This window comes from Eschrichtius robustus, chromosome 5 (genome assembly GCF_028021215.1).
Source record: "Eschrichtius robustus isolate mEscRob2 chromosome 5, mEscRob2.pri, whole genome shotgun sequence".
NCBI classification, from domain to species: Eukaryota; Metazoa; Chordata; class Mammalia; order Artiodactyla; family Eschrichtiidae; genus Eschrichtius; species Eschrichtius robustus.
In genome coordinates this window covers 47,750,333-47,822,421 of record NC_090828.1, presented here as the reverse complement: position 1 = coordinate 47,822,421, position 72,089 = coordinate 47,750,333, and the positions used below count along the sequence as shown (strand labels likewise).

At 37.2% G+C, this 72,089-nt stretch overlaps 1 protein-coding gene across 1 annotated transcript; it reads left to right on the top strand.

Moving 5' to 3' along the window:
- Positions 1–32,702: 32,702 nt before the first annotated feature.
- On the top strand, positions 32,703–53,758 carry ZC3H15 (zinc finger CCCH-type containing 15). The gene is made up of 10 exons (XM_068544818.1): positions 32,703–32,936; positions 41,248–41,349; positions 45,624–45,735; positions 46,392–46,544; positions 46,995–47,086; positions 48,273–48,455; positions 49,829–49,975; positions 50,141–50,242; positions 51,001–51,124; positions 52,951–53,758. Exons 1-10 carry the CDS (start codon positions 32,862–32,864, stop codon positions 53,139–53,141), a joined length of 1,281 nt encoding a protein of 426 aa, XP_068400919.1. The 5' UTR covers positions 32,703–32,861; the 3' UTR covers positions 53,142–53,758.
- The last annotated feature ends 18,331 nt before the right edge of the window (positions 53,759–72,089 follow it).

Sequence of the window (72,089 nt, the reverse complement as noted above, 5' to 3'; positions counted from 1 at the left end):
TGCACAAAATTGTGGAAGCCAGGCAGAGCACAGAGTCTCCTTTTTGTAGAAATTGACAAAGCTGGTTGTAAAATTTACATGAGAGTTAAAAGGATGTGGAATAGCCAAAATAATCTTGAAATATAAAAACAAAGTTGGAGGATTCACAATACCTGATTTCAAAACTTACTATAAAAGTTATAGAAATCAAGACACTGATTTTGGCTTAAGGTAGACAAAGAGATCAATAGAATAGAATAGAATAGAGAGCCCAGAAATAGACACACAGTTATATGGTCAATTGATTTTTACAAAGGCCTAAAGTAATTCAATGGGGAAAGGGAAGTCATTTCAGCAAAAGGTATTGGAACAACTGGATATCCATATGAAAAAAAAACAACTAACTTCAAATGTGTCTCTCACAATGCTCAAAAATTAATTTCAGAAGGAGAATAGATAGAAACACAAAAGCTATTATTATTGGGTTTTAGGAATTCTTTATATATTCTGATAAAAATTGTTTTAAAATGTTTGTCTAGCATGTATTTTCTCAAATCTGTGAATGCTTATTCATTTTCTTGATGGTATCTTTTTGATAAACAGAAGTTTTCAATTTTTATGAAGTCTAATTTATCATCTTATCCTATTATGGTGTGTGCTTTTTGTGTCTTGTCTAAGAAATCTTTAACCCCAAGATTGCAAAGATATTCTCTATGTTTTCTTTACCTTGTAGAGCCTCAAATACAAAAGGTTGTTTGTAATGACTGCTCAGGTGTCTTCTTCAGTGGGTATTTTTAAAAATAAAGGATTTATCAAAGGCTGCTGAAAACATTAACTCCCACTTCTAGAGCAGACCATTTTGGGGGCGCACAAATGATAGCTACAAATGTCAATTTTTTTCTTGCTTTAAATACTATGTCCTAAAGTTTGATCCAGAGGAAAAGTAAGTTACATGATATCTTTCTCAATTTTGTATATACTATAACAACAGACAATATAGAGCATTTAAAATAAAACTTAAAAATAAAAAATATTTTTGACACACACGACATTCTATTGGCAAAGAAAAATTGTGCTAAGGCTCAATAGAGGGACTTCCCTGGTGATCCAATGGTAAAGAATCCGCCTTCCAAGGCAGGGGATGCAGGTTCGATGCCTAGTTGGGGAACTAAGATCCCACATGCTGGGGGGCAACTAAGCCCGCGTGCCACAACTACTGAGCTCCTGCACCTCAACTAGAGAGAGAAAATCCGCACACCACAAATAGAGAGAAGTCCGAGCGCCACAATGAAGAGCCCGTGCGCCACAACGAAAGATCCCACATGCCGCAATGAAGATCCTGTGTGCCGCAACTAAGGCCCGACGCAGCCAGAAATAATAAATAAATAAATAAAATATTTTTTTTAAAAAAACCTCAATAAAACAGTCCCACCAATATCGTATTTTCAGTCCAGCACCATGCTGAAATTATGATAGGTCCTCATCTGTTTCTAAAATGCCTTTTGCCTAATTATTTAAATTACACAAAAAACTGCCCAAATCTATTCTGTCATACAAACTACACCTTGTATGGATTTTAGGGAAAGTGTGATGTGCTATAGCCTGACCTGACACAAAGAGAAATAAAACTTGAATGTGCAACAAGGTATTGCTTTATAAGGCAGTAGGTAGACCATTGAGTGCTGGCCTGGTTGCTTCCCTGGCTGATGTAGCTCCTAGCCTACAGTTTCTTACACTATGGGTACGATATTGATCAAACTAAGTACTCATCTCCATGAAAAACTGGAAATTTGGAGGAACTGTATCCATTCATATATATCCTTTGCAATCTTGATTGCTGATTCATCAGAAAATCAAAGAGAATGATCCAAAGTAGATTCATAATGTGTACCAATCTATGAACTTCAACCAGCCTTTGAAACCTGACATAGTGAGTAAATGCCCAGACTTTTGCTAGGCTTTGGGAATACAAAGATGAATGAGGCAACCTAAACCCTCAAACTGAAATAGCTATCAAATATTCTGAATTTGAATTTTCTGAATTCTGAATTTAACTGGTACATGACCCATAGCCAATCTACCTGACTCTTGACTTACAAACAAATTTGGGGAGCATTACTATTTATTAACCTTATTTAACAAGAGAGCTATAATTGTGTTATCTTAAACTAGAATCCATCTGTGCCTTAAAGTCTATAATATTGTAATATTTTTGTTGATGCAAGTATGCATTGCTACATACTGTTGGATTAAATAAACAACCCAAAATTGATAAATCATTGATAAAATGACATGAAAATATCATGATTTTTAATTTAAAATCAAGAATAGCAGCAATTTAGAAATCACAATTAAGAGAGGATGAACTTGTAAAAGTATCCTTCCTGAAGTTACTGAAAATTACAACTAACAAACATTGCTTGGGAAAGGAAAAGAATTCTAAGAAGAATATAATATGTAATAATAACGTGATAGAGTTTATGATGCAAATTTCAGCAATCTTTATAACTCATCTCACAAGCAATCCTTTGCTTTCATTCATTAAAAAAATTATTTTGAGGGTCTTACGTGTGCTAGGTGCTGGGAGTATAATGGTGAGCAAAAAATAGCAAAAATAAATGATCGTGCCATCATGGTACAAACACTTTAACCGAGGAAACATGTCAATCAATCAATCAATCAATCAATTACAAATAAATAGGAAATAAATAAATAGGAAATAGAAACTGTGAAATCTTTTGTTGGCAGATTTTTAATTATGGTTTCAATTTCATTACTTGTGATAGGTCTGTTTATATTTTCTAATTCTTCCTGGTTCAGTCTTGGAAAATTATACCTTTCCAAGAATTTGTCCATTTCTTCATGGTTGTCCATTTTATTTGCATACTCCTGCTCCATTTTATGTTTTTGATGTCACAATTCACATCTTGTTATCTTGTGTATCTGTTAACAAATTATTGTACTTATAGTTATCTTTAATACTTTAGTTTTTTAACCTTTATACCTGATTCATGAGTGATTTACCTACCACTAGTACAATATTAGAGTATTCAGAATTTTACTATATATTTACCTTTACTAATGAGTTTTATACTTTCATATGTTTTCATGTTACTAAATTAGTGTCCTTTCATTTCTGCTTGAAGAACTCTCTTTAACATTTCTTGTAAGGCTAATCCAGTGATGATGAACTTATTCAGCTTTTGTTTGTCTGGATACTCTTTATCCCTCCTTCAGTTCTAAAGGACAACTTTGCCAGGTAAAGAATTCTTGGTTAGCAGGTTTTGTTTTTTATTTCAGCACTTTGACTGCATTATCCCATTCCTATCTGACCTACAAGGTTTCTGCTAAAAAATCTGCTGACTGTCTTATGGGGGTTCCTTGTATGTAACAAGTTGCTTTTCTCTCGCTGCTTTCAATTATAATGTGTCTCAGTGTGGGTCTCTTTAGATATGCCTTTTTTGGAATTTTCTGCGCTTCCTGGATATGGACATGTATTTCTTTCCCCAAGTTAGGGAAATTTTCAGCCATTATTTTTTTGAATAATCTTTCTGCACCTCTTTCTCTTTTGCTTCTTGGGCCCCTATGAGGTATATATTGGTGCCCCATAAGTCTCATAAGCTATCTTCACTCTTTTTTTATTCTTTTTTTCTTTTTTGTTCCTCTGATAGAATGAACTCCACTGCCCTGTCTTCAAGTTTGCTGATCCTTTCTTCTACTTTATTTAGCCTTTTGTTGAACTCCTCTACTGTATTTTTCAATTCAGTTATTGTATTCTTCAGCTTCATGATTTCTGTTTGGCACTTTTTTTAATATAAATTTATTTATTTATTTATTTATTTTTGGCTGCATTGGGTCTTCGTTGCTGCACGCAAGCTTTCTCTAGTTGTGTTGAGCGGGGGCTACTCTTCATTGCAGTGCGTGGGCTTCTCATTGTGGTGGCTTCTCTTGTTGTGGAGCATGGGCTCTAGGCACGCAGGCTCAGTAGTTGTGGCTCATGGGTTCTAGAGTGCAGGCTCAATAGTTGTGGCACATGGGATTAGTTGCTCTGCAGCATGTGGGATCTTCCCAGACCAGGGCTTGAACCCGTGTCCCCTGCGTTGGCAAGTGGATTCTTAACCACTGCGCCACCAGGGAAGTCCCTGTTTGGTACTTTTAATTAATTAATTAATTTATTTATTTATCTACCTATTTATTTTGTCTGGTACTTTTTCACATATCTGTTTGTTGAAATTCTTGCTTTGTTCATGCACTGCTGTCCTGACCTCAGTGAGCATCTTTATGACCATTATTTTGAGCTACTGGATAAATCATTTCTCTCCATTTTATTGAAATTGATTTCAGGATATTTGTCTTCTTCTTTGTTTGAAACATATTCCTTTGTTTCTTCATTTTCCTTGACTCTCTGTGTTGGTTTCTGCACATTAGATAAAACAGCCACCTCTCCCAATCTTGACAGACTTCTATAGGAGTTGAGTCTCATCAATCAGCCTGGTCTGAGCTCCTGTTTGCCTCTCAAACCTTTGTAATTGTCCAAGTTGCCATCTTTTTTCTTAATGGTTCCTAGTAGTTAAGGGTGTGCCAAGACCCAGCAGTGTCCCAGAGGAGAGGATGGAAGTCAGCACCTAGATGCAGGCTGGGTAGAAGCCAGACTCTCAAGCAGCACCAGGGAAAGTATGCAGTTAAACTCCTTCCAGGGAGAAACTGCGAGATGGGCATTTTGGCATGCTCCCCCAGAGCTGAGCCCAGGTTTATAGCCTGCGTTGGAAGGGGGTGCTTCTTCACCCATTTAAAAACTGCTGTTTGGGGACTTCCCTGGTGGTCCAGTGGTTAAGGCTCTGTGCTTCCAGCCCAGGGCGTGCAGGTTTGATCCCTGTTCGGGGAACTAGGATCCCACATGCTATGAGTGCAGCCCAAAAAATAAATAAGTAAAAATAAAAACTGCTTTTTTCTTTGCTGTAGTCTTGTGGGACTTGTAAATGCAAGTTCTGTTGGCTATCAGAGCTGCATGATTTGTGGACTTGTCCCTCAGGTAGTAGCCATAAAAATTGGGGCACTAGATGTGTGGACAAGGGACAGAGTAATGCCTTTCCTTACCCTGTAGGCTCACATAATAAAACAGCTTTAATATCATACAAAGTAATGTATTCATAGGTTAAAATAGCCCCTTAAAACAAATGCAAATGCAAAATCCTCACTGTATTGGCCTTCTTTGCTTGCTTTATGAATTATGAATTATGAATTTAACCAGAAAAGTATGGTATTCAAAAAAAAAACCTCAGTTATTGGTTCTGACATACTTTCTAAATGATATTATTAATATTTTATGTGTTTAATTTGAATATCTCTGAAGTATTCATTAATATTACAATTTATTCTTTAATCCTACTGCTTTATAGGTAATTCTAGGTCAATATTGTGGCAGAAACCAATGCTCTGAGGGCAGGCGGAAAGAGGAGAGAGAAATGTATTCAGTTTGCCTTGTAAAATTCTCTGAGGAATCTCTTTAAAGCACACTTACACAATGAGATATCTACATTTAGAATTTCAACAGTTTTATTCTTTTAGTGATCCCTTCAATGCTGATGTTATTAAAACCAAGAAATCACATTAAAATTACCATAATAAAGTATCAACATAATTCATTTATTTTACAAAAGGTGTTGGCTGCCATCTCCTGGACTATGTGAGCCTTATGCTTTCAAAAACAACAAACAAATTCGGCCTTATATTGCTAATATTTCTTCAAGAAGGAAATAAGAAAAATTGTAAAGAGCTGAGCAGCAAAAAATGTTATTTGCATATACTCGATTATTTCATTAAAAATCTGGTTTCTGGGGCTTCCCTGGTGGCGCAGTGGTTGAGAATCTGCCTGCCAATGCAGGGGACACGGGTTCGAGCCCTGGTCTGGGAAGATCCCACATGCCGTGGAGCAACTGGGCCCGTGAGCCACAACTACTGAGCCTGCGCGTCTGGAGCCTGTGCTCCGCAACAAGAGAGGCCGCGATAGTGAGAGGCCCGCGCACCGCGATGAAGAGGGGCCCCCGCTTGCCGCAACTAGAGAAAGCCCTTGCACAGAAACGAAGACCCAACACAGCCAAAAATAAATTAAAAAAAAAAAAATCTGGTTTCTAAAATATTTATATATGTGGTTAAATTTTCCTTGATGTGTTAAAAGAGGTTTATCCCAACGGGAGGCACACATACACAAAAAAGTACTGTATACATTATCCCAACTTTAAGCTTTATGGATTTTTTAAAAAATATTACTTGTGTACTTCCACATGGTAATTTTTCTATCTTATATAGTTATGGCTACAACACTGTTCATTTCTCTCCTTAATATATTAGTTAATAAGATGCCAAGGCTGATTCATTTCCTCTGAAGCTAGTTGACAATGTGAATCCTCAAGAGATAAATCATTATTGTTTTTCATTAGAATCAAGTTTATTTTTATTTTATGGACATCATATAGTTGGGACTAATAGGACAAAAAGAAGGCATAATTATTGGTATAAAACTAGAGTACATGTAAATTTTACTCACTTTATGGAAGTTAGTGATAAAAACTCACATTTTAATCTTCTCACTACTCATGAGTGCTTCTGTATGACATCTGTTTGTATTTTTTAAAATATTTTATAGATTAGTGATTTTCTAAAAGTTAAGGAGAAGGTATTTGAGATGCCTCAATCTCTAAATATGTATATTTAGTTTTACCTAGGAAATAAAGTACAAGACTGTGAAAATTAAAACCACAGAATATTAAAACAAAAGCAGTTTATCACTCATTTTAAAAGGAATCCTAAAACAACCTGCAAATAAGTAAATGAACATTTTTAAATGATGCTGCTTTTTAAAGTAATAAGTGTTAATAAGCTCAAACATCATAATCCCACTGAGGCGTACTGTGTATGTGAGAAGTAGAAGTTATTATTGGCAATTAGTAAATTGCAGTAATGCTATGAAAATTAAAGAACATTTTGTTACCTAAAAAAAACTTTGGTTTTCTATTCTTTTTTTTTTTTTTTTTTTTTATGGCTGTGTTGGGTCTTCGTTGCTGCACACGGGCTTTCTCTAGTTGTGGTGAGCGGGGGCTACGCTTCGTTGCAGTGCGCGGGCTTCTCATTGTCGTGGCTTCTCTTGTTGCCGCGCACGGGCTCTAGGCGCGCGGGCTTCAGTAGTTGTGGCACGTAGGCTCAGTAGTTGTGGCTCACGGGCTCTAGAGCACAGGCTCAGTAGTCGTGGCGCACGGGCTTTGTTGCTCCGCGGCATGTGGAATCTTCCCGGATCAGGGCTCGAACCCGTGTCCCCTGCATTGGCAGGCGGATTCTTAACCACTGCGCCACCAGGGAAGTCCTGGTTTTCTATTCTTAATGTGTTCTATTAACAATTTGAGAAGGTAAAAAGAACACCATTTAATTGTGTCTGGGGTTGTGAAAATTGCTCAGGTATTTGAAATGATCTAATTTTAAAATAATTGTTATTATGTTGTTGAGTATTGCACGTGCATGTAATTATTATTTACCCTCTCACCAGGCAGACCATCTAAGGATGAGATTACAGAAAAACTAAGGAATAATGGGTCTGATATACACATCATTTTGAATTCTGACTCATTTGTTTAAGTAGTAAAATCCACATTGCTTGATTTCTTAATTATCTAGGCAAAAAATTCAAGGGATATTACAAGTACACGGAAAGTCAAAAATACATGAATACAAAGAGAACTAACAATTGTTTGGGTTTTTTTTCTGCCTTAACATATGTTTATTTTTCAACTATTCCGTAGATTTTGTTTTGTTAATTTAAATTTTTGAGATAATTGTAGATTCACATGCATTATAAGAAATACGGAGAGATCCATTCCGTGTACACTGTAACCAGTTTCCTGTAATGGTGACATTATGTAAAACTGTAGTATAATTTCACAACTAAGATATTACCATTGATACAATCCACCAATCTTCTTTTTTAACATCTTTATTGAAGTATAATTGCTTTACATTGTTGTGTTAGTTTCTGCTGTATAACAAAGTGAATCAGCTATACGTATACATATATCCCCATATCCCCTCCCTTTTGCCTCTCCCTCCCACCCTCCCTCTCCCACCCCTCTAGGCTGTCACAAAGCACGGAGCTGATCTCCCTGTGCTATGCAGCTGCTTCCCATTAGCTATCAATTTTACATGTGGTAGTGGATATATGTCAATGCCACCCTCTCACTTCTTCCCAGCTTACCCTTCCCCCTCCCCGTGTCCTCAAGTCCATTCTCTACGTCTGCGTCTTTATTCCTGTCCTGCCCCTAGGTTCTTCAGGACCTTTTTTTTTTTTTTCAGATTCCGTATATATGTGAACAATTGTTACCAAGAGAAGAAATTGCTGGCGTCGCTGGCTTAGAGTTATAAACTCATTGTGACACCTGGTGGATATTGTTGAAAAGGCAAGTAATGGTAGTTTGCTTCCAGTACGACAGCCACTAGCCACTTGTGGCCATTGAGCACTTGAAATGTTACTAACCCAAACTGAGACTTGGTGTTCAAAGACAATATTTTTAAAATATATCATATCTCACCTATAATGTTCTATATTGATTACATGTTGAAATGATAATATTCTGGATATACTGATTAAACAAAACATTAAAATTAATTTCATTCGTTTCTATTTACTTTTTCTTATGTTGCTACTAAAAATTTTAAAGTTACATATGTGGCTCACACTTGTGGCTTGCATTATATTTCTACTAGATACTGCTGTGATAACATCTAAGCCTTAGATATTATATAGGTATTACAGAGTTTCTCAGCTCATTTGTGAAAATAGGAAATATATCCATAATTTAAGATTGATGTATGTGGTAGGCAGAATTTTAAGATGACTCCCAATGATCTACACCCTTGTATAATCCCCTCCCCTTGAGTGTAGGAAGGGCCTGCAAATATGGTGAGATATCATTCTCTTGATTAGGTTACACTATATGGCAAAGGTGAAGGAATTTTTCAGATGTAATGAAGGTGCCTAATTAGTTGACTTTGAGTTAATCAAAAGGAGATTGTGTTGGGTGGGGGCCTGAACTAATCAGACGAGCCCTTAAAAGAGGCTCAAAGCAGCAGCAAACACCTTCCTGTTGGGCTAGAAGCAAACTGCCATGTTGTGGAAAGAGTCACATGGCAGAAACCGAATTCTGCCAGCAGCCTTGGCAAGCTTGAAAGAGAACTCAAGCCTCAGATGAGTTGCAGCTCCATCTGACAGCTTTATTGCAGCCTTCTGAGACTGTGAGACAGAGGACCCAGCTAAGCTGTGCCCAGACTCCTGACCCATGGAAACTGCAAGATATAACTGTGTGTTGTTTTAAACTACAAAGTTTGTGATAATTTATTATGCAGCAATAGAAAACTAATACACTATGCCTTTGAGTTTTTTACTTTACTTGTTTGTGTTATGTTACTATAGTTCATGTTTTTTGGGTTTTTTTCACCTGACATATTCATCATAAGAAGTCAAAATCAGCAATGAAAACCGTAACTTTATTATAGCATACACTTTACTGTAACTTCATTGTAGCAAGCACTTTATCATGGTAAGCACAATGGAAACAGAAATAAATACAAGGAAATAATATAAAGGCTAATATAAACCTCTCATTAGAGCTGTGCTGCTGTATAAATCATGGTAGCTCCAGCCCAGAGCTCTTTTAAATTTAAAGCAGTGATGCATTCCTTTTTCTTCATCATTTAGTGCTGTTTTGGCACTTAAGGTCACTAGACCTCTAATGGTGAAGAGACAAATGGGTGCTAGTAAAGGGAAATTCAGGTACATGGAGAGGTGAAACCAATCCTAACCTAAGCTGGGGCCTCTAAACAGAACTCCTGACAATCTAGAAGTTCATCTAGTATCAGAGACCTTTTGCTCTGCTGCTTTGAATTCCCGATATTTATAGCATAGTCTTGACCCAAGTTCCTCAAGTCGAAGATTAGCTCACAGAGTAGTGGCACTTGAAGAGCTGTGCCCTGTGGCCTTGCCAATGATTCTAAAGGTGACAGCTGTCATTAGCTCCTCCGATCAACCTACTATTCATCAAACTCACAATAATTTTTCTATGCTCTTGAGCCTTTGCTTTTCCTAGAATAAATTTTCCATTACTTCCATGCCTGGAAAAGGTCACTTCTCTTGAGAACCTTTCCCATTACCTTCTGCTGACTTCCTGGGTAGCTTTTGATTTTTTTTCCCAGTCAAATGTTTCTTCTATTCAGTGAGTCCAACTGGGAGAACAAGTGTGGCCAACAAGATTATGTGGCCATTTTGTGATTTATTATCTGCACTGATTTCATCAGAGTCAGTGAGTGAGGCTACTGTAGGTTTGCAGTACCCAAAGAGTTCTCAGGTGCACAGGCTTGGATGCACATATTTATACAAAAAAACAAAAACTCCTCCTCCCTTTGACCACTACCCCCTGGGATTACATTAGACCCATGCCTCCTCCTATTCGCATATTATAATAATACAGGGAGCTACCTGTCCCCTTGTTATTTCTCCCTAATGCCTACTGGCATTAGGCCAGTGGGGTCTATTTTCTCACTATCCTTGTATTTTCACTTCTGATTTTTGGAAGAGGCCTTTTTTCTTAAATTAATTTTTACTATGTCAACACATTTCCAGAATACTATAAGACCTACTTTTACATCCCATTACATTTCTTGTCACCCTAATATAAAGTTCATTGTTCTTGGCACTATGGTTTCAGAATACTTTGCAGACTTCGGTTACAGAATTTACCAAGTTGTATAGTAACTACTTCATGTCTATATCCACCATTACTAAGGACAGGGGCCATGCATTATTCAACCTGGCATCGTTAATCTCTAAAAGACAACAAAACAAAATAAAATACACTATCTAACTTAGCTTAAATGAAACGTTTAGGACGAACTTGTGTTATCACTAATAGTAACCTTCCCGTCCCTCTGCTAAAGCAATAAGCTGATGTTTGAGTTGGCTGAACCAATGGGGGATGGGAAAGGAGAGGGAGGAATAGGCATGAGACTGCAGCTGTTTCCTCCCCTTCCAGTTCCCACAGTGACTAGATAATTGTCATTATCTAAGATTTCAGAGCCAGAACTTCTTTAACAAGTATTTTTTAAATTGCTTAAAATGACACTTCCTTATAGGTGAAGTTGATGTTGTAGATTGTAAAAGAAGAAGAAAATGAGAAGAGGTGAAAAGGAGGATATAGCAAAAAAAGATTAAAACTACGCTCCAGTTTTCCACACTGAAGGTCATGAGTACCCTTGAGGTGTTTTGGTTAGCGTCACTTCTCATTACTGGTGAGATTTACTTTGATAATTATAGTATAGAAAGTTTTTTTTTAAATGAACATCTCGTGACTCTATATTTATCTCAGTTATTATCTCTGTATGTACTTAGCTATTGCTTGAGCCTGTCTCAGCCAAGTTTATTGGCAATTGCAGTCTATTTGCCAACAATTTAAGAAGCACTAATTTTAAACTAAAGTACACCCAATCCTTAAATGCAATCCTGCCTCAGGTTCATAAAACCAAATCAATAGAATCATTCAAGTCCAAGGTTAACTATTATCTTGGAACCAAGCTCATTTTATTTTTATAAACTTTTATTTTTGCCTTATTATGAAGACCAAAAGGACCGTGGGAGGGCTGTAGAAAGAAAGCACCATAAACAATCTATTTATGTCCCTTTGTAATACCAATTAATTCATATAATTTTTACTTCCAACTTCATTCCAAATATAATTGTGTATCTTCTCATATATAAGAATTGATGGAAGCCTTTTCAAATACCAAATATTATTAGGATTTTCTAAAAATATTAGGGGAACAGAGGAATGGGAATAAGTCAGATGTATTGCACATGAAATGGTCACACAGCTTTCTATAAAATCAGAGAAGAAAAAAGTGTGTTTGTGGAAGCATATTTCTCAGAATTAATCTGTTTTTAAAGTATTTTAATTTACACTAGAACTGTAATTGGCACTAAAAAAGTACTTGATATTTTTATTCTCTCTACTTTTTCCTGGACATTTTGATATCCTTTTTATTTTGTCTATGATGACAAAAGCAAATATACAGGTAAATGTAAAGATAAAAGATTTATGGAGCAAAACTAAAGTTTCCCAGAAAAGAAGGAATGCCACCTCAATACGGTAACAAAATTGCGACATTGACTCTTGCCTGAATTTCCAGCCTGCCGGCCTGCCCTACAAATTTCAGGATGCTAGCTCCCAAACTCACATGAGCTAATTCCTTATAATAAATAAATACACATATATGTGCACGTGCACACTCATACACACACAAACACACACAAGTTCTTTGCAGAATTCTAACTGATATAATAGGTATATACTGTATTTTCAACTACAAAGAAGTGTGCAGGAAATGTTAAACTCCATTATTTCTTTAAAATCAAATTAATTCCAACTCCAAGTTCCCATTCCACAGAGCAGCAAAAAAATTCAACCTAGGTCCTTTAGAGTTCACAGATATCCTCTCAGATTTATCATATTTCCCTTTGGTATCTTATTTTTCAAGGCCTCTTGGTTCCTGAAGGCAGATGGCTCTGTTCATTCTATGTCAAACCTGAGCACTGGAATCTCTGTCAAAGCTGGGAGTCCCATTTCCCGGTCCAGTCTCTCCACCACACAGCAGATCAACTCAGATGTCTTGCCAGTTCCTGAAGGTACTGCCAGGGAATAGAGTGTGGATCACCACTATTTTTGAAGTTCATAAACCTCCAGGCCCAGTGTTGGGGAATTTCTCTTTCCTCATTCATTTCCCTCAAAGGAATTTTTAATTTTTTAAAATTATTATTTATTTATTTATTTTTGACTGTGTTGGGTCTTCGTTGCTGTGCGAGGGCTTTCTCTAGTTGCGGTGAGCAGGGGCTACTCTTCATCGTGGTGCGCGGGCCTCTCACCGTCGCGGCCTCTCTTGTTGCGGAGCACAGGCTCCAGACGCGCAGGCTCAGTAATTGTGGCTCACGGGCCCAGCTGCTCCGCGGCATGTAGGGATCCTCCCAGACCAGGGCTCGAACCTGTGTCCCCTGCATTGGCAGGCAGATTCTCAACCACTGCGCCACCAGGGAAGCCCTCCCTCAAAGGAATTTAACTCTCTTCTTTGCCCTAAATATTCTTCAGAAGCTCAGGTCTCTCTATAAAATAAAAACTAAGAAAGCAAGCTCTTTGCAAGCAGTATCTACTTTCTATCAGGTAATACAAATTCCTTTTGAGATGAGGAATCCAGAATTATATCAATAAATTTTCATACTCTGTTACATAAAATGACCCATCTTGCGCTATGAATGGATCTTTTACCCACATATAATTCTGTTAACTCATGCATTGGTCTTTTGAAAAATATCAGTTCAGTGAGTTATATAGATTTTCCAAATGTTTATTATAAAATTATTTTTTTTAATCACATTTGTTAATATCACCACCCATGTCATCAGAAAAATCTTTAGAGAGTATGAAGCTGGCAAGCCCATAATGACAAGTACAAGTTTTTCAAAATTCTTTTGCTTGAAAGGCTGAATTTTACCATTGGCAACAATTAATTTTCCTTGAAGTGATAGTCTCACTCAGTTGTTTTTCAAGAAAATATTTGCAAAATACCCAAGTCTAAATAACCATAGTTTATCAGTCACTCTTTCAAGTAAAAATTCTGTTCCATAAGAAAAGCAACTGGTTCAGCTTCCAACCCAAACAATTGCACAAATGCTCTTCTTTGAGACAGCCATTGTGTTTCAGTATGCATCAGAAGAGCTTTATAAATAATTCTGATTTTTGCCACACAGAATGCTGCAAAGATGTATTTAAGGGTCAAGTTTTAATAAAATTCATAGTTTACACTACTGTATCAAGGACATTCTAAAGTGAAACTTGCTTTTTTTCTGTAAGTGGCAACAAAGAACACAAAGACTGCTAATACTGTTGGGTGCCACTGCCTTGTTATGCACCATCAGTGCAAATGTTAACACATGTGAAAGGCAAATAAAGTCTCAACTTCATTATGAAAATAATTTTGACCTCATGGACCCCCCGAAAAGGATTGGAGGCTCCCTCCCCCACCCCAGTGTTTACATACCTTGATTTGAGAACCTCTGATCCACAGCACTGAAGTACTGGGAACTAAGGAACTGGCACACATCTCCCACTTATCTCCTGGCAGAAATGGGCAACTCAGTACCAAATAGATGCAACTTTATGTACTAGTCCTAACCTAGAAACAGACCTCCAGACTAAGCAGGATGCAAAAAATCAAGTTTGTGTAGAAAAGATTAGAAGAGGAAAACCAGTAGGAAGGCATTTGCAATCATTCAACAATAATGTAAGGAGAACTTGAACACAGGGTAGTAAAAGTTGCGATAGAAAAAGGGAAAGATAATTTAAAAGGCATTGGAAAAGTAAATAAGTCAATAATGCCTTAGCTTTGGGGAAATATGGCAGAAGTGGTGTAAAAGACAAGTCCAAGATTGGTGGTACTAATAGGAGAAAAGAAGAATCAGGAGAAATCACTGAAAAAATAGAAAAATAGAAATAATAATAACAATAACATTTACTGTAATAATGTACTAAGTAGTATTCTAAGCACTTTGGTTTTAGACACCTTTTTGTTTGGGGCTTTGTTTTTATTTTTAAAAAAATGAGAGGATGCTAAAAAAAAAAAAAACCTGACAAATTTTAAAATTTCAGTCCCACCTCTTTGCTAGTGTCTCTTTCTTCTTTCTCCATTACCATATTACCACTGCAGTATCTGGCAACTGTGTTATAAAGAATACCAGGCACAAGTCAAAGGATAACACTAAAATCTTAGCATTATTAATCTTGGTTAATGTGTAAAATCAAAAGTACATGCTCATTAAGTAGAGGGGGCTATGAGTCAGTCCACATATTTATCTGTGAAATTATTGCTCTTAATCAATAGAGATTGTGTGATAGGTGCTTTCTAAGATGCCCCTTGATGATCTCAGGACCCCTGCCCTGGTATTCATAACTTTGTGTAATCAACCCCAGCCCCCAGCTGTGGGCTGGACTTCGTGGTTTGCTTTACGAATAGAATGCAGCAAAAATGGCAAACTGTCACTTCCAAGATTAGGTTACAACAAGACTTTGGTGTCCAACTTGCTTGCCCTTTCTTCCTCTCTCCCTGGCTCACTCTGATAGAAGCCAGCTTTCATGTTGTTACTGTCTGATGGAGAGGCCCATCTTGTCAGGATTTGAGGGACATCTCCAGCCCACAGTCCATGAGAAACTCAGGCACTCAGTTGAACAGCCTGCAAGGATATCAACCACTTGAGTGAGCAGGAAGTAGCTCCTTCCCTAGTTGAGACTTCAGATAAGATCACAGCCCTGGCCACCCCTTGATTGCAGTTTAAGGACCCAGTAAGCCAAGCCCAGATTTCTGACAAACAGAAAGTGTGAGATGATAGATGTTTTTTGGGTTAAGCCACTGAATTCTGGGGTAATTTATTATGCTGCCACTGAGAACAAATACACATGGTCAACATTTGCTCAACATTCATTTATTCATTTAGTGAATAAATACTAAATGTCTTTGTGTCAGTTACTGTACCAAGGAGAGGCAGATGTGACTATCTCACATGGGCCCCCTACACTCGAGAAAATCAGTCTGGTGAGGGAGATAATGAGGTAAACAACAGTATATAATATCTATAGCAGAGATTGAAGAAAAAATCATGTGGGAATATGAAAAAGAAAATAACTCTATTTGAGAAGGCTTTACTGAGTAACTGCCATTTGAACTAGATCATAACTTTTGAGCACATTAAGACTCTCTGGCACATGGCACTGATTTAGTTCAAGCTGCTACTTCCAGAAACCAAACCTAGGATTCTGCATGTAATCATTTTGGACCTACAGGCAGTAATTACATAAAGCCATGAGAGAGAATAGGATCTCTTCAGGAAAAAAAAAAAAAAAAAGCATGTAGAGAAAAGAAAAGACTCGGCACACATAGGCAAAATAAGGGAAATGATTAATAAGATGAATAAATACAGGGTCAAAAAGTGCTTACCTATAACATTTGACACAACTCCTCCTCCTCCGAAAAACTTTCTTCTCTTGACTTTTTCAACACTACTCTTTCTCCTTGTTTCCCTTCTACCTCTCTGATAACTTCTTGTCTTTTTTCCTTCAATGTCTTTGTATTAGTTATGTATTACTATGTAAAAAACTACCCTAAAACTTAGTGCATCAAAACAACAAACTTTACTTATCTCAAAGTATCTGATGGTCAGGAATTCAGGAGCAGCTTGGGGTGGGGAGACAGGGACATTCTGGCTCAGGGTCTCTGATGAGGTTGCAGTCAAGGCATTGACTGGGGCTGCAATTATCTAAAGGCTCAAATGGGGAGAGAGGATCCATTTCCATGAAGTTTCACTCACATGGCTGTTGGCAGAAGGCCCCAGTTCCTAACTTTTTACATATGTCTCAGTTCCTCACCAGCTGTTTGCTAGAAGCCTTAGTTCCTCACGATATGGGTCTCTCCACGGGCTGCCTAAGTGTCTTCACAGCATGACAGATAACATCCCCCAGATCAAGCAAAGAAAGACAGACAAACAGACAAACAGAAAAGCTGCAGTACCTTTTATGCCCTCCTCTCTGAAACTGTCTACTGTTGGAAGTTATCCAGTAAGTTCATCCCAACACTGAAGAAGAGAGGAATTAGGCTCTACCTCTTGAAGTATATCAATTTGTGGTATATTTCTTAATTACCACAGACTACTTCATTTCATTTCTTGAATTGTTACTAAGAGATCTTACCAGTCCTTTCACCATCTCACTTTACTCACTCACCCTGGGTGATCTCAACTACTCCCATGGTTCCAAGTGCCCTCTATATTGTTGAATATACCCATCTGTATTGAATCTCAAATCATTATTTGAGATTCATTATTTTAGTCCTCATCTCTCTTCCAAAACCTATATTTGTATTTTCACTGGCCTATCACACGTCACCTAGAAAGCCAGCTTAGCCTAACCAAAACCAAATACTTGTCCTCATCTCTCTTTGCTTCCAATTTGGCTCTTTCTTCAATATCTTCAATGCAGTTACCCAAGATAGAAAGCATGAAGTCATCCTCAATTCCTGCCTCTCCTCACCTCTTATATCTTTGTTATAGATTTATCCTTATTGTTTATGCCCCCTAAATAACTCTCAGTTTATTTCCTCTCTCCATCATCAGCATCTTTGTACAGGTTGTCATCATCTCTCTCTAAGACTACTGCACTAGCCTAATAATTGATCTTTAGGTCTAGTCTCTCCTTTTTCTAATTTATCTTTTGTCAGATTTATCTTGGCTAAAAATATGTATCTGAGATCATATATCTCTATAAAAACCTTGAATGGCTCACTAATAACTTCAGTTTAAAGCCCAAGTCATTTAAAATGATATATAAGGCCCTTTAAAATCCGATCCTAATATGTTTTTAGCTTCATCTCTTGTCACTGTCTCAACACATCTTCCCCAAATCATTGTCATTCCCCAAAAATGTCATGCACTTTCATACATTCATATATTTGCACATGCTCTTTTCTCTGCCTGGCATACCCACTATCTCCACGCTGCTTGGTAAATTCTTATATTTCAAGTTCAAACAGGATCTCTTCCAAGCTTCTCCCTCTGACTTCCCTAGGTGAGAAGTCATTTTCATCTGCTATGGCTTCACATCATCTTGCATATACTGTTGGTATACCTTTTTTATTTTATAAAATAAAAATAAAATTTTATTTTAATAAAATAAAAAATTTAAAAAATTAAAAAATAAAATTTTATTTTATTTATATGGCTGCGCTGGGTCTTAGTTGCAGCACGTGGGATCTTTTAGTTGTGGCATATGGGATCTAGTTCCCTCACCAGGGATTGAACCTGGGCCCCCTGCATTGGGAGTGCAGAGTCTTAGCCATTGGACCACCAGGGAAGACCCCTGACAGCATATCTTCATCACCTATATGTCGTGGATGTTTTTAGAAGTGTTTCAGTCTCCAGTGTTCTATCTTTATGTCCTCATAAGAACATGAATAAATTTATCAGAGTGCTTCCCACTTTTAATGCAGAAAATGTGATTACTAGTGACACTACTTGTCCCCTCTAGGAATTCCAGAAAAACCTATTACAGGAAGAGGCTTACCTGTCTCTTGGAGAATTTTTGGAATCTGTTCTGATTTTATGTTGCAAACGTGCATCATCAAAGAAGGCAAAATATCATTTAAAGCCCAGAGCACAAGGAAATATTTTACCAACGTTTATATCCTTCTCCACATTGCCTGTTCCCCATTCACCACAACGCCCACCACACCATTACAAACCCACATTCCATAATAAGCAGCAGAGATGTCATCAGGAGAACTGAAAGAAGGGAAGCCTATAAATGGGTCTGTACATCTAATTAAAGATGTATATCCTCAGAGGTCTCATCTATTAATTTTTTCCTGTTCTTGTGGAATCTTGGCATTTAGTGACATATGGCATCCCCATTATTACTGGGAAATTCCCCAGATGGATCTGGATCCTCATAACATCTTGGCACAGAGGCTTTTATTAAGCTCACCTTCAATAGATGAGATAAATACCAAAGCTAAATACACTCTTGCAGAGCAAATGGGAAAGAACTCTTGTCTCTCACCTTAGTTCCTGGCCATCGCTTATTTTTTTTTTAATAGATCTTTACTGGAGTATATTTGCTTCACAATACTGTGTTAGTTTCTGTTGTACAACAAAGTGAATCAGCCATATGCATACATATGTCCCCATATACCCTCCCTCTTGAGCCTCGTTCCCACCATCCCTATCCCACCCCTCTAGATCATCACAAAGCGCCGAGCCAATCTACCTGTGCTATGCTGCTGCTTCCCACTAGCTAACTATTTTACATTCGGTAGTGTATATATGTCGATGCTACTCTCACTTCGCCCCAGCTTCCCCCTCCCACCCCGTGTCCTCAAGTCCATTCTGTATGTCTACATCTTTATTCCTGCCCTGCAACTAGGTTAACCAGTATCTTTTTCTTTTTTTTAGGTTCCATATATATGCGTTAGAATACGGTTTTTTTTTTTTCTTTTGGACTTAACTTCACTCCGTATGACAGACTCTAGGTCCATCCACCTCACTACAAATAACTCAATTTCGTTTCTTTTTATGGCTGAGTAATATTCCATTTATATATGTGCCACATCTTCTTTATCCATTCATCTGTTGATGGACATTTAGGTTGGTTCCATGTCCTGGCTATTGTAAACAGTGCTGCAATGAACATTGTGGTACATGTCTCTTTTTGAATTATGGTTTTCTCAGGGTATATGCCCAGTAGTGGGATTGCTGGGTCATATGGTAGTTCTCTTTTTAGTTTTTTAAGGAACCTCCATACTGGTTTCAATAGTGGTTGTATCAATTTACATTCCTACCAACAGTGCAGGAGGGTTCCCTTTTCACCACACCCTTTCCAGCATTTACTGTTTCGAGATTTTTTTGATAATAGCCATTCTGACCAGCACGAGGTGGTACCTCAATTGTTGTTTTGATGTGCATTTCTCTAATAATTAGTGATGTTGAGCATCTTTTCACGTGCCTCTTGGCCATCTGTATGTCTTCCTTGGTGAAATGTCTATTTAGGTCTTCCGCCCATTTTTTAATTGGATTGTTTGTTTTTTTGATATTGAGCTCCATGAGCTGTTTGTATATTTTGGGGATTAATCCTTTGTCTGTTGTTTCACTTGCAAATATTTTCTCCCATTCTGAGGGTTGTCTTTTTGTCTTGTTTATGGTTTCCTTTGCTGTGAAAAAGCTTTTAAGTTTAATTAAGTCCCATTTGTTTATTTTTGTTTTTATTTCCGTTACTGTAGGAGGTGGGTCAAAAAAGACCTTGCTGTGGTTTATGTCAAAGAGTGTTTTTCCTATATTTTTCTCTAAGAGTTTTATAGTGTCTGGACTTACATTTAGGTCTTTAATCCATTTGGAGTTTATTTTTGTGTATGGTGTTAGGTAATGTTCTAATTTCATTCTTTTACATGTAGCTGTCCAGTTTTCCCAGCACCACTTATTGAAGAGGCTGTCTTTTCTCCATTGTATGTTCTGGCCTCCTTTGTCATAAATTAGGTGACCATATGTGTATGGGTTTATCTCTTGGCATTCTATCCTGTACCATTGATCTATATTTCTTTTTTTGTGCCAGTACCACACTGTCTTGATTACTGTAGCTTTGTGGTATTGTTTGAAGTCAGGGAGCCTGATTCCTCCAAATCTGTTTTTCTTTCTCATGATTGCTTTGGCTATTTGGAGTCTTTTGTGTTTCCATACGAGTTGTAGAACTTTTTGTTCTAATTCTGTGAAGAATATCACCGGTAGTTTGATAGGGATTGCATTGAATCTGTAGATTGCTTTGAGTAGTATAGTCATTTTCACAATGTTGATTCTTCCAATCCAAGAACATGGTATATTTCCCCATCTGTTTATGTCATCTCTGATTTCTTTCATCAGTATTTTATAGTTTTCTGAGTACAAGTCTTTCACCTCCTTAGGCAGGTTTATTCCTGGTATTTTTTTCTTTTTGTTGCAATGGTAAATGGAAGTGTTTCCTTAATTTCTCTTTCTGAATTTTCATTGTTGGTGTATAGGAATGCCAGAGATTTCTGTGCATTAAGTTTGTACCCTGTAACCTTACCAAATTCATTGATTAGTTCTAGTAGTTTTCTGGTGGCATCTTTAGGATTTTCTATGTATAGTATCATGTCATCTGCAAACACTGACAGATTTACTTCTTCTTTTCCAATTTGTATTCCTTTTATTTCTTTTTCTTCTCTGATTGCCATGGCTAGGACTTCCAAAGCTATGTTGAATACGAGTAGCGAGAGTGGACATCCTTTTCTTGTTCCTGATCTTAGTGGAAATGCTTTCAGTTCTTCACCATTGAGTATGATGCTTGCTGTGGGTTTGTCATATATGGCCTTTATTATGTTGAGGTATGTTCCCTCTATGCCCATTTTCTGGAGAATTTTTATCATAAATGGGTGTTGAATTTTGTCAAAAGCTTTTTCTGCATCTATTGAGATGATCATATGGTTTTTATTCCTTAATTTGTTAATGTGGTGTATCACACTGATTGATTTGCGTATATCGAAGAATCCATGCATCCCTGGATACATCCCACTTGTTCACGGTGTATGATCCTTTTAACGTGCTGTTGGATGCTGTTTGCTAGTATTTTGTTGAGGATTTTTGCATCTATGTTCATCAGTGATACTGGTCTATAATTTTCTTTTTGTGTGATATCTTTTTCTGGATTTGGTATCAGGGTGATGGTGGCTTTGTAGAACGAATTTGGGAGTGTTTCTCCCTCTGCAATTTTTTGGAAGAATTTGAGAAGGATCAGTGTTAGCTCTCCTCTAAATGTTTGATAGAATTCACCTGTGAAGCCTTCTGGTCCTGGACTTTTGTTTGTTGGAAGATTTTTAATTATGGTTTCAATGTCATTACTTGTGATAGGTCTGTTTATATTTTCTAATTCTTCCTAGTTCAGTCTCGGAAAATTGTACCTTTCCAAGAATTTGTCCGTTTCTTCGTGGTTGTCCATTTTATTGGCATAGAGTTGTTTGTAGTAGTCTCTTAGGATGCTTTGTATTTCTGCGGTGTCCATTGTAACTTGTCCTTTTTCATTTCTAATTTTATTGATTTGAGTCCTCTCCCTTTTTTTCTTGATGAGTCTGGTTAAGGGTATATCAATTTTGTTTATCTTCTCAAAGAACCAGCTTTTAGTTTTATTGATCTTTGCTATTGTTTTCTTCGTTTCTATTTGATTTATTTCTGCTCTGACCTTTATGATTTCTTTCCTTCTACTGACTTTGGGTTTTCTTTGCTCTTCTTTTTCTAGTTGTTTTAAGTGTAGGGTTAGATGTTTATTTGAGATTTTTCTTGTTTCTTGAGGTGAGATTGAATTGCTATAAACTTCCCTCTTAGAACTGCTTTTGCTGTGTCCCATAGGTTTTGGGTCATCGTGTTTCATTGTCATTTGTTTCTATGTATTTTTTTATTTATTCTTTGATTTCTTCAGTGATCTCTGGGTTATTTATTAGCCCACTGTTTAGCCTCCATGTAATTGTGTTTTTTACAGTTTTTTTCCTGTAATTGATTTCCAATCTCATAGCGTTGTGGTCAGAAAAGATGCTTAAATTTTCCAAGGCTTGATTTGTGACCCAAGATATGATCTATCCTGGAGAATGTTCCATGTGCACTTGAGAAGAAAGTGTATTCTGCCACTTTTGGGTGGACTGTTCTATAAGTATCAATTAAATCTATCTGGTCTATTATGTCATTTAAAGCTTGTGTTTCCTTATTTATTTTCTGTTTGGATGATCTGTCCATTGGTGTAAGTGGCTTATTAAAGTCCCCTACTACTATTGTGTTACTGTTGATTTCTGCTTTCATGGTTGTTAGCATTTGCCTTTACGTACTGAGGTGCTCCTATGTTGGGTACATAAACATTTATAATTGTTATATCTTCTTCTTGGATTGATCCTTTGATCATTATGTAGTGTTCCTCCTTATCTCTTATAACAGTCTTTATTTTAAAGTCTGTTCTTTCTGATATGAGTATTGCTACTCCAGCTTTCTTTTGCTTTCCATTTGCATGGAATATCTTTTTTCCATCCCTTCACCTTCAGTCTGTATGTGTCCCTGGTCTGAAGTGGGTCTCTTGTAGACAGCATATATATGGGTCTTGTTTTTGTATCCATTCAGCCAGTCTTGTCTTTTGGTTGGAGCATTTAATCCATTTACATTCAAAGTTATTATCAATATGTATGTTCCTACTACCATTTTCTTAATTGTTTTGGGTTTGTTTTTGTGGGTCTTTTTCTTCTCTTGTGTTTCCCGCCTAGAGAAGTTTCTTTAGCATTTGTTGTAAAGCTGGTTTGGTGGTGCTAAATTCTCTTAGCTTTTGCTTGTCTGAAAAGCTTTTGATTTCTCCATCGAATCTGAATGAGATCCTTCCTGGGTAGAGTAATCTTGATTGTAGGTTTTTCTGTTTCATCACTTTAAGTATGTCCTGCCACTCCCTTCTGGCCCGCAGAGTTTCTGCTGAAAAATCAGCTGATAACCTTATGGGGATTCCTTTGTATGTTATTTCCTTTTTTATGTTTTTCCCTTGCTGCTTTTAATATTTTTTCTTTGAATTTAATTTTTGTTAGTTTGATTAATATATGTCTTGGTGTGTTTTTCCTAGGGTTTATCCTTTATGGTACTCTCTGCGCTTCCTGGACTTAGGTGACTATTTCCTTTCCCATGTTAGGGAAGTTTTCAACTACAATCTCTTCAAATATTTTCTCAGACCCTTTCTTTTTCTCTTATTCTTCTAGGACCCCTATAATTTAAATGTTGGTGAATTTAGTGTTGTCCCAGAGGTCTCTGAGATTGTCTTCAATTCTTTTCATTCTTTTTTCTTTATTCTGCTCCTCAGCGGTTATTTCCACCATTTTGTCTTTCAGCTCACTTATTCGTTCTTCTGCCTCAGTTATTCTGTTATTGATTCCTTCTAGTGTATTTTTCTTTTCAGTTATTGTGCTGTTCATCTCTGTTTGTTTGTTCTTTAGTTCTTCTGGACCTTTGTTAAACATTTCTTGTATTTTCTCAATCCATGCCTCCATTCTATTTCCAAGATTCTGGATCATCTTTACTATCATTACTTTGAATTCTTTTTCAGGGAGATTGCCTATTTCTTCTTCATTTATTTGGTCTTGTAGGTTTTTACCTTGCTCCTTCATCTGTGACATATATTTTTTGCTGTCTCTTTTTTACAATTTTTTTTTTAATATTTTATTTATTTATTTATGTATTTATGGCTGTGTTGGGTCTTTGTTTCTGTGTGAGGGCTCTCTCCAGTTGCGGCAAGTGGGGGCCATTCTTCATCGCAGTGCGCGGGCCTCTCACTATCGCGGCCTCTCTTGTTGCGGAGCACAGGCTCCAGACGCGCAGGCTCAGTAATTGTGGCTCACGGGCCCAGTCGCTCCGTGGCATGTGGGATCTTCCCAGACCAGGGCTCGAACCCGTGTCCCCTGCATTGGCAGGCAGACTCTCACCCACTGCGCCACCAGGGAAGCCCCTGCTGTTTCTTTTTTTTTTTTTTTTTTAATGAGTGGGATTGTGTTCCTGTCTTACTGGTTGTTTGGCCTGAGGCTTCCAACACTGGAGTTTGTAGGCTGTTGGGTAGAGCTGGGTCTTGGTGCTGAGATGAGGAACTCCGTGAGACCTCACTCCAATGAATATTCCCTGGGGTCTGAGGATCTCTGTTAGTTCAGTGGTTCGGACTCGGAGCTCCCACCACAGGAGCTTCTGCCCAACCTCCGGCTCATGAACCAAGATCCCGCAAGCCACGTGGGGTGGCAAAAAAAAAAAAAAAGAGAACAATAACAAAGTAAAAAATAAAATTAGATTAGGAAACTAACAGATATGTCAGAAAGAATATAAAAGTAAAAATATAGATGAATCAACAACCAGAAGGTACATCAGTACCACAGTAGTAACAAAGAGGAGGGAAAAGGGAAAAAAAAGAAAGAAAAAAAAAGGGGGGGAAAGGCCTTGGCTGTGGAGGGAGGGTGGGGCCTAAGCAAGGGCGAGGTTTGGATGGTGGGTGGGGCCTATACTTAGGACCCACAGAGCTGGAAAAGACCCTGGGGGTTGTGGGTGGTGGGGTTTAGGCTCAAGGAACAGAAGGGGCTCAGGCATTCCCCCCGCCCCTGGTCTCAGAGGGCAGGGCACCTCACCTGGGAGCCCAGCAGGCTTCCTGGGCTCGAGTTGGAGGGGCAAATGCCCTCCTCTCCTCTCCTGCTCCTCTGGTCCTAGAGGGCCCTTCCCACCTGTCTCTCCTGTTGTCACCGCCCTCCCTCCTATGCCCCCAGAACCAATGTGGGGTGGGGTCTTGGAGGGCAGGGGACTGGCCAGGGAGCTCAGCAGGCTCCCCAGGCCAAGTGGGCAGGGCAATCACCCTCTGCTCCTCTCCAGCTCCTCCCAGAGGGCCCCCTCCCACCTGCCTCTCCTGATCTCCTGGGCCTCCCTCCTATGCCCCCAGGACCCAAGCGGCCTAGAGGGGGCTTTGGAGGGGGGGGTACCGGCCTGGGAGCTCAGCAGGCTCCCCAGCCTGAGTGGGCCAAGAGATTACCCTCTGCTCCTCTCCCGCTCTCCCCAGAGGGTCCCTCCCGCCTGCTTCTCCTGATCTCCCCAGCCTCAGGGCCGCCGATCCTGTCTGGCCTCCACTTCTCCTCCTCCCTCAGTCCCCCCACGTCCTACCGGTTCACTTGGGGGTTCCTCCTGTCTTGTTGGGCTTCAGTGTCCCTGACCAGTGGCCAGCAGGTGCCCTAGTTGCGGGGAGATGCTAACTCGACATCTTCCCACACTGCCATCTTGACTCCGCCCCCATCACTTATTTTTTGACACATGTATTGAGATCCTTCTAAGAGACAGGTTGTGTTAGGTGCCATCAATGGAGCAGTCCACATGAGACCCAGGATCCCTACTCCCATGAAGCTCATATGCTGGGGCAAGAGACACCCAATTAAGAAATAAAGAAACAAAATTACAAAGTAATTACAGCTTGTGATAAATGCTATTAAAGAAATGAAGAGAGTGATGAGATAGAGATTAACTGGGAGTAGGGGAGGGAGGCCCTTTAGCTATAATGGTCAGGGCTGGCCATTCTGAGGAAAGAGCATTTGAGCTGACACCTCTGGGTGCAAACAAGCCAACCATGTGGAGATCTGGGAGAAGAATATACCCTAAAGAGGGAACAAGGGCGACCATACCCAAAATATGGTACCTTAATCACAAAAATGCATCTTATTAGCAGACAGCAGTATCCATATATACAAGAAAAGAAATATAGGCCAAGATAGTTTGAAATATCTACTAATTTCAGACTTGTGTCTTAAATCGGATGTCCAGTATGATTCACCCTACTTCTGAATGAGTAGCCACATTTTAAAGCCAACTCCAGAGTCAAAACTACCCTGGTGACAACCTCCGACTTGAAAGGTTCTTCTCCCTAAGCATCCTGTCATAGTTGTCTCTTCTCACTTTGCTTCCTGAGCTGCTTCGTCTATATTTGCCTTTTAAATGTTTTTCCCTTACATTCCTACTCTTTTTTTGCTCTGTAAAATTCTCCTCAAAATCCTTCATTCCCATTGACATCCATATGTTCCAAAGTCTCTCCAGAATTTCCAAGTCAAATATCCATATTCCATTGGATTTCTCCACATGGATGTCCCACTAGCACTCTAAATTCAACAGAGCCAAAACTGGATACATTACTCCCTGCCCTGCCCACATACTCCACGCATTGCCTATATAACCTGTCTAGCACCATCAGTGATCATTTGCCCATGCTTGACACCTGGAAGTCCTCTCCTATTTCCTGACTTCTACCCCCTCAGCTCCCACACACAGTCACCCAATCTCCCAGTTTTACAATCTTAACATTTCTTGGCGTGAGTTCCCCCAGAAATTAAGTCAACAATGAATTCTTTACTTCTTTACACTATGAACTGGAGTTATAGTAATGTAAACTAATTATGTGCTTAACAGGTGTTAGGCACTCTGAATGATTCACATGCATTATGTCATTTCATCCTTCCAATAGCCCTGTGAGCTACGAACAGTATGATTATTTCTCTTGTGTATATAAAGAAACTGAAGCTTAGAGGTGTTCAGCAATTTCCCTAAAGTCCCCTATGGAAGTGGAAGGGATGATATTTAACCTATACATTTCTGACTCTAAAATCTGATCTTTTAAACATTATATCATAGAAAAGTAAAAAAATTAGCTTTCATAACAGAAAAATTAAGCATTTAACTTGACAGTTCTCTCTAGGAACAAACTTACCACTTTAAAGATTTTTAAGATTCTGGGATAACGGGCACTAAATCCAGCTATGAAGGTGACATGGTGTTTGATTAATTAAATCAGTTATTGTGAAATGTGTTCAGGAAGCAGACATCTGAAAGTTGTGTTATTTGGGTAATAACCAAAAAAATGATACCTTTAATTTCACCAAAAACCTAGATCTAATGTTTCTAACAGAAAATAAGACTATATTTTACATAAATAGCTCCACATTATTTGGAATGTCTAAAAAACACTTTTAGTCACATGAAATATTTTATCCATCCATTCCTGCTGGTTTCTTCTTTGTTCATTTGTTTTATGACTTGCTAACTAAAAATGCTAGCAGCCTGCCCATTTTTAAAGAACAAATGTGAAGGAGAAATTTTGAAATTGAGAGAAAAAGTTTCTTGCAATAGCCCAAGCAAGAGATGTGGCCCTGAGATAAAGTAGTGAGGTAGGAAGGGCATAATTTGAAAAACATTTACGAGAATCAACAGGACTTGACTGGATTTGGAGGTAGAAGAAGGAATCAAAGATGACTCACCAAAGTTTCTATTTATGATAGATGGAAGGTAGATAACAGTTTTTGTTTGGGGTTATACACATAAAACTATAGTGATCCCCATTTATCCACAGTTTTGCTTTCCATGGTTTTAGTTACCTGTGGTCATCTTTGGTCCAAAAATATTAAATGGAAAATTCCAGAAATGAACTACAGTAGGTCTCCTACATACGAATGAGTTCCGTTCCAAGAGCGCATTCGTTAGTCCAATTTGTTTTTAAGTCCAACAAAGTTAGCCTAGGTACCCAACTAACACAATCAGCTATATAGAACTGTACTGTAATAGGTTTATAATACTTTTCACACAAATAATACAAAGAAAAACAAACACAAAAAGTAAAGAAAACATTTTTAATCTTAAAGTACAGTACCTTGAAAAGTACAGTAGTACAGTACAACAGCTAGCATACAGGGGCTGGCATCGAGTGAACAGGCAAGAAGAGTTACTGACTGGAGGAGGGAGAGGAGGTGGGAGATGGTAGAGCTGAAGGATGGTCAGCAATAGGAGATGGAGGGCAAGCTGCAATTTCACTCACACCTGACGTGGATGGCACAGGTTCTGGTTCATTGCTGGATTCAATTCTATCTACCTTCTTGAAAAAACAATCCAGTGATGTCTGGGTAGTAGCTCTTTTTTTCTCGTCATAGATGACACGGTAGCACTGGATTGCATTCTGAATGGCTGCTGCAAACTTCGTGTACCATTCTACATTCAGGTCCTGTGCCTCAAAAACTAACAGTGCCTCCTCAGATAAAGAAAATCCCCTTGCCATTTCCCGTGTCGTGAATCTCATCAGTTCTTCAGTTACTTCTTCTTCCTCCTGTCTCTCTTCATCGTTTCTCTGGGCCTCCAATTCCTGGCGCTTCTTAGCAGTACCAGCTACATCACCGCTGCTTTTACGCTTGCTTCCAGACATCCTGGGCTTGAAATAAAGATATTGTACTCCTGTACTCTATACAGTACTGTACAGTAAAGTACACAAAAGCACAACCACTTGCAGAGGATGCAGACACATGAACTAACTTACGTGACTGGACACGGGAACGCACGTTCGCTTCTTTGAAAGTTCGCAACTTGAAAGGTCGTATGTAGGGGACTTACTGTATTTGTAAGTTTTAAATTGTGTGCCATTCTGAGTAGCTGTTCTGAGTGGCATGATGAAATCTTACACTATCCCACTACAGCCCGTCCAGAACATGAATCATTCCTTTGTCCAGCGTACCCGTACTATATATGCTACCTGCCCGTTAGCACTGTACAGGAAAAGAAAACATAATATATATAGGGTTTGGTACCATCTGCAGTTTCAGGCATACATTGGGGGTATTGGAATATACATACCCCCGATGGATAAGGGGGGACTACTGTATTTATGAAAAGCTCTAAGGCTGTAGAGAGTAATAGGTAGGGTGTGGAGGTGAGAGATAGGAAAAGTTGGCCTAAAATGGGGAGTATAAACTGAAATAATAGAAGATAAAAAGCATAATTGGGTGGAGGAAAGAGTGGAATCCCTTGTATTAAATTCAAAAGGATATGGGAAACCATCAGAAAGCTATTACTAGGGAAATGCCGTGATTTATGGGAATCGTAAGAAATGGTTTTAGCTTCAATGAAGCAAAAAAATGTTTGGAAATTGTACATCTTGATTTCTTGACAAATGCCATAATAATTTTATCATAATGGCACCAAGAAATATTTCAAATAGAAACAGATAAGTCACCCATGTAAGTCACCCATTTAAGAAAATTTTACATCAGCGTAGGCTGAAGTGAAGGTTCATAGAATTGAAACTCAAACTGACAAGTTAAAAGAGATTTTACATGCGCTACTGAAACAATGGCAAATCTTTTGTAATAGTTTATTATTTTGGAGAGGAAAAAATGTCTTAAGAAAACTACCGACGTGTCAGAAGCATTTTGAAGCCCTCGATATTTAAATCAAAATTACTTTCTACTATGTACTGCCTCAATCCATAAAATAAATCAGCAACTTACATGGCCAGTCAAATTAGTCTTGTCTTAATGACAAGAATTTATTTACATAAACTAGTAGTCTTGCCTCTGCTCACCGTATCAACACCCACAGCATAGCTTGGTCCTTTATCAGTTAGTGTATTAGTATGCTGTGATAACAAAATATCACAGACTTGGTGGCTTAAACAACAGAAGTTTATATTCTTATGGTTTTGTAGGCTAGAAGTCCAAGATCAAAATGTCAGCCAATTTGGTTTCTTCTGAGGCCTCTCACCTTGGCTTGCAGATGGCTACTTTCTTGCTGTGTCTTCATGTGGTATTTCCTTTGTGCACATGCATACCTAAAGTTTCTGTGTGAAAATTCCTCTTATAAGGACACCAGGTAGATTGTATCACTATTAGAGCCCAACCTAAAAGGCTCATTTTAACTTAATCACCTCTTTAAAGGCCTTATCTGCAAACACAGTCACATTCTGAGGCAACTAGAGATCAGTGCTTCAACATATGAATTTGGAAGGGTTGGGGGAGGCACAAATCATCCTGTAACAGAGTCTTTAGGTGCAAACAACTAAAATCAAGCCCAATTTAAGTAAAATATATATATATATTGGAAATGTTGCCCACAGAATCTAAGGAATCTGGTAAACTTAGGATATCCAGAATCTTGAGAAGCCTGGAGAATCAGGCTGGGAAAACCTAAAGAGCAAGAGATAATAGCAAAGAATGTAATTAAAGTGTAAAGCAGATACTGCCACTGACCTACCACCTGGATGTGTAATAAAGTGTATTCTTCTAATGCCCTGAAAGACTCCAGAACTCTTCCTGAGTCTTGTCTCATTCCTTTGAGATAAAAACCTAGGCATGGGGGTGGGGGGAGGTGGCAGGAAGAATCTGCCTGCCCAACCCTAAATTATGTAGCTAGAATCTGGTTCTGTGGGATAAGGGAAAGGGAGAAACTTGCCCCTTTAGTTTCTAAAGTGGGAATTTTAACATAATGGGTAATCCCTCTCTCTCTCTCTCTCTCTCTCTCACACACACGCACACGCACACACACACTTAGGAAGGACATTTGGTTTTGTTTGTTTAAGTTCTTGGATCTCTATTCTTTTCTCTTCCCCCCGCCCCAGATTTATTGATATATAATTAACACATAATATTGTGTAAGCTTAAGGTGTACAACATGGTGATTTGACATATGTATATGTTGTGAAACTATTACCACAATCAAGTTAGTTAACACACCCATCACCTCACATAAGTTACTCTGTGTGTGTGTGTGTGTGTGTGTGCATGTGTGAGCAAACTTTTAAGATCTACTCTCAACAACTTTCAAGTATACAATACAGTATTGAGTTTTTTACTAATTATTCTAAAATTTATTATGCATCTTTTTAAAAATTGAAGTATAATTGATTCATAATACTATATTATCATATTGTTAACTATAGTCAGAAAGCACCTTTGGCTGCTGGGTAGCAAAAAAATAATTCTTCTTCAGTACCAAATCTCCTACCGCCTAGAGACTCAGGTCCAAGTAATATATTCTGATGTCTTCTAAAGATGTAAAGTTAAGGGAACAGACTACATCCAAGGCAATAAATCCACAGCCTGTCTACCAAATCAATCAGCCAAGACCAACATTTTTTTTAACTTTTTTATTTTTTGAGCTCTTTTATGGTGGGCATTTACCTCAGGTTTAACGCTGGTCCACTATTCCTTAGTGCAGGGGTCCCCAACCCCCAGGCCTCGGACCGGCGGCCTGTGAGGAACCGGGGCGCACAGCAGGAGGTGAGCGGCGGGCAAGCACGTGAAGCTTCATCTGCTGTTCCCCATCCCTCTACATTGCTCGCATTACCGCCTGAACCATCCCCCTACCCCACCACCCAACCCCAGTCCGTGGAAAAATTGTCTTCCACGAAACTGGTCCCTGGTGCCAAAAGGGCTGGGGACTGCTGCCCTAGTGTATTTCATTCATCTTGACACCCATGTTTATATCCCTGCTTTCTGGGGCATTTGAATTTGTAACCCCTGGACTACACCTTTAAACTTTGTTTTGTGGAAGTTTAGTTTGAATTATAAAGGAGTAAAAGTACTGAATTCCTAATCCTACTTTCATTTGCTACTGGATACCACAAACAAGCAATTATTTCAGAAAACAGTGAATTCAATGAGTTAGACTTATTTCTAATCTAAGAATAAATGACTATGAGGGACGAGGGCTATCAGAGGAGGTACTATATTTTAAAATGTATATTTTCCACTTAAGGCAAGGCAGGATCTTTTTTCTCTGCCTGGATCACAACTGCGGGGCAGAAACAAAAGTAATGGTCGGAGGTAGAAGGGAGTTAAGACCTATGAACCTGGGGCCACTACTATAAGTTAGTTTCTAGAGTCTTTATAATGCTCCCATATTTGTTACTTATAATTCATCAGTTTTGTAAGAATGATTACCGATAAAATTCTTCAAAAATCAAAGGGCCCAATGCTATCCTTGGGAGCACTAAAAAGAGAAACAAGGCAAATACATTCCACCCCCACGGGAAGTCTTAAAGGAGAAGATTCTCAAAGAATCAGAAAGATTATAATACTGAATAGAGAAGCAGGTGGGGTCCTTCCGTCTTCTGACATGAACAACTACAAAAAATAATAAAAGATAAACAAGAAAGTAAATAAATAAGTAAAAGACAGGGGAGTCCACCCATCAACCAGGGATAGGATCCCAGATGAAGTAAAATACATCTCACACACACACACGAGATTCTTTGGCATTATCTTATGTAGAAAGTTTCCACTTCTTCGTAAACCTTCACAGTAACCTGAAGCACGCTGCACTCGCCGGCCGGCCGGCCCTGCCCCACCTGGGCACGAGAAGAAGGTAACTGGGTACCCTGAACCTCCAAGCATCCCCGAGTTGCTGCGGCTGCTCGGTGATCACCCAGGCTGGGGATGCTACAGGCGACCACTAATCCAGCAGGCAGAAAAAGCCTCCACCCGAGGCGAAGATGGGCATGAGTAGCACATCCTCAGCGGAACAGAATGCGCAGGGAGAACTCAAGCGCAGTGGGTTCCAACCCGCTCGCCCCAACCACTATGAGGCCTGCCGCAACCAAAAAGACGCTAGGCGCGTAAGCGACATCACGTGTGACGCCTGGTCATTTTCCCACGTCCCGTCCCCGCCCCATCCTGGCCGGCCGCTGCAGAAGCGCACGCGCACCTCCGCTTCCGCGCTCCTCGCTACCCACAATGCTCCGCAGCACCGAACTGTCGCAAAGGCCGCGTTTCGGCGGCGAGTGAGCGAGTAGCTTTCCGTGTGGTGCGGCGGCGACGGCTGCGCGTGTCTTCCTCCTCCTATCGCGGGGCCAGAGTCCCTGAGGGAGTCCAGCTACGCTTAAGTCTGGCCGGTGCCACCTATCTCCGCAATGCCCCCCAAGAAACAGGCTCAGGCCGGGGGCAGCAAAAAGGCGGAGCAGAAAAAGAAGGAGAAGATTATCGAAGTGAGTACCCACCCCCTCCCCCACTCACGCCGCGAGTCCTCAGGAAAGCATTCTCCCGGTTCCCCGCTCCCCGGCTCCTGTTCGCGTCTTCCGGGGCCACGTGCCCCTTCCTTTGGTTCTGTGTGCCCACAGCCCCTTCTCCAGCGCCCTGATGACGCTCACTGCCTCTCATCGCTGTAGTGACGCCGCTGGCGCCCCCGTACCCAGCCTTTGCTTCTCCGCCCACACAGCAGCCTTCACCGGGTCGCGTGCGAAACGACCCCCACCCTAGTGCCCACACAAGGTTGTGTCTTTCGCTAGTCACCGAAATTGAAGATGTTTTTAGGCTTGTGTTTTAAAAACTACGCTGAACTGCCCCGGACCAGACTCTTTCTGGGAGGCCGACTCATTACGAGCCTTTGTGTTCCTTGTTTCTTTACCCGTCACTTAGGAATAGTGGTTACTTCTTTCAAGGCAACAGATTACTTCTTCGTGGCCTTCTCGATTCATCTCTAAACTGTTTCAAGTTAAATGAAGAGAGGAGGTTTCTTTCATGTCGTAGCCCACCGTCTTGTACATGGCGCTTGTCACATAGATTCTGAGTTACATTAAATCCAATGACGTTTTAAGAGAGATTAGGTCTCATGTCACTAGCTGTGTACAGTGCCGTATCTGGATTTGTTATATATTATACATATTCATTTAGTGCACTGAGCCTGTTGCCCTTTAATGGCAGAGGAACGCTGTTGACGTTCTCAAATGTTTTATGTTTGTAGTCCAACGACTGTTATCAATGAGTTTCCTTAAGAGAGTGAACCGTATTTGAGATTCCATAAACGTACAGTGTAGTCCCCAACAAGATATTTCTTCCCTCAATTCCTGTTATTAATCCTTCTCATAATTAAACAGTTCCTCGTGTACGTTACAAGTAATTGGAAAAGCCATGACCGTTTTTCCTGCATAAGGTATATCTGAATAATTAATGGAGAGCCTTTTGTAGAATAGTTAACTTTTTATTAGAACACGACCAAAATGCGTGTTGCGTGTTTTGAAATGAGATGTTTATTTATAAATGATTATTATTTTTAATATTTAGTATTTATAGCCTTGAAAAATAGCATTGAAAGCCTCCAGAGTTTCACTGTATAAATCTAATCAGAACTGTCAAATTTCACAAAGTTTTTAGTCTGCTGGTTGAATTTAACTAACATGCTTATTTAGAATTCTAGTAGCCTTGGCCAAGTTCCGACACTGAAGCAGAACCTGTATTCTTATTGCCAGTTTGTGCTATTTAGAACTGTCATGAGTAGCATAACCGGAGATTTGAAAACAGAATGATTGTCACCTTCACACCTGTGTCTGCTATACCTTTTTGAACAATCTGGACTCCTGGCACTTAGGTAGATCTCTGGGGATGGAGATCTGATGGCATTCGGTGCTGTGTAAATAAACCAGGAGCATTTTAGGGATGACATTTTACCTGTTAACTTCCTTTACTGAGGTTGTATTAACATGTTAGACCATGATGCCAAGTAAAACTCCCGTATAGACATGAAATTAAATGTTACATGATAATGTAAGTATACTTTACACATTATCAAGTTTTAACTATATATGATTGTTTCTATTTTTAAATAAATATTTATTTTTGTTTTAAGGAATTGTAAATGAAAGTTACTTATAGTATCCCATCAACTAAAAATGGTAGTTATATTATGGATTCATTGATCTTGTTACAAGGTTATTTTTAAGGTAAAGAGGACTTTAGTTTCGTTAATGAAGACTTCACCAAAGAAAATTGCAAAATAGCTGTATTCTTTAGCCAAAAGTATTCTAACAGAATGGTGAAATTAAGCCTTTTTCCCTCACATTTAACATATATGATGAGTGGGGTTTTTTTTGTTTTTTGTTTTTAATTAATTAATTTATTTATTTTTGGCTGTGTTGGGCCTTCGTTTCTGTGCGAGGGCCTTCAGTTGCGGCAAGTGGGGGCCACTCCTCATCGCGGTGCGCGGGCCTCTCACCATCGCGGCCTCTCTTGTTGCTGCAGAGCACAGGCTCCAGACGCGCAGGCTCAGCAGTTGTGGCTCACGGGCCCAGTTGCTCCGCGGCATGTGGGATCCTCCCAGACCAGGGCTCGAACCCGTGTCCCCTGCACTGGCAGGCAGACTCCCAACCACTGTGCCACCAGGGAAGCCCTGTTTTTTGTTTTTAAATGGTAGTGTGTTGCATAGATCTTTGCTACCACCAGAGAGGAACGACAATATTGTAAATTTGTAGGTTAAGTTATATCATTTTTTGTGAAACTAGATTTATAGAGAATATTGTGTTATTCATCATGGTTAGGAAACAGTATATTCTATTTTGTTAAATATCATAAGTGACTTTTTTTTTTTTTTTAACTTACCTAAAACCCTAGCATGTCACAGTGGCTCTTGCAAGGGGTTGAGGAGAGTTACAGCAGGCTTAGCTCCCAGCTCCTCAATCAGATTTCATCCAGAACAGCACTTTATCAATTTTTGTATAATTTGCACAATTTTGAATACTAGAAAGGATTTTTATTACCAAAGCCTTTAAAAATTAAGATGAAGTAAAATATATACTTTTAAGAATTCTACATGTTTTTTAATTTTTTAAGTTTTATATACAACTTCTAAAGGTTACTTTCCATTTATAGTTATTACAAAATATTGACTGTATTCCCCGTGTTGTACAGTACATCCTTGAGCCTATATACACCCAATAGTTTGTACCTCCCACTTCTCCACCTGTCTATTCCCCCCCTCCACTGGTATCTAGTAGTTTGTTTTGTGTTATATTCACTAGTTTGTTGTGTTTTTTAGAGTCCACATATAAGTGATATCATACAGTGTTTGTCTTTTTCCATCTGACTCATTTAACTTAGTATAATGCCCTCCAAGTCCACCCATGTTGCTGCAGATGGCAAAATTTCATTCTTTTTATGGCTGAGTAGTATTCCATTGTGTGTGTGTGTGTGTGTGTGTGTGTGTGTGTGTGTGTATGTATGTATGTACCATATCTTCCTTATCCATTCATCTGTTGACGGACACTTAGATTGCTTCCATATCCTGGCAATTGTAAACAACGCTGCTATGAACATTGGGGTGCATGCATCTTTTCAAATTAGTGTTTTTGGGGGGGGGTTTGGATATATACCCAGGAGTGGAATTGCTGGGTCATATGGTAGTTCTGTTTTTAGTGATGTAAAATATATTCTGCAACAGACTTATAATGAACGTAGTTGGAACCTGGTTCTTACTGGTTGTTTATCTCTATGACCATAATATTTGTGGAAAAAAATATTTCTTTTTCAAAATAGTCTATATTTTGACCTGTAAAAGGCTAATACTTATTTAAGAGTCTGGTTAATTTTGGAAGGTTTTTATAGGACTATGACCCGAAATTCTAAGTTCACCAAAAATTGACAGTTAAGTAGAACATAAGCTTTTTAAGCAGTACTTTTGAAGAGATTTTAAAATAAGTGGTTGCACTACTTGCCTGTCCCATCTTCTGTACCTCTGTTGCTTCCACTGCCACCACCATAGGCACTCACTATAGAAGAAAAACAGCAACACGTAGCTTTTGAGAACTCTAAGTAAAGGAAGTAAAAAGAGGCATGAGAGACAGCATAATTTAATGAAAGAAGCACTGGCTTGGGGCGAGATAGACCTGCATTTGAATCCCATATTTCACATTAAAATTTCAAATTTCGGAGGCTTCCCTGGTGTGGCAGTGGTTAAGAATCTGCCTGCCAGTGCAGGGGACATGGGTTCGAGCCCTCGTCCGGGAAGATCCCACATGCCACGGAGTAACTAAGCCCGTGCGCCACAACTACTGAGCCTGTGCTTTAGAGCCCACGAGCCACAACTGCTGAGCCTGCGTGCCACAACTACTGAAGCCCGCGTGCCTAGAGCCCGTGCTCTGCAACAAGAGAAGCCACCTCAATGAGAAACCTGCGCGCCGCACCAAAGAGTAGCCCCTGCTCGCCACAACTAGAGAAAGTCCGTGCGCGGCAACAAAGACCCAACACAGCCATAAATAAATAAATGAATGAATAAATAAATATATATACATTTCAAATTCTGTAGTTTTAGGCACGTTGCATGACCTATCTGAACTGCAGTTTCTCATTAGCAAAATGGAGCTAATTCTTATATTACAGAACAGTGGGTTAAATGAGATGACATGTAAAGTACCTCACATATGGTATATGTTCAATTAATGGCAGTTGTTAATTTATTAATATAAAAAGAACTAGTTAGGGGAAATAGACTGAACTGTACTGTTTATGCAGTGCTTACTTTCTATCACTTGAAATAATTTCCTTATGGTGCCTTCATTTTTTTACTTTCTCTATTTAAACTCCCCAAGATTTCATGAATTCATTTGCATTTATAAGTATTTTCTTTCTGAAATGAGTATATCAAAAAGGGTTATGGTTCTGTTAAACATTCACACTGTTGTCTCAAATGGCATGCACTATTTGCTTTCTTTCTATACAATTTAATAAACTGAAGTCAGCTTTGGGAAATGGAAGGTTTGTTAATGGAAAGGGGGGGATAATCTGGGTTTAGGGCAAGCAAATAAAGGATGTCCAGCTAAGGCCTTGTAGCAGTAAGGAAGTAGTAATGGAGACCTATAGGGATAGGATCCAGGTATGTAAAGGATGGAGAAAGAAATGATTCTCGTTGCCAGTGAAAAACTTCAGCTAAGGTCAACTGTTGATTACTTGAAGCTATATTAACCAGCTGCAGAATATCCATTGCATGGATAGACAACAAAAACATACTGGAGTGCATTTGGGGAAGAAACTAATGAGGTAAAACAGTGCTGGCCTTTGTTTATACTAGTGTCCCAAAAGGAGAACTCCAGTTATCTTGGAGTACTATTCATTATTGACCTGCACTCCTGCCACCTTCCTTTATTCAGACATCTTATTTAAGGAGTGGAGGCTGTCCTGTAAAAGAAGCAGGATTACTGAAGAGTGGAAGGGGGAGAAAGTGTCAGTTTTAAGTGAAGTCTGGAGTTCACTGAGTGTTAAGGCTTTTGGAACCTCTGGGAGTCGTCCTTTTCTTAGAATTACTGCCTGTTCTCTAAACTCCTTTGTATTTAATTTCCCAAGTCTGAAACACACACTGTTTCTTCCTTATCACTTAACCTTTGGGACCTTATTAATCTAATGAGGACCACTGTTTCCCTAGTTTTATTTTAACCATGATTTGGGGTTGAGTATAACCTCCAGTCTTCCCATCTCATATCCCCCGACGCTAAATCCAGGTTAATCTTTAGGTAAGGTCTGTCCTGAACTCAAGAAAAAGGGAAAGGAAGCCTTTTGGAAGTATTCTGAATTTCAAACTATCCTATTTTCAAGAGGTACTGTTAGTATCCCAGGTCCACAGTGTAATATTCAGAAAACTTTGTGTACCAACCGACCCAATAACCTAACTAGTTTCTCTGGGAAGTAGTTTTTCATGGTGGAAAGAACAAGGACTTTGCTTGGAGTCAAATATACCTGGGCCAGACATAGTTCTCAGTGTTTTGGGGAAAGGAAGGAAAAGAAACAAGCCATCTACAAGTGATAAATTTACACAGCTCCTTTAATTCTCTCACTGAAATAAGTACCTTTTTGCAGTTGAGGAAACAGAAACACGTTAAATAACTTGCCCAAGGTTATTAAGCCGGCAAGTGGCAGAGTCAGGATTCTGGCTCCAGAGTCCTTGATGTTAACCACTGTGTTCCACCTCTTTGTAGTAATCCTAAGAGGTTAGTGTGAGACCCACTTTACAAATAAGAAAACTGACAAAGAAGGTAATTTGCCCAGTTCTGTTTGGGATTAGAATTTGGCCAGTCTGACTCCAGAGCTTATACTCTTAAATCATTACATTGTACAGCCTGCCCCTTATTAGCAATGTTACTTCGAAAGAATTGTTGAACATTTCTGAGTTTCAGTATCCACATTTACAGAATGAGATAATAGTATATCATATGGTTGTTAAGAGGATTCAATAAACTATATATTCAGGAGTTTATGTTTAGTGAATACTAGGTAAATAAGTGTCCCTTGTCTCTGGAAAAAAATAACTATTTCCAAGTTCTAACCTAATTAGAGACTTCCAAGACACAACTCATTCATTCTCTTTAGACTGGTTAATTATGTGCTAAAGCAGTGTAACTAAACCTGAAAAACTGTTTTTCTCCTGGAATCTGGAGCTTATATACCTCTACCAGCAGCTGTTGTCATGAGTACTTTCTTCTCTAGCTGGCCACATCCCCTTAGAGGACTTTTTTCTTTCCTAAGTCTTCATATATCAGTATCTACCTTGCTGTTTGGCCTTGTTTATTCAGTTTGCTTCTCCTCTGTAGTTACATGTGGGGTATGAGTTGAACCCCAGATACGCTGTTCTCTGATGAGACATATGTAGATGGTGTTGCACTTTTGAACCTCAGCATACGAAGATTGATAGTGGATGGATGAGTTGGTTAACTGGCTTAGTAAAGCAGAGCAGTTGGGCCTGAGTGCCCACCTAAGAGTGCGTGATTGAGAAGCAAGTGGGTTTGCTCTGCAGAAGTCTGCAAAAAGCTCAACAGTGGGAGGTACTAGGTAATGCAGAAGGCGAGTGACTGAAAACTGGGTGTTAAAAGTATAGAAGTAGCTGATAGCTCTTATCTATTCCCCTTGCAAGAAAGGGGGGTGGAGGGGATAAATCAGGAGGCCTCTTTGCTTCTGTAACTAGACACAAAGGATGTGGGAAGCATGGTTAAAATGTGAGCCTGAAAAGGGCCACTAAGGAGTCTGTGTAGTAAACTAAGAGACACCTTCTCCCACCTGCTCTCTTCTCCAGTCCTTTAGCCAGGGTTGTTGCTCTCCTAGCTAGAAGATTCTTCTCCAGAGAAACAGAAAAGACAGGAAAAAAGACTTCAGATACCAGTGTTTGGTGGTTTCCTGACAGCCTTTTCACCCGTTTACCTTAGAGTGAAGCTCACTCAGTCTCGCTTCTTGTGTTAGTTTCTTAGGGCTGCCATAACAAATTACCACAAACCAGGTGACTTGAAACAACAGAAATTTATTCTTTCACAGATGTGGAGGCTAGAAATCTGAAATCAGGTGCAGGCAGGGCAGTGCTCCCTCTGAAGACTCTAGGGAAGAATCTTTTCTTGCCTTTTCCTGGTTTCTGGTGGCTTCTGGCAGTCCTTGGCATTCCTTGGCTGGAAGTTGTATCACTCTAATCTCTCTGCCTCTTTCTTCACACTGCCTTCTCTCTCTGTGTGTGTGTCCTTTCCTCTTCTTATAGAGACACCAGTCATTGGATTTAGGGCCCACTGTAATCCAGTGTGACTTCATCTTAATTTATTACAGCTACAAAGACCTATTTCCAAATAAAGTCACATTCTGAGGTCGGGGTAGACATGAATTTGAGGGGGGGACCCTATTCAACCCACTGTAGCCCCCAAACACACACACAGTTGTGCAGTGCTTTCTAAATGTTTTTATGCTGTATACTTACTAAATATGAATAAGTAGTCAAAGACCACCGTTAGTGCCTTGCACAAAATGAGCATTCCATAACTGATAGCTGCTATTGTATTAATAACTTGCCCAAATTACTATTTAATAATATTCCAAATTTAGATTGTTGCTTTTTAGTTAGGAATACTTCAATTTTAATATTTCCTTTTTAGCAACAGCTAGTAATGTATGTACTTCAGTAGTTTGATTTCTATAAATTTAATTGTTTTGAGAGGATAGCTCTATTACCCCAGAAAACCAATCCAGAACTTAATGTATCTTCTTACGCAGTATTCCGTAAAATGTGTTCAGTAGTGCATAATCCCTCAGGATACTCTGAGAAAAATGCTTTCTGAGGTAAAATAAGATTTGGGATTGCTGCCTACTGTATCCCCTCTGGTAAAGGCTCTCACATATCTTGTGCTTGAGAATTAAAAACCCTGTTAAATAAGCATTTTCCTAAACTTATTTGACTGTTGAACTAATTATCCTAGTGTAACAACTCTGCACATCCTGTAATACTGATATTCTAAAAACACAACTGAGAAAAAGCACTATAGGCTAACAAGTTTATTGACGATAGTTATAAGTATGTACTGAATCCTAAAGAATCCTGGGTGACGTTTTGAGGTCATATGTTGCCTAGACTTGTCGTTGTAGTGTTTTGCATGTCTGTGTATAGCATAAAGAAAGAATAATTTTCTTACCAATACGTAAATGAAAGAATGATTTTTAGACATGACTGAAAAAAGATAAGAAATTAATATAAATTGCTAAGATACCTCAATAATTTTTCTCATTTAGGACAAAACTTTTGGTCTAAAGAATAAGAAAGGAGCAAAGCAACAGAAGTTTATCAAGGCTGTCACTCATCAAGTTAAATTTGGTCAACAAAATCCACGTCAGGTAAATAACTTAAATTTCTTCATTTTCTTCATATGGATGTAGTACAGCATCGTTGCAGATAAAAATGTTTGATATTGTAATTGTGTTTCAAAATGGAATCCTACTCTATAAACTTTCCTGCATCTTGCCTTTGTTACTCAGCAATACCTTTTAGATATTCCTCCAAACCATTTTGATATAGTTCTAATTTATTCTAATGGCTGCATACTGTTCTATGATGCGGATGTACAGTATCCATCCATTTCACTATAAGTAATCATTTTGTTTCCAGCTTTCTGACATTAAAAACAGTTGTACAAGAAATATCCTTATACATGTGTTTTTACATGCATTTGTGCTTTTATTTCTGTAGCATAAATTGTCTGGTGACACATTTCTAAATAAAGGGAAATGGATTTCTAATTTTTAATAAATTTGCCTATCATTCTCCATAGAGATTGTAATACTTCAGATTTTCATTTGCAGTACGTGAGTTATAGGTACTAAAGCTCTTTTTAATGTTTTCCAATCTGATTATGTATAAAGTGATACCTCATTTTTACTTTCTTTCCCTTACTCCTAGTGAGTTTGAGTACCTTTTCATAAGCTTGTTGGCTATTTTGGTTTGTACTTCTCTGACTTGTCTATTCAGATCCTTTGCTTTTTTGGTTATTTGTCTTTTTATTGTCAATTTATGAGAGACACCTTCTGTCTACATTATAGATAATTTGTGATGTTTTTGTTACATTTTGTTGTACAACAGTTTTTAGTTTTTGTATTGTCAGATATGTCTAGTTTTTCTTTTATGTGGTTAAAAGGTCTCCCCATCACGAGATTATGTGTGTTTTTCCTCGATTTTTTCTAATTATTTTATTTGCACAGTCTGTAATTTTATCATATAAATTTATTTTGTATGATACTAAGTTTATTTCTTTTCAAATGAATAGCCACTTATACCAGCATCGTTCATCTCACTGAATTGAAATACCCATATTGACATATGTTAAAGTCTCATATATGTTCAGATCTATTTCTGGATTCTCTTTTCTTTTCTGTTTATTGTCTTTCCCTAAACCAGTATCACATTGATTTTGATTATAGTGGCCTAGTAACATATTCTGTTAGCTATTAAGGCAAGTCCTTCCCCCCCAAGATGTTACTCCTTTTCTGTTTTTCCTGGCTGTTCTTAGGCGTTTATTTTTCCATATGAATTTTGAAATTATTTAATCATTTATCAGTTTTACCATTTTATCATTCAAAAAAATTTAGCTCCATTTTCTTCAAATCTCTGTATTCTCAATTCTTCATTTTATGTAGATCTTTCACTTTATTGAGTTTAGGATTTTATAGACATGGACCTTTATTTTAAAAAGTACTTTTTTCACCACCCTATCTCCTTTTCCTCAACTTTTGGAAACACTTTTTTTTTCCATCTGAAAATATCAGAATATATATTTGTGAGATGGTTAACCTCTATCACTGATGCTGTCTACAAATTAGTGCCTCCAACACTTTTTTTTTCTCTTACACAGTTTGACTCTAAAGCCAAAAGCTTGATCTTCCACATTGCTGACTTAATAGCTTGGTTTCATAAAAATGCATGCTCAGGCCTTGGAATCAGATCAACTTGAGTATGCATCCCCCTATCTTATTTGTTACATGATCTTAAATTATTTAGTGACACTGGTCTTTAATTTGTAGTATAGTGTAAGGGCATTTACCCTTGTAGGGTTTCTATGGTTTAACTAAAAGAGAAGATAATGTAAATCAGCTGGCATAATATAAGAATTCATTTCAAACATGTTCCCCCTCCCCCTGTTTTCTCTTCTAGTGGGAAGTATGTTGACTGGTATTCAAATTTTATAGACCTGAGAAAGCCATAAAATGTGTTGTGGTTGTTAGGCTTGATAGTACATTTAGTAATATATTTTTGATAATTTCTTGGGTACCTGACCTTTTATCTGTGAACTTGAGGTATCTAACCACCATACTTAACATTGGAAATGAGCAGCAGGCTTGCTGTTGGAGCCAAGCAAGAGATGCCTCACCCTAAACCCTGTGATGCCGAGGATGACCCTACTCTGTGTCTCCTCCAGATGTACCTCTCCCCACACCAGCTCAGGGCCTGCAAAGGTCAGTTACCCCAAGTCCATCTTAGGGTATACTACACTGCCAATATGCCTGAAGTAGTCAAAGGGAGGATATGTGCTAGGAGTGTGGACAGAGCCTTGATCCATTCCATGTTCTGCTCTGCACCTTCTTTCTCCCTGCACAAATGTGGTGGGATGAAACTCAGGGTGGGAAGAGGAGGAGCCAGGGGTTGACTCTCACTTTACTGCCATGCTCCAGTGTGGAACTCCATGGAACCTAAGCGTTTTAAATTTGAAACTGTCCTTCCAGGTCACAAGGTATGTTTGTCAAGTAGGGGTACAAACCATACTTGATTTAACATTAGTTTGATTTCTAATTTATAAACATTTACAAAAATGATTTGTAGGCATCCACTGAACTCTTGCTTGGGGTCCCACAAATGTCTGAGTTGGGCCTAATGAGCAAAGAATACTTTTTATTAAAGATAAAGTGACTTAAATTTTTTCTTTTTAGAAAACTTTTCCCATTTTTCTGTTTAAACACATCCGACCCACATGGTCAAAGTCAGGATTTAGAATGCCTTTAACCCTATTATAGTATTTGGCCAATCTTTCCCTAAAATTTCCTCGTCCTTTAGTACATCTTTGTCCTGGATTTCTGTTTCTTTGATGTTTCTTTGTTCCTTTAACGGGCTTTTTAGGTTCTGTTGGCTTGTTTAATATTGGTATTCTTCAGGGAACTGTTCTCTGCTCTTACCACTTTTTTATGCTGTCCTTGCGTAATCTCATACACACCCAAAGTTTACTTATTTGTAAGCAGCTATTTCTAAAATCTTTATCTCAAAGCAGACGTTCTCTCCGGGAATCAAGATCCATGTCCAGCTGCCTTCTAAATAGCTCCACGTAGATGCCCTGTAAGCATCTCCTACTCAGTATGTCTAAAACTGAGCTCATCCCCACCTCCTGCCCAGAAACCTGTTCCTCCTATATTCCCTGTCTTCTTTAACATCACTATCCATGCAAGTGATAATCCTAAACTCCTCCCTCTCCCTTGTACTTCATGTCCAGTCACTTAGTCCTAACAGTTCTACCTCCTTAAGAGCGCTCCTTCCCCTTTCCTCCATCCTTGCTACTAATGCCTATTTAAATTAAAGCCCTTGTGCTTTCTTGCTTACAGCAGTTTCATTAGCCTCCTCATTTTCGTTGCCTTCATTCTTGGGCTCCTTCTAGTCCACCCTTCACAAAGTTGTTGTGATCTTTGTAAAATACAATCTGATTGTATCACTGGCTTACTTTAAACTCTTGAGTCTTATCCTGTCACCTGTTGATACGGTCTAAATTTCTCATTGATGTCTCTCATACCTTTTTCATATCTTTGCATTGACTGGCACTCTCTGCATTTCTTGCCCATCAGAAGAATTCATCCGTAAAATATTAGCTCAGTCTAATTTTCTTAGGCATATTGGCATTCTTTGTTCCCAGAGCACCATGTATTATATTATAGTTGTTGACATGTCTGTCTTCCCACTAGATTCCGAGCTTCTTTAAATAAGCATCTTTGTCTTTTCATCTTTGTATTCCCTGTCATCTAACATAGGACCTGACATATAAATGTTTGGATGAATCCTCTAATCATATTAGGTATGTAAATTGTGTGCCTGGAATTATGTCATATGTCATGTTTGTTTTGTTTTGTTTGATCTCCCCCATTGACCTAGCCCAGTGTTTTTCCACAAGGGTACTTATAGGTATTTGGGTTGGTACAATTCTTTATTGTGTGGGACTATGCATTTCAGGATGTTTGTATCTCTAATCTTCAAAATGCACCTACTTGTTTCTGGGTTGTTGTCACAGAAGAAATTCCCAGGTGAGAACCATTTGCTAAAAATGCTGGGCATGTAGCATATGCTTAATAAATACTATTGCTATAAGCTTTTAAATATGCTTTTAACTTGGCATGGTACCATTTATAGGTTTTTTTTATAAAAGTCAGCTGCTACAAAATTTAGCAATTTCATTTAATAGTTTAACCACACCATTTAATATATACTGGAAGGCCATTGTAACACTGATATTAAGAAGTAAGAACTATATACATGTAATATGCAGTTGTCTTTATGTCAGTGATATTGTATATTACTATATAGTAAAAACAATTTCATTATATGAAATCAAATTTACATTTTATACCTGTGAATATTATAGGTAGCACAAAGTGAAGCTGAAAAGAAGTTGAAGAAGGATGACAAGAAGAAAGAATTGCAAGAGCTAAATGAGTTGTTCAAACCTGTAGTTGCTGCTCAAAAAATAAGTAAAGGTAAACTTTAAATTTCAGAAACGTTATTTTTATCAAATGTAATTCATATTTTAACACTCTTAATATGTTTTCTTCAGATTATAAGCCAGTTGTGTATGCTGTGAAAATAATACTCCCTTTGTCAAAGTTATCTTTGTCAATGACTTTCTTATGGTTCCTTTATACATCTGCATAGCTGTGTCGTACAACTGTTAAGTCCAGCCATTAGCTCCTCACTTAAGGGAAAATTAAGGATTTGGGGCAGTCTACTAGTTGATTTATAATATCCAATCTTTGGTAGTGGGCAAAGCAAACCTATGGTTGTAAAAGCTGTAAATCCCAAACTGTTGGCAGTATACCTGCATTTATATTTCTCTTTTGCCTCCTGCCTCATTGACTCCAACTAGGCAAGTGACGATAGAATAACCTATGTATTTGCTTGGTTTCCCACCTCTGCTCTCTTTCTTTTTGGTAAGAATAAAGGAAACAAAAATAGATATAAAATGCTTTAGAAAGAACTTAGAAGAAATGTCTTACTGTTCACTTATATATGGCATTTCCTCTCACACCAGTAATAGAAAATAACAAGTTAACCAAAAGTAATTATATCTCAGATAGAAGCTCTACTTTGTGATCTGGCAGATTATGGTACAAATACCATATGCTATTTGACATAGGTGCAGATCCCAAATCTGTGGTATGTGCATTCTTCAAGCAAGGACAGTGTACTAAAGGAGATAAGTGTAAGTTCTCTCATGACTTGACTCTGGAGAGAAAATGTGAAAAGCGAAGTGTTTACATTGATGCAAGAGATGAAGAGCTTGAAAAAGGTATTTTTTTTTAAAGATATTCTCTTAAAAGTAAATGTATATTACTTTTGGTTTTTTGTCACTAAGATATTTAATAGCTTGAAGACTGTTTCAGTCTTAGTAGGACTGTGTTTGTCCTAAAGAATAGTTGTTTGTTGTTGTTTTTCATAAAATCTGAATTTACCATATTATGCCCTTTGATTAAGTAAATGAAGATGTTTAAAAACCAGTGGCTTATTTTGTATTTGTCTCTTACCCTTTCTTCCAGTACTACTTTCTCATTTGCCTAAAGTACTTAGATTTTAGTGGATAATCTCACAACAGTGTTATTCCTACCTTTGGTGTTTTAAAGGAAATGTGTTTGGTCGTGAGTCTTAAAATAGAGCTTTCCTGTGTAAGGATTCACGCAATGTGTTTTGGGGACAGTAGATAAAATTACAGTATTTAGTCTCCATATCTCTTTTTATTTAGATACTATGGATAATTGGGATGAGAAAAAACTGGAAGAAGTAGTGAACAAGAAGCACGGTGAGGCGGAAAAGAAAAAACCAAAAACTCAAATAGTATGTCCTTTTCTTGAATTGAGTTGCTGTGGTATTTATCATTAGGGAGAATTAAGTGTCAAGGTATTTGCTGCTGTTTTCTACTGGATTATTCTTTAAGTTATTGCCTCTTTTCATAAAGATTAGGTGAATCAAGCTTTGTTTTTGGAATTTACTGGTGTAAGTTATACAAATTTGTTTCTTGTTTAAAAGTGACTTGAAAACCATGTGACTGAAGTCCTTCAAATGCCGTTTTCTGAGGTGGTTTTACTTTCTCAAACATGTAGAATTCTTTATTTTTTTGTGCAAAATGAATGGAGGTAGAACTATTAAATTAACCCGCTTAATTCATAACATACTCTGTTTTAATGGTAGGGAGACATTAATAAATCACAAGGGTGAAAATATTGTTGCATATGAATTGCAAAATGAATTTTTGGTAGATAATGGTTCTAGTATTCTAGGAAATGTACTTTTAAAAATTGGTGCCTTATTATTTCTCAGACCCTACATTCACGTCCACATATTTATTCTGTAGTATAGTTACCATGAAAAACCTTGCCGTGTTAGAAAAATTCTAAATATTGTTTTTACTTACTTCTGTTGTATTTTTTCAGGAAAAAAATGATGCTTATTAGTTAATTTTTCCTTCTTGTTTGTAAAGCGTGTTACCTAAGGCTTCAGTACAGTTGCATCTTGCACCCATTCATGTTTTAAAGGGTCACTATCCTTTGTGTTTCTTCTGTGCCTTACTCCTTTCTTAGATGTAAGAAATTGCCTATAATTTCAGGTAATTCAAATAGTGTTAGTATCTTTACTGCATGTGATTAGTTTTTAGGAAAGATCAAATCAAAACAAAGTTATTGGTTTTATTTTTTTGTAACCATTTTTATTTTCTCATATTTGAAAACCAGACTTTTGGATTACATTTACAAAACCTAAATGGCAGCAAATCCTTTTTGTATAATTCAGTTTAGAGCAATGTCAAAAATAGAAATTTTATACAGATCCTCTCTAAAGGGAATTTACCATTGTATTAAGTATTTTAATTAATTTATATTTACATTTCTGCACGCAAGGTGCTCTGTACGTAAGTGGTTAGCCTAAAGAAGATGTGAATTGAGTGTACTTGTTCCATATACCTAAGCATTTACCTTGGAAATGGACCACACTGAGCCACTGCTTGTGAATAATATTGTCTCTATAGGTGTGCAAGCATTTCCTCGAAGCTATTGAAAACAACAAATATGGCTGGTTTTGGGTATGCCCTGGAGGGGGTGATATTTGCATGTATCGTCATGCACTTCCTCCTGGGTTCGTCTTGAAAAAAGATAAAAAGAAAGAAGAGAAAGAAGATGAAATTTCATTAGAAGATCTAATTGAAAGAGAGGTAACTAGTATCTTTTTCCTACCATAAAACACTAAAGCAGTATTTATTGTGAAATTCTAATATTTACCACTTGGGGGCAATAGCATGTTGTTATGAAAGGGAAAGAAATATTATGAATTTTTCTCGAAGCTGCCTTACTTTTTATTTGATTATTCTTATATGTCTAAAATGTAAGCCTAGCCATAATCATTAGCCAAGCATGACATTAATTTTAGAATTATGAAATAATTTTTTAAGTACTAGCTGCTGGCTTATCAAATAAACTGTTTCCATAAGATTGATATACTGGTATATCAGTTTGTGAAAATGCTTAGTCGGTATTCAGAGTGATTGAACTTGACGTTTTAGATATTTTCTTTGGTGTCTTTATTTTTTTGCCATTTTACTAATTATTTAGTAGTTTTTAACACGTGTGGAAACAGACAACTCCACTACAGTTTTTCAACTATATGTTTTATCATCATTCCTGGACTCAAAGACTCTTCAGCTGCTCATCTCTGGCTCAGCACAAGAGTTTTATTCTTTGAGCCAGCAGATAGGGTTACTGAGTTAGCAGATAAGGCTCCTGGCCTTGACATGAAGCATGTTGAGATTATTGGAAATACTAGATTTAGGGTTGTATGCTTCAAACTGTATCCATTTTGCCTTGTCTTGGGTAATCTAAATGTGTTGTGTACATGTCTAATGTTGAGATTATATACATTTCTTAAAAGGACATACTGTTTGGTGTCTCACATAGGCAATATACTGTGATAGAAAATGTAGACTTTGGAGTCAGATATATCTGAGATTACTATTTGTATCCTAGTTCTGCCACATATTAGCTAATAACCTTTGGTAAATTTTCCATCACCCTCTGTTTGCTTATTTGTGGAGATGGATGTGTTAGCATATGTGTATGAAGTACTTAACATTGAATACCTGGCAGATGTTCAGCAAGTATTATTTTTCTGTATATTTATTATTTGATTATTGGCCCTGAGGAAAGCAGATGGTGCCTTTTGCTTAGTTTTTTTTCTTATCTCTTGAGGATCACAGATGAAACTTGGATATTGTCATGGTGCTTTTCGTATTTATTGTTTTCAGCAATTGACTTATTTTAAAACTATTTCTCGTGACAAGTTTTACTCATCTTCAATTTTGAAAAGACATCTAGCTCAGGATAATATATTTTATAATGTTTAGAAATGTTTGTATCTCTGGACATGCATTTTGCTCCTTGCCATGTAAAGTGAAAATAAATCAGTTTATTCTAAATTTAATGTCTTCATAACAGTCATAAGCAAGGGCTTAATTGAAGTAAGAGAAAACTATTAGATCATAGTATCATAGATGACTTTAGGGGGAGAAAATTAACTTTTTTATCTTTGCAGCGTTCTGCCCTAGGTCCAAATGTTACCAAAATCACTCTAGAATCTTTTCTTGCATGGAAGAAAAGAAAAAGACAAGAAAAGATTGATAAACTTGAGCAAGATATGGAAAGAAGGAAAGCAGACTTCAAAGCAGGGAAAGCATTAGTGGTATGTCCCAAACTCACCCAAATAGATTCTCTATTCTTTCTTTCATTTTATAATTTCTGTATTATGCAAGATTTTATCCTTATTTAATTATGTGTATGTCTAAAATCAGTGACCAAGAAATGTTTGAATTTTGTCCTGAGTTGATACATGTGTGTATTTGAATAGATCAGTGGTCGTGAGGTGTTTGAGTTTCGTCCTGAGCTGGTTGATGATGATGATGAGGAAGCAGATGATACCCGTTATACCCAGGGAACGGGTGGTGATGAGGTAAGAGGAAGCTTTGTCACCTCATCTTCTCATGTTGATTGAGAGAAACAGTAGAGAGTGACAGTAGAGCAGTATAGTTAAGAGTACCAACTTTGGGGCCTTGGTTCAAATCCTGACTCTAACCTGGGAAATTAGTTACATGCTAGGCCTCCACCCCCATCTGTAATACGGACATAATGATAATCCCTACATCACAGAGTACTTGTGAGAATTAAATGAGTTTATAAGTTTATGTTTATTTACAGTTCTTTATAGAACTTAGGGCAGTGCCTAATATATAGTTAAATGCTTCTGTGTATTAGCTGTAAAATATGTTTTATTCTCCCTCTAAAAGAAAAAAGGTTTTTGTTTAATATTTTATACTAAAAAAGAAAAATCATGAGACAGACACTAAAAAGTACAGAGAAGGGAGCAGGAGACAGCAGCAGAATTATTTGGTGATACAGAGACTTAGTATTAGCAAATAGCTTTTCATTTTTCATATGGTTATCATAAAATTCTGACTTCTGCCTTTGAGTTGAAAGATGGAAATATACTCTATATGTAAAAATATGATGTCAGAGGAAGAAGCTTCAAGTATGGCATTGCTATTCTTTTTTCAAGAAGTTTAGAAAAAAGTGAATTTTGGCAATAGTCATTTGTTTTCATTTGGCATTATTAATAATTTTATTTCATTAAGATATATGTCAGGTAAAGGGCAAGTAATTTATGAAAACTGTTCTTATTAGTAACACTTTCTTTTCTATGTGTTTTTAAAGGTTGATGATTCAGTGAGCGTAAATGACATAGATTTAAGCCTGTACATCCCAAGAGATGTAGATGAGACAGGTATTACTGTAGCCAGTCTTGAAAGATTCAGCACATATACTTCAGAAAAGGATGGTAAGTATGCTGACTTTTGTGTAATTCTAAGAATTCAGAAACTGTCTAAAGGGGGGTTAGGCCAGGCTTGGCAAACTTACATGCTTGCAGGTATCAGACTGGTAACATATAAACATGTGATTTGGCTGTATATAAAAGTAGTAAACAGTGGAGGCTGTGGAAATGGGTGGCTGGTTGGATATTGAAGCCATTAACAAACTAGAAGGGGCCAAAATGAGTTTGGAGATGTAGCTAATGAGTTCAGTTCAGGACCTCATGAGTATGAGATATTTTGGTTATCAAAAGTGGCGTTGTCTAGGATACTGTGTAGACATTACCAGGAGGAAAATGTTTGAAAGTCATCTGCATTGGTAGCTGAGAGTGAATGAACACACCCAGGCACAATACATACGATGAAAACATTCTAGAACAGACTGCAGAAAATATCAATGTTTTAGAGTAGTCAAAAGAGAAAAAGCTTGGGAAAGACACTGAGAAGGACAGAGAAAAATTAAGAAGAATTTCAGGAAGATTAAGTAGGATGAGAATTAGAAATAATTCCTTAATTGTGATTAGGGAAGGAGTTGTAGGAATAGGGTACACAGTTTTCATTGGGACTGCAATGGTATGAGGAATGAGGAGAAAAAAATGACTACAGATCACTCACTCTTAAGAACTTTGAGGGGGAGACATGGTCATGAGAAGGGCCTTTTAGGATATGGGAAATCTAAATATATCTGTTGGCCAGAGAAAAAGGATCTGGGAAAGAATGAAAATTAAAAATGAAATAATATTAGGTACAGAAGCAAGATCTGGAAGTATAAATAATGAGTTCAGTTAAGAGTGAGAATGGAGGAGAGGCTGGCTAGGTGTATTTGGAAATAAGGATTGCTGATACAATTTATATCTAATTGTACCTTGAGTGAGGATTTGAAGAAAAAAGTAAAAGTTTGGCATGGTTGCTGTGAGAGAAAAAGGTAGACTACTGATCAAGGCAAAAGTTGAGGGAAAAAAAGCTAAACCTTGTTTTTACAATGAAGGAATAAAAGTTATAACTTGAAAAACTGGCCTGTTCTCCTGAGATTTGAGAATGCTGTCAGACTATTGTCTTAATGCCAATCTGCTGACTGATTTGCTCCTTTGAGAAGTAGGGCTTTGGTGACAATAGGCACAATTGCAAGTACCTCAGAGGTTATAATTCCCAAGAATTTGTCATCAGAGATGTTTGAAATAACTTTAAATTAGGCTATTAAAAATTCTGTGTGTTCAATATTGATGTCATTGAACAAGAAAAGGCAGCATTTTTGTTTTCTCAGTCATATAATTATAGCCTGAAAGGAAAAGTAGCTCCATAGCCCCAGGGTTTTTTTTTCCTCCACAGTTTGATGACAAGATGAAATATTTCTGCATTCACACTCATTTACAGCATTACGACTAGTGTGACTTAACTACTATTTGTAAAACCAAAAGCTAAGTAGCTGCTTATATCATAAATGTTTTTTTTTTTATTCCATAATCATTTATTCAAACAAAATATGTGGAAGTTGACTGTTTAAAAACCTAATTGTTGGGTCATGTAGAGAACACAAGGTTGTATAAGATAAATCTTGCCCTCAAATGTATGAACCGTTAAGCAGTCAGATGTCTACAGTGAAAGACATATTTTATAGTAGGTATAGATAATTGATACAAATAAGCTCAGAAAAAGAGCAGTTCTTGTTGGAGTAATCTTAGGGAAGGCTTTCATGGAAAAAGGAAAAGAAGTATATCAGTCTGTGACTGTCCGTTGCTAATGGACTAGTGTTTTCTTTTTCTAGGCCTTAACTGATTTCAGTTTTTATTTTTAGAAAACAAATTAAGTGAAGCTTCCGGAGGTAGGGCTGAAAATGGTGAAAGAAGTGATTTGGAAGAGGACAACGAAGGGGAGGGACAGGAAAATGGAGTCATCGATGCTGTTCCTGTTGATGAAAATCTTTTTACTGGGGAAGATTTGGATGAACTAGAAGAAGAATTAAACACACTTGATTTAGAAGAATGACACCAAAGAAGTCAATGAAAAAATTAAGCCAGCTCAGCATGAGTTGAAATTGACTACATTAATTTTTTTCCACCTAGAATTCTTCAACAGGATGTTTGTTTCCCATGCTGATTCTGGAGGGCTTACTCTCCAAAAAAGGAATATTCTCCCTACATCTTGTCTTCTGACTTTGGCTACATCTCATAGTAAGTTCAGAGTAGTTCATGATAAATTAAAAATATAATGGTCATTGCAGAAAATGATTGATTGTTGTAACTGTCCACTCAAGTAGGAAGTGTAACTGCTTTTCCAGCTTTTGATTTTCATTGGGCATGCGTTATTACAAGGACAACATAAATTTAAATTACCCTTCATTTAATGCAGTTTTTAATGAGTGGTTTTATTTCCTTTGTATTTATATGTTTAAAAGACTGCCTGAGATATGAGCCTGTACTTCATAAAGGAAACTGCATATGCAGATTCAGTATTGTATATCTTTGGACAATTAGATGGACATTTAAAATGAAACTTCATTAATCTGCCAGGATCAGCTGCAGTGCCCTGTGTTAGACTGTTTTAAACTATTCCTTTTCTTTTTTGCCAATGAAGTTGTAAATAAAGACCGTGATACATTAAAATCCAAGTATGGGCCTTTTTTTTTTTTTTAAGGTTTTTTCTGTGAAAGTTTTCTTACCATTTCTAGCTTGAGAATTTTAACTAAATATCTGTTGGAGTTAACTATCACAGAAGGCACAGACACCTAAAGGGGTCTCTTAGTACTGATTATAGGACTGTGTAGAGTGCAGATAGCCCTACTATGAGCTTAGTAACACCAATACTTAGCCTCAGAAAAAGACCATAGGTGATGTTATATGAAAGGGTAATTACTGAATTGAGGATCATCAACCTAATTATCACCTACAGTTGAACCAAATACTACTAAAGCATCATTGTGGAGATCCATGGTGTTATAATAGTACCTGATAAAGTTTGATTAGTCTGTTTGAGAGAGTGTAAACAAATTCACAAGAAAACTGGGCTGGGGGCCTTTGACATTGAGATCCCCTGAAAAATTAGGGTGATACATTTAAAATGGACATAATTTGCCAGTCACATATTTAATACTAGTTATACCTTTTTATCATTTTTATGTAAGTATATTTTCAAATATTAATACAGTGCTTTTGTTATTTGCAAATATAAATGGATTTTAAGATAATAGCACTAAAAGGTCAGGTGACCTGGGCCCTAATTAATTTCTGCCTCAGATAAATTATATGATTTTTAAATCTCTGAACCTTAGTTTCTTCATCTACATAGAGGAGTTAAAGTGCTTCTGAATTGTAAAACCTAAGAAAACATGACTAAATCTTGTCAAATGATAACATCAAAGTTGGTAAAGAGATTGAGTTCCTGGCTGTTCAGTACTATACCATAATTGACATTTTTAAAATGTAGAATATCATGAGCCAAGTTTCCCATCTACAGTGGAAGTATACTTACATACTTTCTACGAAAGATTTGTTTCATTCTTTTTATTAAAGAGTTTTAAATGTTACTTATGCTTTATTTAATAATGCAACATTTTCAGTTTAAAGTATTACTACCTTACAGTAAGCATGTGATTTTGAAAACCAAATTTTCTTTAATCAGTGAGTTAAAAGGAAAATGCTACATTGTGGAAGTAATTTTTAAAACCCACAATTCTTTAAATTTTGGACAGCCTTCATCTAGCCTGTAAGTGTCTTTCATTAGAAAAACAGTATATGCTCAGAGAATGCAAAAAAGCATTTAAATCTGAAAAAATCAAAATGCAAAATTAAATTTGCTTCTAAAGTAACATATACAGGCATACCTCAGAGATATTGAGGGTTTGATTCAGACCACCAGAGTACAGCGAAGTATTGCAGTAAAGCAAGTACACGAATTTTTTTGATTTCCTGGTGCATATAAAAGTTATATTTACACTATACTGAAGTCTATTAAGTGTGCAATAGCATTATGTCCAAAAAACAATGTACATTCCTTAATTTAAAGCAATAGCTAAAAAATGCTAACTATCATCTCAGCCTTCAGGACGTCATTGCATTAATATCAAAGATCACCTATCACATATCACTAAAACCAATATTATAATAATGGAAAAGTTTGCAATGTTGCAAGAATTACCAAAGTGTGACACAGAAACACAAAGTCAGCAAATGCTGTTGGAAAACGGCACCGATAGACTTGCTCAGCGAAGTACAGTAAAATACGGATATCGCATTTTTACCAAAGATCTGTGGCATCCCTGCATCGAGCAAGTATATCAGCGCCATTTTTCCAACAGTGTTACTTTTAAATTAATGCTGTTTTTTAATGTTTGTTATTATAGATGTAATACTATTGCATACTTAATAGACTATAGTATAAACTTAACTTTTATATGTACTGGGAAGCCAGAAAATTTGTGTGACTCACTTTATTGCAATATGCACTTTACTGTGGTGGTCTGGAGCTGAACCTGCAATATCTCCGAGGTATGCCTAATATTGTTTACAGTGCAGTTACCCTGTCTTAGTACAATAAATCTGAAATTGGCTCTTGTTTTTCAAACTCATTTACACATAACTTTAAATAGTTTTTTCTTACACATTGCTCTTTTATATAATTTCCATTGTAAACATAGTAGGTCTCTGTAATCTAATTTTAATTACGTGATGACTTAGCTTCATTTTTAAAGATTTGTGATTTAGGAATTTAGAAACTTATAACGTAAGCCTTCTACAGGAGGAGAACTATGGCTTTGCACCTATTTCCATATAATTTGTAGATGAGATCATTTTCCAAAACATAAGAACTTTTTATTTTCTCGTTAACATCTAGGAGATTACATCACCCCTACACTCTTTTATCCTGTACTCAATAACAGTTACAACCTATAATGATCCCTTGTTTGCCAAAATATTTCTAACGCAAAATAATTAAATTATGAATTTTAATTTATTTTTGCACAAACGATTCCATAATACTGTAGGCCCACCATGGATGGACTGATACCAAATTGTGTAATTGTTGTACCATATATTTTTAATGTTTGAATTAGTCCATTCTGATCATTAAGTGATTTAGAATGTGATAAAAATGAAGCTGCAGGATCACACATTTAGGTATAGCAGGTCATTAAGAAAGCATTGCATCCATCCTCAGGTTTTAACACACAAAGTACACAGAGGGAGTTTGTGACAAGTTAATACAGATAATTAATAGTATTATTGAATGAGTTCCATTCGTATTCTGGGTATTGAACTTCGTATAAAGAACTTTCAGGATCACAAGCTGCAGGCTACTCCTCACTCTATGTATTAAGTTCAGGTCTGTGATTCTGATACATACACTATTATATTAAAGCGTCCAGGTATTAAAACACTGTGTTCGCACCATATGAACTCATATACATGTTGCAATGCATGTATCACAAGGAATACCGTATGAGAGGTAGGTGGACTACCAAAGTCTTGTATTTTAGGTTTTTGTCTTTTTTCTGGTGCATATCCCATTGGTAATAGCAGTGTTTTCTTAATAAAGATAATACCTTGTTTCTCAGTAAAAACTACAAAGATAGAAATTAGTAGAAGCCCACAGCATTTTAACTTTAAACTAGAATTTAGCAACATCCACAAAATTTCATGACATCTTCAGAAATAAACCTGAATGGCATTAGTACAAAATGTATTTCCAAATACTTCCCTCCCCACCCATTTTAATGTTGTATGTTTACCCTTTCACTGTTCCTTGCTTTCTGTTTATAGGCAAAGAAGAAAGAATTAGCTTTTATTCATTCAATTAACAGGTATTTCTGTTATTATTATTCTCTCTAAAACTGTCAAGTGGTTTTTTTCTCCAGCCTTAGGTAGTTTCCTAACATGCATGGGCTAGTCAGTAGTACTCAGTTGAAGACACAAGAGGGACCCTTTGTGTGTCTCCAGAGTTCTCTGTGTGTGTGGCTTTCATCCCTGGCACTTTGCCTTGCAAATTCTAGCTGCCTTGGCTTCCCTAGACTCCATCTCCTCCTGGGTTTCCCCTTCCTATCCTTTGGCTAGAAACTCCAGGCAGTAAGCTTGGAAAAATCATGGGGGTCACTTTTGTTTCCCATCTCTTAGAAATCATTGCCTATTGTCTGATATTTATATCTTGAAAACAATTGTTTATATATTACATCTGATTTTTTAATTGTTTCAAGCAGGAGGTAAATCTGATTAATTGCGTCATCTTGTCCAGAAGTGGAAATAAAATCTGAATTTAGATTTTCACCACTTTTTGATACAGGAAATATTTAAATGAAACCTGATTGATTTTCTCTACAAAATCTGCTAAGAATGTGGGTGTTCACAAAGTACCAAACCCCTAGTTAATTCTTCACCACATTTCCTATGTTTACCTGGGTAACTTATGTGTTTAGTCGGTACTACTCATAAAAATCTACTTGACAGAAATAGCTTTGCTAATATTAAGAATGTTCATATTCCTCAAAATACCTGGTTTTCCAGATTCTTTTTTAATGATTAAGTATTGGAATAGAAATTTTCTATATGTGAATTTAGTATAAAGTATTAAAATCTCATGAAAGCAACTCAGGTGTAATATAAATAAATATCAAGAACTTCAAGGGAAAGAACTTCAGGAGTCTACTGAGTGAGAAAATGATCTTTTACATAGTTCTTTGAATTCACTGTTGAAGAGATATATCAGTATTTAAAATGATTCTGTGAACAAGATTCCCCCAAATTACTGCTCTCTCTTTTTCAAGGCTTTTTATGTAAAACCCACAATAACTATAGAACTTTATAGAAGCTGAAATATTTAGTGGATGACCTTCTCAGAGAAGATACAAACATATCTTCATGTCTTGTTTTCATTTCCATATGTTTAAATTAAAAGCTGTTGCTTTAAATTGGATCTTTTGGTTCCAAAAGTATTGGAGTAGAAATTCTCTATATGTGAATATAGTATAAAGAAATACTTATGTATTTCTTGGTTCAAGAAGTATTTGGATACTTGACCACTTTTGTTTTCTTGGTTCATTTACTTGCCCATATATTGATGATGAAGACTGAAGTTAACAGCACCCTAAAAGTGGGGAAAACATTTGCAGTGATAATAACCTGTTTAAGATCTTAACTTTAAAACTTAGGCTCTAGAAATTCAGGGAACATAGAATATAACAGTTTATTTTACCTCAACCTCTGTACATATCATCCACATAATTATTTAGCTGTGTAATCATCCTGGGATGCTCAGCATCTGCACAGGCTATTTACTAAACATATTGCCCAAAATAGGTCACAGAAATTTTTTTTTTTTTTTTTTGGCCGCATTGGGTCTTGCTGCACACAGGCTTTTTTTAGTTGCAGCGAGCGGGGGCCACTCTTCATTGTGGTGCGCGGTCTTCTCATTGCGGTGACATCTCTTGTTGCGGAGCATGGGCCCTAGGCACCCGGGCTTCAGTAGTTGTGGCATACGGGCTCAGTAGTTGTGACGCGCGGGCTCTAGAGCGCAGGCTCAGTAATTGTGGCGCACGGGCTTAGTTGCTCCATGGCATGTGGGATCTTCCCAGATTGGGGCTCAGAACCCTTGTCCCCTGCGTTGGCAGGCAGATTCTTAACCACTGCGCCACCAGGGAAGTCCCTCACAGAATTTTTTTAATGACATGAATATTGCAGTCCATTTTCAAAAAACAGAGATGAAACCATTTATAATGTCAAACAGCGTATTGTCTAGAGAAATTCTAGCAAGTCATTTAGCGACTGTTTACAACTTATTACTGAATGTGCTTTACCATCAGGAGCAAGCTTCCCATGGTGATCATATTAAAAATTATCAGTTTTACATTTGAAAGGCCCAATGCCAACCTGGAAAAATTGGTTGCACTGATGAGTAATAAATTGCATATTGCAGATTCCCATATTGCCTGAATTCATTTCACAATATTGGCAAAGAATCTGAATTTTTAACTGGATACATATATGTTTCTCTTCCAAGCAGGTATTAAAAACACATTGTCTGCTTTTCAGAGAATCATAGCAGAGTTGCTGCACTATGTCTTTCTGACAGTAGTTTAAGGTTTGAAATGTATTGAAATTGCTTGAAAAGATTCATTATCCTGCTCTATTTCTCCTCCATAAATTTAATACAACTCCAGTGCACTGTACCATTTGTTTTTAGATATATGGATAAATACGTGGTCTACTTTAAAACTGTTTTCCCTCCAAAAATGAATTTTGTTAAATGAGGGAAAAGATAATTAAATAATTGCGAAGTCACTATTTTCAGTTAGACTTGTAGTAAATGATGTATATTATTGATACTTATTGAAACATCAAAGTTTTTTTAAAAGGAGACAAGCTTAAAAAGCATGCCAGTACTCCTGCTGTTTAACTCCAACTTTCTAGACAGTTAAATAGAGTTTTGCATTTGAAGTGTTTTCATATGGCTTTGTTTTAAGGGCAAAAGAATATGAATTTGCCTTTCAAAATGTAAAAATTTTAAATGCACCTTTTTTCTCACTTGTCAAAGCAGGCTTGAAATTAAACTGAAATGCCCTTTTATATGTTTTTATCAGTGCCATATAGTAATTTTAAGGTGTACCTGGTCTTCCATAGGTAAAATTTCTCTCTCTCTACAAGTGAAACATAAGTCCTGGGCTTTCACATATGAACACTAAGCAACTTGTCAATATACCATGTAGTTCTGAATGCACTAATAATACAGAGCTTAATTCTGTTCTTTAGTCTTCATGTCATCACTGATAATGGTGGGAAGAACCCTCAGCTTGACAATCTACAGCAAGTTATGTAGGAAACAATAACATTATTATTCTTATACATATATTAATGTACAGGAAAATGAGTGACAGAATGTAGATACTTGAGTGGCCCATATCACTTACTGCTGTTTTTAATCTTTTATCAATCACTCTAGTCCTGGGCTAAAAATACATAATATAACACTCGGGAGTTCACATTCAAAAGAAAAAAGTTGATAAAAATGTCATGAAATGATAAAAAGCAGGAAACAGTTTGTGAAGGTGCCGTTTGGTTTCCTGATCAGCTACTTTCAAACTCAGCGTTCCACGTGGGCAGTTGGTAATTTTGACTGGGCTCAAGATGATCAGGTCATTATAGAACTATTAACCTCATTTAGTACTTACAAGATGAGAGTTTTTCTAAATAGGTATTCCTTGAGGTCCTTCAGGCCTCTTTGCCATCTTTGATTATTCTCTATTCCTTGGCAGTCTCATTCACTCTCATGATTTCATTTATAATTTCCATATGTGCAACACTATTCCAGCCTCACATTTCCAATAAGCTACCACACAGCTCAACATGATATCCTGCCAGTATATCAGATTCCAAACTAAAGTGATCATTTTCTCTCCTAAATCTTTTCTCCTTCCTTTTTCTTTAATCTCTTTTTTAACCCATTCTTGAGATTTTTTTTTCTTATCCAGCCACTTGAACTAAAAAAATACCTGTTATTCTACAATGCCAAGATTTCTCTCACATCCATCCTCCTTTCTGTTCACACTGCCACTATCCTATATTACTCAGGTTCTCATCTCCCTTCATATTTAGTCACATGGTTATTTCTCTTCCAAACCAGGACACTTTTGAGTGTAAAAGGGACATTATGGAGAGTGAAGAAGGCTCTTTTAACACTTATACTAGGACAACTATTGTACACTCAGACTGTCCCTTGCAAACTTGGGCATATGATCACTGTACACTAGTTAATTTATTTCCTTCCTTCCTGTAACTAATCCATCCACAGCAATACCAGATTTGTCTTCTTTTTTTTCAATTGAAGTATAGTTGATTTACAATATTGTGTTAGTTTCAGGTGTATACCATAGTGATTCAATATTTTTGCAGATTATACTCCATTATAGGTTGTTACAAGATAATGGGTATAATTCCCTGTGCCATACAGCATATCCTTGTTGCTTATCTATTTTTTTTAAGAACTTTATTTATTTATTTTTGGCTGCGTTGAGTCTTCATTGCTGCGTGTGGGCTTTCTCTAGTTGTGGCAAGCGGGGGCTACTCTTCATTGTGTGCGGTCTTCTCATTGCGGTGGCTTCTCTTGTTGAGCACGGGCCCTAGGCACATGGGCTTCAGTAGTTGTGGCACACGGGCTCAGTAGTTGTGGCTCGCGGGCTCTAGAGCACAGGCTCAGTAGTTGCGGTACACGGGCTTATTTGCTCCTTGGCATGTGGGATCTTCCTGGACCAGGGATCGAACCCTTGTCCCCTGCATTGGCAGGCAGATTCTTAACCACTGTGCCACCAGGGAAGTCCACTTATCTATTTTATATATAGTAGTTTGTATCCGTTAATCCCATAACCCTAATTTGGCCCTCCCTGCTCCCCTCTCCTCTTAACCACAAGTTTGTTTCCTATGTCTATTTTGTCTGTTTCTATTTTGCATATACATTCATTTGTATTATTTTTTAGATTCATATATAAGTGATAGCATACAGTATTTATCTTTCTCAGTCCAATTTATTTCACTGAGCATAATATTCTCTAGGTCTATTCACATTGCTGCAAATGGCAGTATTTCATTCTTTTTCATGGCTGAGTAATATTTCATTGCATATATATGCCACATTTTTGTAAGCCAGTCATCTGTTGATGGGCACTTGGGTTGCTTCCATGTCTTGGCTATTATACATGGTGCTGCTATGAACATTGGGGTGCAATTAGTGTTTTGTTTTTTCCAGATATATACCCAGGAGTGGGATTGCTGGATCATATTGTAGTTCTACTTTTCGTTTTTTAAGGACTCTCCATACAATTTTCCATATTGGCTGCACCAATTTACATTCCCCCCAACAGTATACGAGGGTTCCCTTTTTTCCACATCCTCTCCAACGTTTATTTGTAGACTTTTTGATGACAGCCATTCTGACAGTTGTGAGGTGATACCTCATGGTTTTGATTTGCATTTCTGTAATAATTAACGATGTTGAGCACCTTCTCATGTGCCTGTTAGCCATCTGTGTATCTTTGGGAAAATGTCTATTCAGATCTTCTGCCCATTTTTTGATTGGTTTGTTTGTTTTTCTGATATTAAGTTGTATGAGTTGTTTGTATATTTTGGATATTAAGCCCTTGTCTGTCACATCATTTGCAAATATTTTCTCCCATTCTGTAGGTTATCTTTTCATTTTGTTGATAGTTTCCCTTGCTGTGCAAAAGCTTTTAAGTTTAATTAGGTCCTATTTGTTTATTTTTGCTTTTATTTCTTTTGCCTTGGGAGACTGATCCAAGTAAATTTTGCTGTGCTTTATGTTAAAGAGTGTTCTGCCTATGTTCTTTTCTAGGAGTTTTACGGTTTCAGGTCTTACATTTAGGTCTTCAAACAATTATGAGTTTACTCTTATATGGTGTGAGGGAATGTTCTAATCTCATTGTTTTACATTTGGCTTTCCAGTTTTCCCAGCACCACTTGTTGAAGAGACTGTCTTTTTTTCATTGTATATTCTTGCCTCCTTTGTCATAGATTAATGACCATAGGTATGTGGGTTTATTTCTGGGCTCTCTATTCTGTTCCATTGTTCTATGTGTCTGTTTTTATACCATTACCATATTGTTTTGATTACTGTATCTTTGTAATATAATCTGAAGTCTGGGAGGGTTATACCTCCAACTTGGTGCTTTTTTCTCAGAATTGCTTTGGCAATTCAGGGTCTTTTGTGGTTCCATATAAATTTTAGGGTTATTTGTTCTAGTTCTGTGAAAAATGTCCTGGGTATTTTGATAGGAATTGCATTAAAACTGTAGATTGCTTGCTTTGGGTAGTATGGCCATTTTAATAATATTAATTCTTCAAACCCTAGAGCACAGGATATCTTTCCATTGCTTTGAATCATCTTCAGTTTCCTTCAGTATTTTATAGTTTTCAGAGTATAGGTCTTTCACCAGCTTAAATTTATTCCTAGGTATTTTTAATGTGATTTTAAATGGGATTTAAATTTTTTTCTCATTCTGATATTTCATTATTAGTGTATAGAAACACACCAGATTTCTGTATATTAATCTTGTGTCCTGCAACCTTGCTGAATTCATTTATTAGTTCTAATACTTTTTGGATGGAGACTTTAGGGTTCTCTATATAGAGTATCATGTCATCTGCACATAGTGACAGTTTTACCTCTTCCCTTCCAATTTGGATACATTTTGTTTCTTTTTCTTGTCTGATTAATGTGGCTGGACTTCCAATACTATGTTAAATAGAAGCAATGAGAGTGGGCATCATTGTTTTATTCCTGAATTTAGAGGGAAGGCTTTCAGCTTTTCACTGCTATTTTGGCAGTGGGTTTGTCATAAATGGCCTTTATTATTGTGATATGTTCCCTCTATACCCACTTTGATGAGAATTTTTATCATTAATGGATGCTGAATTTTGTCAAATTCTTTTTCTGTGTCTATTGAGATGATCAAGTGATTTTTATCTTTCTTTTGTTAATGTGGTGTATCACATTGATTGATTTGCATATGTTGAACCATCCTTGTGACCCTGGAATGAGTCCAAGTTGATCATGTTGTGTGATCCTTTTTATGTATTGTTGGATTTGCTATGCTAATATTTTGTTGAGGATTTTTGCATCTATATTCATCAAAGATATTGGCCTGTAATTTTCTTTTTTTGTAGTGTCTTTGGTTTTGGTATCAGGATAATGGTGACCTCGTAGAATGAATTTGAGAGTATTCCCTCTTCAATTTTTAGGAATAGTTTGAGGATAGGTATTAGTTCTTCTTTACATGTTTGGTAGAATTCCCCTGTGAAGCTGTCGGGTTGTGGACTTTTGTTTGCTGGGAGTTTTTAAATTACAGATTCAGTTTCACTTCTAGTGATAGGTCTGTTCAAACTGTCTGTTTCTTCTTGACTCAGTCTTGGCAGGCTGTATGTTTCTAGAAATTTGTCTGTTTCTTCTAGGTTGTCCAGTTTGTTGGCATATAACTGTTCATAGTATTCCCGTATGGTTTTTGTATCTCTGTGGTATTGGTTGTTATTTCTGCTCTTTCATATCTAAGTCCTCTCTTTTCTTTTTGGTGAGCCTGGCTAAAGGTTTATTGATTTTGTTTATCTATTTTTAAAAACAGCTTTTGGTTTCAATGATCTTTTTTATTGTTTTTCTTTAAACTCTATTTTATTTATTTCCTCTCTGATCTATATTATTTCCCTCCTTCTGCTGACTTTGGGCTTTGTTTGTTCTTCTTTTTCCAATTCTTTTAGGTGATAGGTTAGGTTGTTTATTTGAGATTTTTCTTGTTTCTTGAGGAAGGCCTTTATCACTATGAAATTCCCTCTTAGATGTGCTTTTCCTGAATCCCATAGATTCTGGAAAGTTGTGTTTTCAGTTTCATTTGTCTCAAGGTATTTTCTGATTCCCTCTTTGATTTCATTGTTGAGCCACTAGATTTTATTAGCATGTTGTTTAGCCTCCATGTGTTCTTTTCCTGTTTTTCTTTCTGTAGTTGATTTCTAGTTCATACTGTTGTAGTTGGAAAAAATGCTTGATATAATTTCTATCCTCTTAAGTTTGTTGAGGCTTGTTTTGTTATCTAGTATATGACCTACCCTGAAGAATGTTCCACATGCACTTGAAAAGAATGTGTATTCTGCTGTTGTTGAATGGAGTGTCCTGTAGATATCAATTAAGTCCAACTGGTCTACTGTGTCATTTAAGACCACTTGCCTTATTTTCTGTCTGGATGATCTGTCATTGATATCAGTGGGGTATTAAAGTCTCCTACTATTATTGTATTATTGTCAGTTTCTCCCTATATGTCTGTTAGTATTTGCTTCATATGTTTAGGTGATCCTGTATTGGGTGTGTGTGTGTTAACAAGTGTAATATCCTCTTCTTGTACTGATCCCTTTATCATTATATAATGCCCTTCTTTGTCTTTTGTTACAGCCTTTGTTTTAAAGTCTATTTTGTCTGATATGAGTATTGCTAGTCCCCAGACTTGTCTTCTTACAACATTGTTTTAATCATGTCTTCCATCTTCATAATTCTTCAGTGGCTCTAAATTACCTACCAAATAGAATCTAAATGTTCAGGCATGCTCTTCAAAGTCTTCTTTATTCTGGTCTCAGCTTCCTTCTCTTACATTATTATTCTTTTACAGTTTTATTGAGATGTAATTGACATACAGCAATATATACATTTAAGATGTACAGTGTAGGGACTTCCTTGGCGGTCCAGTGGTTAAGACTCTGCGCTCCCAATGCAGGGGGCATGGGTTCAATCCCTGGTCGGGGAACTAAGATCCAACATGCTGTGTGGCACGGCCAAAAAGAATATTAAAAAAAAAAAAAGATGTACAACATAATGACTTGACTTACATATGTTGTGAAATGATTACAGTAAGGTTAGTTAACATCCGTCATCTCATATAGATACCAAAAAAAGTGGGGGAAATGTTTTTTCCTTGTGATGAGAAATCTTCGGATCTACTCCCTTAACAACTTTCAAATATACCATACAACAATGTTAACTACAGTCATTGTGTTGTACATTAACACCCTCTGTACTTACTTATAACTGGAAGTTTGTACCTTTTGCCCACCTTCATCCAGTTTTTTCACCTCCCATCTTTGGTAACCACAAATCTAATCTCTTTTTCTGTGAGTTTGGGGTTTTTTTGTTTGTTTTTAGATTTCACATATAAGTAAGATCATACAGTATTTGTCTTTCTCTGTCTGACTTATTCCACTCAGCATAATGCCCTTAAGGTCATCCATGTTGCAATATTATCATTTCTTTAGTCAAGTAACTTACAATGTTAATATTTACTTAACTTTTCTGATCCTGAGTTACCTCATTAGTAAAATGGGGATCAAAATGTTTATTCCTCAGTTATGATGCTGAAAGGGGTATTATATGTAAAGAATGTAGCTTAGTACATAGATATTTAGTACTTGCTGCCAAGTACTTAGTACATAGGCACTGAGGAACTGGTAGCTATTATATTATTACATACTGTAGTTTTGTGTGTCTTATCTACCTGTTTCTACTTTGTGAAATATTCTCTTCCTCTTCTCTAGTCTCCCTATCTCTGCAGTCCTAAATCCTTCCTATCCTTGAGTGTTCCAAAGATGCATTCCCTTGAAACTACCTTTGATTCCCCGCAAACTGGGGGTATAAAATTCACATGATGATTAATATATATGTCTTTCCACCTTGTTTATTTATGTGTGTACCTTTGCTTCCATAATAGAGCATTGTTTGCTTGAGGACAGGAACTCTGTCATTCATTATAGTGCCTTCCCCACACCCCAGTGCTGTGCTTTTAGTCAATGAATATTTTGTTAATTTTTAAAATTTTTATCATTAAAGGGCTCATTTTTTTGGATGTATGAAGCCTCTGAGACCTGTGGTACTACATTTGCCAAATATGGTACATTCATATAGTGAAATACTATGCAGTTGTTTAAAAGAATCAAGTAGATTTTTCCGTTTACTGACATGAAAAGATGACCATGATATTCTATTGAGTATTTAAAAAGAAAAAAGGCAAGTATGAGAACTCTACTGAAAAGTATGTATGGGTGTATCTGTTATATTCCTTTAAAATAAAAAAAAAGAATGTTTTAAAACGGTATACCTGTTAACAATATTTGTCTTTGTAGTATGGTGTTTATGTAGTATGTTTGTAGTAGGAAGGGAATGTAATTACAGAGACCCTTGACTTTCAGATTTTTTCTTTTTGTGTGTGTGGCAAAAAAGAAAAAACACAAAATACATAACATTCAATTTACCATCTTAACGATTTTTAAGCATCAGTTCTGTAGTGTTAAGTATGTTCACGTTATTTTGCAACAGATCTCTAGAACTTTTTCATCTTGCAAAACTGAAACCCTATACCCATTAAACACTAATTCCTCTTTTTTCCTTCCCCCTACCCAAAGCTCTGGGCCACCACCTTTCTTCTTTTTGTTTCTATGATTTTGATGACTTTAGATGCTTAATATAAGCGGAATCATACAGTGTGTGTGTGTGTGTGTGTGTGTGTGTGTGTGTGTGTGAGAGAGAGAGAGAGAGACTGATGACTTTGCTTAGCATAATGTCCTCCAGGTCCATTGATGTTGCAACATGGGACAGGATTTCCTTATTTTTAAAGGCTGCATGATATTCCATTGTATGTAAATTCCACATTTTCTTTATCCATTCATCTGTCAGTGGACACTCGGGTTGTTTCCACCTCTTGGCTATTGTGAATAATGCTGCAGTGAACATGGGTGTATAAATACCTCTTCAAGATCCTGCTTTGAATTCTTTTGTATATATACCCAGAAGTGGGATTGCTTAATCATATAGCAATTCTACTTTTATTTTTTTAAGGAAACTCCACACTGTTTTCCATAATGGCCACACCATTTTACATTTCCACTAACAGTGCACAAGGGTTCCAATTTCTCTGCATCCTTGACAATGTTTGTTATTTCTGTTCTTTTGATAATGACCATCCTAATGGGTGTGAGGTGATATCTCATTGTGATTTTGATTTGTATTTCTTTTATGATTGATTATTGATATTGAGCATCTTTTCATATGCTTCTTGGTCATCTGTATATCTTCTTTGGAGGATTATCATTTCAAGTCCTTTGCCCACTTTTTAGTCAAATTATCTGCTTTTTGTTGTTGTTGAGTTACAGAAGTTCCTTATATATTCTGGATATTAGCCCTGTATCAGATATGTGATTTGCAAATAGTTTCTCCCATTCTGTAGGTTGCCTTTTCGCTCTGTTGCTTGTTTCCTTTGGTGTGCAGAATTTTTAAGTTTGATATAGTCCCATTTGTCTATTTTTGCTATTGTTGCTTGTGCTTTTGATGTTATATCCAAGAAATCATTGCCAAATCTAATGTCCTGAAGCTTTTCCCCTAGTTTTCTTCTAGGAGTTACAGTTTTAGACCTTATGGTTTACGTCCGTCATCCATTTTGAGTTAATTTTTAATATGGTGTAAGGTGAGCTTCCAAATCACTTTTGGCTTGTGGATATCCAGTTTTCCCAACACTGTTGTTGCAGAGACTGTCCTTTTCCCTTTTTCAGTCTTGTACAGATTGTTTGGCCATATAGGTGAGGGTTTATTTCTGGGCTCTCTATTCTGATCCATTGGTCTATATATCTGTTTTTATGTCTGTACCACACCAACTTGATTGGTCATCTCATATATTCCTCATAACAACCATGTGAGCTGGGTGCTATTATCCCTGTGTTACATAAATGGTAATTGAGTTCCAGAGAGGTTAAGAAAATGTCCCAAGGTCAAATAGCCAGTAAGTGTCAGAAGCAGAATCAAATCTCAGTCATTTCTAAGGGTATTATTTTATGAATAGTTCTTTATTCTTAACCTTAGCTGATATACTGTGGGGCTATTGTGATCACCAATATGAAAATCGGCATTACTATGATTTAACTAGAAGAATATCTGAGTCTATTCGACTGCTTACTTCTGGGCAATGGATATGCAAGATGAATTAATTGGGCCAAGGCACAGCAGAGCCATTCAGAATGAATACTGAACCCTGGGATCCAAATGATCATGCAGTGATACCAGTCAACTCCTGAAGCAAAAGCTTAACCATTTAATGAATCTATTCATTCCATTCCTGGACCTACTCATTCGTTCCTTCTCCACATGGCATTTCCCTCACAACAGTTCTTATAACTTTTTAGTTGGAACGACATGCTGTCATTATACATAGCATTTACTGTGTGAAGCTGTTGCGCTTGCTTCACATGGACAACTTGTTGCTGCAGAGTAATTCATTTAAAATCATTATAGGAGAAGGGACCACTTGGGTGCTGTGTCTTATTAGCAATGACTTTAGTTCAGTCAAACATGGAGGGGAAAAAGTAGTCAAATCCCTCTAGTTCTGTGCCTTTGTTAAGCATCTCAACTTTTTCATTTATTCAGCAAACACTTATGCAACTACTATGTGCATGCACTACACTAGGTGTAGGAGATACCAGAGGTAGAAACAAAACAAAACGAAACAACCCACCTGTCTTCACGAGACCCCAGTCTCGTGGGGAAGATGGGAAAATAAATGGATGATTTTAATATTGAATACATTGTAATAGAGATATGCATGTGCACTATGAAAGCCTGTGAAGGAAGAGCTTAACTCAAGAGAGAAGATCAAGAAGGTATCCCACAGACACCTTCTTATAATAATACTTTAACTAAATCTACAGAAGTGTGAGCAAGCGTGGATCATAGTTCAGTACAATTGGAACATGAAAAGAGGAGTCGTGGGAGATTTCTGATTTCATGGTTGAAAGCATTCTAGGCATAGGAAACCATAATTAAGATTCAGGATCTTAAAAATCCAAAAGCAAGTTTACAGTCAAATATAATAACATTGCTTAAAGTAAGGGAATATTATAGACTCAATTCTTGGATTCTTCTAAGACTTTTAATGACTTAAGTAAACCAGTACTTCTGGCCTTTAGATTAGGCTAGAAAGTGAGATTTGAAGTCCTGAGGTACTGAGGGGGCTTGTGCAGGGGAATGAAGCCTACAGTGAGCCTTTACACCTGAGATAGTTAGAGAAAGAGCCCACACAGTAAAGAGCTCATCACCTCCTGCTTCTTAAAATAGCTGAAAAATTTTTGCTGCCTACTGAGTCCTGAATATTACCAGAGATAGTCATCTCCTTTAGCAGTCAATTAAATCAAACCCAAGCAGTAGCCAAGTTAATTCTACTATGTTATGCCATCAAAGAGCCAGGTTTTGATCTCCAAATGGTGGATTTTTCCCCTTACTTGCATATCCCACTCACCCCAGTTTCCTCCAGTTCTTAATGAATTACTCAACAATAACTTTCAAGTAATGTTATTATTAATGTCTCGATCTAATATGTTTATAATTCAATAGACATTAGCCCATTTAGAGCGTAAATTAGATTTGATTTAATTACATTGACCAAATTCTCTAATGTTTATTGAATTAGATAACCCAGAAAAAAATAATTAAATAATCTCTAATTAACGTGATAAATGAAAATTTTGAAATAATGGATTAAGTTATACATGTCTGGTATTAATATACAAAATTTATTCTTGAATTCCTTCATATATTCAATATTAAAATGAAAAAAATCTTATTTTCAGAGTTTACCCAAATTTCAAGTTAGTTTCTATCAACTGTGTAAGTCTTTCAACAATTCCCTTAGGTTTTTCTTTCTGAAAAATAGCAAAGGAACACATTGGAGCTTAATATTTCCTGCAAATTGGAAGGTGTTACTATACATATGTTTTGGAGTCCCACGTTTGAACATAAAAAGAAGAAATGTTTCTCTCTCCTTACACAACTCCATCCTTGGCCCCCATACTTATGCACAGACCACAAACTGACAAAAGTTGTATATCCCAAAACTGGATAAAGAAGAAAGAAGAAGCTTACCTAGAAGTCATGATTCCTTGCTTCTTAGGGTCCCTGAAAATTACCTCATGTCAAAGCACATTCATAGCATCAGATGCCTCACCCAATGGCCAGAAACCATGTAAGCAAGGCATGGTTGCCAGCACTAGTAAGGATTTCTTGAATCTGGACCCAAAGTGGGTTGAAGAGTACAGAAGTGCAGGCACAAGGGCCCTCTTGACCTCAGAAGTAAAAATTCATAGCCAGTGTGTCATCCCTCCTCCTCCCCCAGCTGTATTGGAGTCTTGTTTGCCAAGTATTTTTCCCATCTGTTTACAGACACAGCTGTATATGTGTATTGAAAGGTGTGGCTGATTTGGACTTGAATGAACTTTTTCTTGGAATCTTCTAATTGTATGATACAACACCATGAACAACTTCTTTGTTATATGAAAGGAAAGCATGATAACACACTGGTGGCCCCAAATGGAGATTGGCTGCTATTGCAAATTGTTGGGAGAGCAGAAACAAACAAATGTTATATAGATTAAAATATTGTTTTAATTGGCACAGTATAAAATGCTCATGGGGATGAGGACCTCTTTAGCAACAAATGAACTGAACATTGACTCTAAAAGGAAAGTGGATATCAAATTAATACAGCTAGAATATCAACCATAAACCTTGGTAGAGCAGCTGTCCCAACAAAAACCCCAAATGTAGAGTTTTTAAATATATATGTATTCACAAGCAGTATTGGAAAACTTTTGTATCCATTTCTCAGTATCTCAGTACTGGGAATATGTAATATATTTTGGCATAGATTCAAAGAATAGCAATAAAAATATGTGAGACAGATTAATTTAGAAGACATTTAAAGGATTAAATGGAGGTTGGTTATGAAACGGATTGACAAAGAATACCCTGCCCTTATTTCAGTTCTCCTTGTTCCATGAAGGAGGTGAACTGGCCAACCATTTTAATGACTCCTTTGTGCCCGGGATAGAGCTCATCCCAAATAGCTTTTGCATTGCCTGGGAACTCACAAAAGAGAAAAAGAAGAAGGATTCCTCAAGGGTTTCCAGGGGCTGTGGACTAGTTTGAGTACACCATGCTCTCTTTGTACTTAGTATCCAGCAGAGTTCAGAACACAAATAGGCACTTAATAAATAATGTTGACTTGAATGGATTAACTAGGTTTTTTACTGTAGTTTAAAATCAATCTCTTTTGGGACAAATATCAAATTATCTTTCTTTAAATGCTTCTAATGTTATACTATTTAAATCACAGTGTAAAAGTAAATAATCATAATTTCTTTTATTTATTTATTTATTTATGGCTGTGTTGGGTCTTCATTGCTGCACGTGGGCTTTCTCTAGTTGTGGTGAGCGGGGGGCTACTCTTCGTTGTGGTGCGCAGGCTTCTCATTGTGGTGGCTTCTCTTGTTGCAGAGCACAGGCTCTAGGCGCGTGGGCTTCAGTAGTTGTGGCACACGGGCTCAGTAGTTGTGGCACATGGGCTTAGTTGCTCCGTGGCATGTGGGATCT

Excerpts from the sequence above, each read along its gene's own strand:
- ZC3H15 (XM_068544818.1), top strand. The coding sequence starts at position 32,862 with ATGCCCCCCAAGAAACAGGCTCAGGCCGGGGGCAGCAAAAAGGCGGAG. Across the intron at positions 45,736-46,391 it reads TGCTCAAAAAATAAGTAAAG|GTGCAGATCCCAAATCTGTG; the intron begins GTAAACTTTAAA and ends TATTTGACATAG. Across the intron at positions 50,243-51,000 it reads AGGGAACGGGTGGTGATGAG|GTTGATGATTCAGTGAGCGT; the intron begins GTAAGAGGAAGC and ends GTGTTTTTAAAG.